This window comes from Salvia splendens, chromosome 7, assembly GCF_004379255.2.
Source record: "Salvia splendens isolate huo1 chromosome 7, SspV2, whole genome shotgun sequence".
NCBI lineage: Eukaryota > Viridiplantae > Streptophyta > Magnoliopsida > Lamiales > Lamiaceae > Salvia > Salvia splendens.
The window spans coordinates 19,915,669-19,987,757 of NC_056038.1; the positions used below are offsets into that span (position 1 = coordinate 19,915,669).

Genomic DNA, 72,089 nt, shown 5'->3' on the forward strand with positions numbered 1-72,089 from the left:
CCCAACTGTGTACACTAGCCTGATAGGGTTTTCGGCCCTACTCAGACCCAAATTCGTTTATATAGTCCTATAGCCTGATGGGGCGAACTCACAAACTAGGCATCAGACAACATAGCACTATAGCCTAATGGAGCGAACTCACAAACTAGGCATCAGGCACACAACATCATCAAAACAATCACAGGCATGACATAACATTTTAAACCACCCTTATAACTCCATAATCATGATTTTGAAACATAAAAGAGTTTAAGAAATAAAGCCCACCTCGAGTGCTTAATCCGAAATTATATTCTTTTACATGCGATCACGATTCGCTTGCGAGATACCACCTTTAGAATTTAAAATCACACATAGATAAACACACGGAATCAATCAATAATTAGGATGCATGCACCTTAAGGATTCGATTTACGATTATGAATTTTTCCCAAATAATTATTTGGTTAAAAACAGAATAAACAACCCAAGGAATTTAACACATCAGCACAATTCCAAGAACAAATCCCTCTCTTATACTTATTTGGTCCAAAGAATTAAAACCAGGAGGGATTGGAATAGTTGTACAGCAACAAGAGACAGAAAATTCAAGAGATACACTCCCATTCCAAAATAATACACGTACACAAACTCCCCTCCACTTTAAAATAAACATCAAAATTTTAAAGGAGTATAACAAATAAAATTAAAATACTCCATTTTTCAAAACACAGAACATGTATACTCTTTTTTGAAATAGTAACTCATTAGTATAAAGAAATAATCAAAAGAAAACTCTCACTTCAAAATACCGTCGGCTCCCTCTTTCTCTCTCTTTTGAAAATTCTCACTCAATTTCAAAAGTTGAACAAATAGGAAAATCCTAATTCTCTTCTCCCTCTCCCACGATTTCTTCCCCAAAACAAGACACTCTCTTCTCGCGCTGCGACCGGAGTTGTCCGTCGGCTCGGCAGATCCGTTTCCAATTAACCCCGCCGATCTTTAAAAGTTTGTTCTTTTACTCGTTTTGCTTTGATTTAATTACCTATTCTCATGGGATGCAAAGTTTGATACAAAAGTTGAAAGTGCGTTGAAGTTGGGTATGGAGTATACCTTTGTATTTGGGTAACAATTTGGTGAAATGATGGAAATGGCCTTGGTGTTATACCTGTCCGATCACCCTAAGTATTCTGCCATCAGAAAAGATTACAAAGATTTGAGTGTGATGAGGCGGAAATAATCTGGTGGTTTACCTCGGCACAACGATGAGAGAACGGTATGAAGTTGGTGAAGTTGCACTAATAAAATCAACTTAGTACCTAAGATTGTGAGAACCATGTCGTAGTGGGAGCGTTCCTTAGGAACATAACAAGTTTATAGGTCTAAGAGTGTCGCAAGACTCAGTCTTAGATTGACTTGAACATAATCCCTTTAACTACAATGTACCGTCGGTTCATTTGGACATTCATCCTTGAAAATGTGATAGATTCCAAACTACAATCTAAGATAGACAACATGTTTTACAAGATTCACAATAATACCTATCAGTGGGAGCTAGTAGAGTTGCAAGTGTAAATGTGGATCTCAAAAGGCTAGACAATGACAAAGGGTTATGCCCAAAGAGAAGAATCTTCTCGTCTGTCGTTGTGCCAGGATTTATTCGATCCTATTGTCTATTAGAATTTACATAAATTAGAATGTATGTATTATGATTGTCAAGACAACCTTCAATAAATATAAGTATTAAGGAGATGATCTGCATAGAACATCCTAATGGGTATGTAATGAAGGGCCAGAAACACATGATTGGAAGCTTATGAAGATCTTCATGGTCTTAGGCAAGCATCTAAATCAGAGTATATGTGTTTTATCAAAATTGTCAAATGTTTGGAATTTGACATGTGCCATTAACCGTGCTGTAAGCACAAGGAAGTTGAAAGTGCATTAAATATGGTATTATTGGTACTCTACGATGATGAAATCTACAAAAGTTGTAAACAACTAAGATTGGCATCTGGCGTAGGAAACTGGTTGTCTACCCAATTTAAGAGAAACTAATTACATTCGGAGCATCTAAGTCTTTAAAATTGCTAGAAAGAATGTTGAGATTCTCTTAGGAATTCTATATCTATACATTGCTTGGAACATTTTAGCATTAGAAATCCCATGAAAAAGTTTTTACCATTTAAGATGGAATTGTCTTGTCTCTAGTCAAGTGTCGTTTGACGTTGGGTGAGATCAAGAATTATGAGACTAGTTTTGAAGATAGATGTCTCATGTATGCTATGATGTGTACTAAGTTTGATATTAGTTGTGCTTTTGCATAGCAAGTATATATCATATTAACCATGGCAAATGACTTTGATTGAGGTAAAGAATATAATATAGTGCTTGAGAAAGACTAATCGCTATATTCTAGTTTACCAGTCATTCATGTAATGTCCTTGAGGTTACACTGACTAAGTTTTATGACTGATCAGTGATCGAGTGAGTCATCCTCTGAATATGTGTTTAGCTTAGGAGTATCTTCCTAATAGCTTTAATCGTAATATTGAGTATGCCTGAGTATTATATTTTGTTATGATTACTCTAGTGAAGGCTAACTCAAGAGACACACGAGCTAATAAAGCTAAGAAATCACATAAAGAGATGAAATTACTTAAAGATCAAGTACGCAACAAGGCATTATGGTGGCAAAGATATAATTAGAGAACAACCAAACAGATTATTTCATAGAAAATGCCTTTGTGGCAACATGTTTCGAACATGATGTGAAATGAATGGTGGTTCGATATATCTAGCACCAAGACCTGCTTTGAGTATAAGTGGGAGAGTTTTTGGCAGTGGGTATACTCGAAAGCATGTTTTGAGTATAAGTGGGAGATTGCTAGGTTTGGTATACTGAAAAGCATGTTTCGAGCACGAATAGAATCTGCTTGTATACGAAAAACTCTACAAACCACTTTTAACTCGATTCAGTATTATTCGAGCAGTTTGCACGAATAGAATCAATATATTATTACATTGTGTTTGCTTGTGCATTTATAAGATGTTTTTTAAACATTTAAATGTATAAGAAGCAAACAAAGTCTAAGTCTTTTGCTTAGTAGATTGGTTGTGGGCGACGTCCACTTTAAGGTAACACAGTCGGTTCTATGCAATGCTTTGCAAAAGAAAAAAAAAGAATTTCACAACCCAGGTAGGCTTAGACTACCTATCATGAAAGGTTGCAATGTCAGTCTGATTATTTCTAAGCCTTACTGAAATAAGATGACGTTGCTGTGATATAGCACTGAATAGATCTAACAACAAGTCGTGTTTTTATGCTATCTACTGAAAGACTAGGTCATGATAAATAATTATTTCTTAATCTACATACATTAGCATTGAGCATACGATATTGATTATGCACTACTTCGACTTATCAAATGGTGCGGGTTTTTCGCAACCCAATAATCCTAATATATTGGGTAGTAGTGATTAATATATAGCGGTGCTAGGATTGCTATTATGTTGAATCGTGCGCGAGGTGAGTCTCGTTTGATAATGTCCTCAAGAGGAGCTCGAACAAGGTTTTATTATTTGGAAACTGACATGTTGGAATTTAATTGTTCCATGGATAATAAATAAGTGTTTTTGTTGAGTCCACTAATATGTTAATTAATTAAGTCCATACCAGACATTAATTAATTAATGGACATTTATATCTTAAGCGAGGGAAATAAACAACAAACAAAACGGAAACCGGGATTACTTGTAATTTCGGATTTGGATGGGCAGTTGAAAGGTTCGCTTTTGTTCTGCTGTTGTTGTCTCTCTCCTCTTTGTCTTCTGATGTTTTAGATTACTCAAGTTAAACCGTCAAACTGATCCAGCCGGCCAGTTGTATGTCTTCTACCTGCAAAATGTCGGCGAGTGGATCCAGTGGAGATTTAGACTTGTCAACTTGACTTAGATCCGACTTGAGTGAGAGCTCAAAAGCGCTTTCAAAACCTTAACCCACAATACTATTAACTAGTATAGGGAAGTAAAGATCGATCCCACATAGATGATTTGTTTTACATTGGTTGCGGACACGAATGGGAATGACTGCTGCCACGTTTTACTACGGTGGGTTAAGTTAAACTACTTGACTTGAGAGACTAAACTAACTAAACTAATCCACTTGCTAAATGGAATAAAATCTACTTGATCAACTCATCATGTAATTTCCTGAAATCTGAAAAGTGTACGATAAAGCAAAACTTTACTAACAAACTCATCTTCTTCTACAACCAAATCAAGGAACAGAGTAAATCAGATGTGCAGAGACTTCCATCAGAACAAACTTGGCAAGAGAGCACAAACTTATAAATCTGACGCATAACTTCCAAATCAAGCAGAGAACAACTATTGTTAAGACATAAACAAACTGACCTACTCATGCTCATTAAAATAATAAAATGAAACTTCAGATCTACGACTGCCAAAACGAATCAAACACGATCGCATCTTCGATCAATGCAAACATACTCAGATCTACACTACCATGTTACCAATTAGCAGATCTAAACGTCCTAACGCATCCCATCCATGATCACTTCATAACTGAGTAAAATTCATAGACAACAGAGCACATCCAATGGAATAAACAACAGCTAAACATTTGAGCTAAGATACACTTCATAAATCGGAAATCAAACATTGATCAGAGAGTTCATGCATAATAACAAACTTCCACAAAACATTGATCAATAAACTGAAATCCAAGTCTGAACGTCAAGCATAAACTAAAAGTAAACAGAACTAAAAGTAGAAATTGTTTCATCGCTTCTTCTTGAAGCGGAATTACAGAACCAAAAGATAGAGCTGGTAAAACTAACACCACCACGCTGCTAAACTAAACTAAACTAAGACCAAGTGTGTGAGTGGCAGAATTCAGGAGTGTTGAGTGTTGGGAGCTCCCATTTCAGCCCTTGAAGAGAGCTGAAATCAGGAATGTGTTTCTCTATGTGCGCCCCCCCCCTCTCCTACTCGCGCTTGGCTTGTTATTTATAGAGAGGCGTAGGGCTCTGATCCCTAGGGTACCGTCCTCTCGAAATGTCATTCATGCCTTTGGATTTTGATAGGGGTTTTTAGCTCCATCTTCTATGCGGGAACTCCTGTTGGCTCCGGTTGATCTGACTTGATCCGTTCACACAGCAGTTTCACTCCTTTTTCTCGATTCGTCTGTCCGCCTAGTTGATCAGAACATCCTTGGAATATGGCGGACTTTCACACACACCTGGCTCATATTCGCCCGTTAGATAGTAGAATTGGGTGCAGTTTTATCATGGAACACATGCATGAAACTAGCCTCATCAGCAGTGCAATATTAATTCTGTGGTGGCTGCTAATAATATTCCAATATAAGCTTGTATTAAATTGTGGGTTCAATTTAATTAGTAAAAAGCTAATTGGGTGAGGCCATATCCAAAACCTTCCATAGATCCATGACTGGGCCCAATATGAACTTAATATAAATAGGAGAATAAATGAGATATAAAATATAATTTTATTTACTATGAAATTTTTGTCCCTCTCTTGATTGGAGGAGATGATTTTTTCTTCAGCTCTCCTCCGTGAGGAATTTCTGTCTTGTTTATTCGAGTCATAGTATTTTGATAAGATTAGTCCACACTAATTTCGGAATACAGTTCGGGAACCAGCAATCGACGATTCTTTGGAGAATCAAATCTGTAACTCTAAACCGTAGTATTCATGTTTTAAGATTTTTATTTTCTAAGCATGAATTATTTGCGTTCTAGCATGCAATTATTTGTTTAACATGTGAATTGATTAATTGCATAATCGATCAAATAGATCCTTATCTGATGAATTTATTTTATCCAAGTCTTCCGCTGTGCAAGGGGCACCAAACCCCGACACTTTCTAGTCGAGTCCTTTCGGTTTTCACAAGCTTTGCCCACCCAAAGGTCACAACTTGAGTTCAAGAACAAATTAGAAGATCCGTGGTCTCGTATTAAAGGTCATCACGAGGAGAAGGTGCAAGTAATCGATGATTCTTTGGAGAATCAAATCGGTAACTCTAAACCGTAGTATTCATGTTTAGGATTTATTTTCTTTAAGCATGAATTATTTGCATTCTAACATGCAATTCTGTGTTAACATGTTATTAATCCCATAATCTGTCAAATAGATTCTTTGTCTGGTTTATTTGTTTTGTACAAGTCTTCCATTATAAAAAATAACAACAACAAAGATTGTCAACACAGTGTCAACGGTTATGTTTACATTTTTGTTGCTGTTATTTGGTCATTTATTGATATTTTCTAACGACCTTGATCATAGTTTAGAGTTTGTACGATATATAGAGTTTGCATTTTATCATTATCCAATGATTCATTACCACAATTAATGCAATATTATGTATGAATTTTCAAAAACCAAACTTTACTTTAAATGAAACTAGAATAAAAAGATGCATGAATGTCCTTCTCTCAGCGAGTAATCATATCCACCCTCTGCTTTTATTTAATATCTAGTAATTCATAATTTATGAAAAATATACAAATTAGTAGTAAATAAAGGAGAAGTAATACAATTGTACCAATACTACATAAATTAGACTAATATATTTCTTAAAGAAGAAATAATCATATCCACTCACATTCTATTATAAACCTAATATGTATAAAAAATGGGTTCCACATTCCACTATTTTTAATCACCCACATTCCTTTATATTTCTTAAAACTTGTGCCAAACTCAAATGAGACTCCTAATGGCTACAGAGGGAGAGTACTGTTATTATTCAATTCTGAGTTCAATTTACTTTTTAAGTAAATGGTCTCACACTACACATAATTAATACTTTCTCACTTCATCTATAAATAATTATCTCATATTTTCTTTATTAGTATTTTGTGTACTATAAAATATTTTTCGAGTGCTTGAATATTGTAAAAATTCTTCGATTATTTTTCAAGGAATTAAACAAATTGTTTTTTTCATATGTGTTTTATTTTTACATTTAATGGTTGTTTTACATATTTAAATGTATAATAAACAAATAAGTCAACGTCATTTGTTTAGTAGATTGGTAGTGCCAAAGTATTTTTTTTCGGAAAAGAAGTTTTGTAAAGCCAAATAGGTATGCTCCCCCATGCTAGTCAAACAAATAGAAAATGATCAAAACAAAACATGGCATTACATAACATACATAACATCATTTTCTCATAAAACATACATGAAACTAACTTATACTCCCTCCGATATAAAAAATAGTCTCATTGGTGGACGACACGTGTTCTAATAAGAAATTGATAGAGTAAGAGAGAAAGATAAAAAAAAATAGATAAAATATGAGTGAAACTTTCCATTTTTTTAGAAATGAGACTATTTTTTATGAAAATCCCATAATGACATTATAAGATTATTTTCCATGGATGGAGGGAGTACTTAGGAAGAAAAACCACACAATAACAATAATGTAGGATAGAAAATCCACCACGTTTGCTTAGATTATTAATTGAAATTCTCACTTCAGTCTTAACTTTCTTGCCGGTATAGTTCCTTCTAAAATAAGAATAACATACTAACTAGACTCAATAAAATATTCAAACTTAATTAGAATGCATGCATGTTAATTTTATTTCCTGCCTTTACAACATTATTTTGCATGAACTTAAACTAGCAATTCATGCCTTTAACTTGAATATGTTGAAGAATTAAATAAATCTGGATATTAATTCGTGTCGAAGTTACTAAAATAATCCAACATATTAGCCACTATTAACTAAATCAATTTAGACCAAAGAATTAATTAATCAGCCAATTTAAAGAATTATTTAAATATAGCCACTTAAAGTCAGCCCTAATTTATTCAATTCATTGGCCCATCATGGAATTACTCACGGTCCCAAAGAATTATCCTTAATAGTTAAAATTTTTGTCGATTAATGCTATATTTTGAATTCCTCTCAAATTTCAGTTGCCATTATATCTGGTCATTTTTATTTTACCAATCAATTTACTAGTATGATATAATGTGTGCTCGGGGGCCTCCTTCCACCCTTATCTCTACAAACAAGTTGGAAGTCAGAGCCATTTTAATAGACCAATATTTTGGCCATTCAAATGCACTTACCCTACAATATAACAATGATATAAAGAGTTAAGTATGCTCATTGATTTTAGGGATAAAAGTGTTAAATAGCATTTAATACAATATCAATAAAATACGTGTCAAGCATTGGGAAGTTTTTCATCCAACAATTCTTGGGTGTATCAAACTCAAATATATGAATTCATTTTCTTTGTTCTCTTGGTCAAATTCTTATTTTGCTTCCTCACGACAGTATCAAACACGTCTTATATATTGAATTCCTCAAAAATTTCAATTGCCGTTATTCAATTTGAATTTACTTTCCCCAAATCATAGATCCCCAAATGAAGGAACCAATTCCCGTCGGCACCCTTCCGCCTTTCTCACGCCGGCGACTACACTCCATCACCGGTCCGATTTCTCCCCAAACAATTCGACGCAGCCTCTGTTCGGTCGATTAAAGCTATTTTGAATTCCTCCCAAATTTCAATTCCGCCTGACCATGACTGCCCACCGCTACTGCCGTCGGTCAATAGCAGCCGGCACCGACTCTCCTTTGCGCATACACTCGCTGGACTCGCTTGCAGACAGCGGCCTCCGTCGCTTCGGAGCCGCTCCCTCCGTTCCAGTTGCACTCTCCTCGGTCTGGAATCGCTGACGTCGCGCACACCAGCCGCCGCGTCGCAAGGCTGTCATGCCATCAGTCCATCCGTCGGATATCAGGTGCCGCCGAGCTGTGAGAGGCACTCGAGAATCCACCGAGCAGTCGCTGCCGTCGGGGTCTCACTTCGGTCGGTGTCATTCTCCAGCCATATCGGCTGCACTGTCAATTTCGTTGGACTGCCGTGGACTTCTCGGCTTAGGTAAGCTTCCATTAATTTTTCAGTTTACAAATTTTATCTTCTTGTTTGGCTAGATATGTTAGGGAGTTAGATTTGGGTTCATGACATTGGGTTTTCTTCTTGATTTGTGAAGCTAATAAACTTGTTGTGATGTCCAAACATTCTTGGGTTGATATCGCTTGCTTATTTGTAGATTGGTGTTATCCCTTTGAGCATTTATCTTAAAATTTGGGCTCAGCCATTGTGAAAGCTAGACCCACTGACTCTCTATTTCTCTCTCGGTTTTGGTGGTGAAACAATTGTGTGATAGTGAAACTGATTGGGAGTAGGTGCATATGTATCTATCTATCTATATATATACTAGAACTGTAGTTTGTTGGGATTTTCGGCAGAGGTTAAATCTGCAATTTCTTGGCTTGTTGTATCTGGGATGTACTCATAGAAACTAATAGGGTTGTTGCAAAAGTTGTTATTTATGTTATAGATATTGTTATTGCTATTTACACGTCAGAATGCACATGTTGGAATCACATGATTATTGCAGGTTGACTTGGAAAAATTTGCAAGGAATCTTCCTCTTCACCTTATCGCAACGATTATGGTTTGGGAAAGGGAAAAATCCACGTTCAAGTATTTGCTATGTGGAATTCTTCTGTTGCATTCCATGTGTGATCTTGTCTCCCGGATGCCCAAAATTGAACAGGTTATCGGAAGTGATACTGAGCTATCTATCATCATATCATGCAGATGGCAATGCTCTATTTTTTTTGTTGATTTTCAAAAGTCCTATATTACACTTATAATTGGATTTGTGTGCTGATTGATGCAAGACAACAAACATAAACGGATGGAAAGAAAATCTTTATTTTGACTTGGTTGCTTTACTAGCGACCTGTATTCCTTCAGTGGTTTTTTTCCACTTCATCATGTAACAGTCTGCTTGTTTTCGCTTTCCTTTTTTTGCTTTAGGTTGCTTCTCATTTTTCATTCTCAATATTATGAGATTTGCAGTCAACAAACTATTGTAATACATGGAGGTTTAAAAGTATTTTAACAAGTTGTTTTCTAGTTATCCTGACAACCTTTCTGCTTAATTTCCTCTAGTCTTCTTTAACTGCAGTTGCTAATGTTTTTGCATAAACCACAACTTCCTAAGATCATAAACTCACCCATCATTTGTATGATATGAGGTACTTAATGCTTTATAGGTTTTTTAGTTCCACCTCTCCTGAGCCCTTTTAGCCTTTAACTTTAATAACTTTGATTCACAGCTCCTTATCTTCACATTGATCCTAGCTCTTTCTTAATTTATCTTCCCTGTTTATGTACTTGAAAATATAGTCATTCTCAACTTCTGGCAACATATTTGTTACGTGTGTTATGATGTGGTTATATGTGTATACATCATCAGTATGTCCCTTAATTCATATATCATCATATGTTTTCTTCTGATATTGCTTGATGATGTGAAGATATCGGAAGAACAACTGATTGACCTGGTCTTTTATCTGCTAGTTCTACTTGGAGCATACATACAAGTCAATATTCATTTCCTTATCCGTTGTTTGTAGATATGTACTTACTACTTCGTATCTAGGAATATCACACCATTCCCAATGACATGATTCTTTTTCATGCGTCTCTCATAGATTGCAGTCTACAATTGTTGACGGTCATTGTTTCTTCACAGTACCAAGAGGTTGCTCTAGCATTGACTGCATATTACAAGGTAGCAATCCAGGATTTGGTGAGAACTGAGAACATTAAATTACTAGTTTAATGTTATAAATCGTGGGTTTTTTCTTCTTTAGTTCTAGACCACAAATAACATTCCTTGAGTGTACTGGACTTTTTTTTTATTCAGTCTTTGGGAGAGACGCATGACCCTCATGCGTCTTCTTTTAATGAAACGCATGACGGAGATGCGTCTTTTATAGAGACGCATGAGGGACATGCGTCTCTCAAATTTTTCGAATTTTTTTTTAACGACGCATGAGCATCATGCGTCACGGGCAAAGACGCATGAGCGTCATGCGTCACTATTTTATTAGGTGGCTGAGAATGGCTGAGAATGGAAGAGGGAAACGCAGGAGGTCACATCTGGCGGGGTCCGCAGCTCAGAGTAGCTTTTGCAATTGTCAATTTGTCATTATGTGGGTTCTTAGTCTATTATTACTAGTGAGTTCTACTATCTCAAACAATTACTTAATTTCATTTAAATCATAATTCATCTAATCAAATCAAATCAAATAATTGAAAATCACGATAAAAATGAACCTATTGTTTCAGATACAATACACAACCAATATTTTAAAATCCATTTGATAAATAATAGGGTCATTATTTATTAATTCGTGAGTGGGGGACTATATTTTATTCTGAAATAGAGGATTGGAAACCAATAAATTGTGGGGTCTATGATTATCATTCCAACTGTTATAGTATTTTATGCATAATTTAAATATAAATATTTTTTAATTTATATTTTTTCTGTCCTAAGAGAATATACATTTTGGGTTCGACATGAGTTTTAATGCAAAATTGATAAAGTAAGAGAAATGTAAAGAAAAAAAAGTAATCAAAGTATTATTAATGGGGAAAAGGTTCACAAATTGTAAATTGTATAATTTTGTGGGGCGGCTTAAACAAAAAAATGTATATTATTGTGGGATAACATAAATAAAAGAATGCATATTCTTGTTATAGGACTGAGTTATTACGATTGAATGAGAAATGGAAAAATATGAATTTATGAATTTATTAATCCAGTGTTTGTACAAGCAAGTGAAAATCTTGATTTTGGTGCTGGAAAAATAAGAATAGAATGAGGCAGATCATGATGAAAGCGGTGAGCTGCTTTGCAGTAATATTAAATTATAATAATTGTAATAAATAGAATTAATAATGGAAATAATCTGACAATTGCAGAAAGCTACTCTGAGCTGGATGTGACCTCCCGTTTCCCTCTTCCATTCACAGCGACGCATGATACTCATGCGTCTTTGCCCGTGACGCATGATGCTCATGCGTCGTTAAGAAAAAATTCGAAAAAATTGAGAGACGCATGTCCCTCATGCGTCTCTATAAAAGACGCATCTCCGTTATGCGTTTCATTAAAAGGAGACGCATGAGGGTCATGCGTCTCTCCCAAAGACGGAATAAAAAAAAAGTCCAGTACACTTAAGGAATGTTATTTGTGGTCTAGAACTAAAGAAGAAAAACCCCTATAAATCGTCCCACTTCATCTTCTTGATTGTTGTTATTTCAAAGTGTTATCAAATTATGTTGTGGCTGAGTAAGTGGAGTTGGTGGCAGGTGTACATATGCAAAGAGGCAGCATTTGCTGCGGTTTGTGTAGATGTCAAGTATCTGCGGACCAACGATTCATCTAGAAGTGTATCCCCTACTACTGAAGAGACCTTGAATCACCTCGGCTGCAGTGTGATTCTTCTCTTCAATTTCTACAGTCTCTCTGTGTCAGCAAAAGTTATTTCGGGAATGCATTGTTAACAAACAGGTTTTTCTAGATTTTACCTAGTCATCTGATTAGAGATTTTACTGCCTGAAAGCATTGACATTTCTTTAATAAACTTGCTTCACTCACCACATTTATCATTATGTGCATGCGTGCATTCTGTACTTAATGTATTTTTAAGGCTATCTAAGATTGACAATCTTCTTTGTAGGTTATTTATAAGTCAATTTGAGTCCCGAATCGTTCGTGCTGCATCAGAAGATAATTTATTCCATGTAAAACTCTCTTGCTTAGCCTATGGATATCATTCATCCTTTTCCATAAAATGTTAAGTGCATCTGTTTTTATCATAATATATCTGTTGTCTTCTTGATAAGATTTTAATGAAGTTTGTTTCTTCTTGCAGGAGCTTGGGAAGCGGTGGATTGCAGGAGCAACTAGCTTCCTGTGTTGGACTCGGCCCTGATGAAAAAAGGAGTAGCTCTACTTCTCATCTTTGTAGTCGTCAAAATCATGGTCTTTGAGGATTCTGGTAACTCTACTTCTAATCTTTTTCAGGTGTTGTTCGAGCCCGTATATACTCAACTTGGGATGCTTCCTACTTATACATGAGTGCCTAGCTGCTATTTATTTTCATTCATGCCTGATATGTTGATTTTTATAGAGAATTTAAATGTTAATTGACATGTTATGATTAAGAGTAAATTTCCGAGAGGTTGTCTCACAACTCTCTAATCTGTGCATCTCCCTAGTTTTTAATGATTTCATACACATCACCAGTCGATAAACAAAGGATATTAGCTTCATAAATATCCAAAAATTGCCCTAGTACTATGCTACTTTGTAGTGAGGACGAAAAGCTTCCACGAACAGTGTTTCACCACTTGTTATTTGTGTGCGCATGCTAGATTTTCTCTCTATTGATTGTCACTACTTTCACCACTTTTTTTATGGGTTATTAGTGTAGACTTCGTTTCTCTCGAGGGTTGGTCTATAAACTTCTTGTTGCTTACTAACTTCTGGAGAACTAGGTTTCCCGTGCTTCAGATACAGTGACAATAATGTTCTTTGGTGCCCGATTTCTTGAGCTAAGGAGAGAGAACTATTCCGGTTTTGAAAAATTAATTCAAAAAGCCATAGGGCCGATCAACTGAATGAGAGCTTTATGAGTTGCAACCTTGTTGATATTGGTGCATAAAAATGATTTAGGCAATAGGACTAAAAGCCTCATATCCAAATTATCACATGCCTAACCCTACATAAACCACTAGTGAGCCGGTTTGAGCCCCAAAAGCCTATTTTCTTTGTTGAAAATTTTGAAGTCACTATATTAGCCTACTTATTATATCCGTTTGTTGGCCTATATTTTCTACCCTAGTCACTAAAATTAAAGTGCTAGCACATTATTGGGAGGGTATTTATGGTGGCAAGGAAAAGATGGAAGTCATGGAACATTCATTAGGTGGTATTCATTTATATTGAGATACAAATGAAAAAACTGTCTCTTCAAACAAAAGTAAAATAAAAAGGCAGCCTTTAATGTGTAAAAAAAAGCCAAGGCTTGAAAAAATAAAAATAAAAAGGCAGCCTTTTTACGTGTAAAAAAAGCCAAGGCTAGAAATAAAATAAAATAAAAAGGCAGCCTTTCATGTGTAAAATAAAAAGCCAAGGCAAGTAAAAAAATAAAATAAAAAGGCAGCCTTTCATGAGTTAAAAAAGCCAAGGCCAGAAAAAAGAATATCGAGCGAAAAACAGAAATATGCTCAAAAGAATAAGATCACTTGGTTTAGAAGGTAGAAAAATCTCAAGTTTGGGGTGTTGAGCTGTCAGAATTTTGTATTTTAGTGAGATGGGAAGGATGTTGTGAGGGATGTGCTAGTATTTTAAGAATGGTGATAAGCTACTTATCCAAATATGATCACACCTTTACCAAAAGCCCCGTTACATCCAAATGAAAAGACCTTTTGATTTATGCATCATATTGACTTGTGAGCGATGAATTTTGCTTGATTTTGGGAGAAAGATCTTATGTGCTTAAAATAAAGAATAGCTGGAAGAACTTCTCTTTATGAATTAGCGACGATGGTTTGAGACTCCCAAGACATAAATCGAACTAACATTGAAGCATTGGATGCCTAGCTCTTAGGGAATTAGTTCGTGTACAATTCTTGTTCTAAAAGTTTTACTCGCGAGTGAATTCGGGCTCAACCTAATTTCTTTAAATGATTCGTGTGATTTGACGTGACTTGAAGTAGAGGATTATCTAATTTCTTGTGAATGTGCTTATTTATCTAACTTGCTTGAGGGCGAGCAAGACTTATGTTTGGGAAGTATTTGATGTGTGTGGGTAATTGTTTAACTTGTTATTACATAATGGATGGAATGGCGGGCAGTGTACTACTGCTCCGGTTCAATTTTGACCACCTCACTATTTATTCCAGCCAGTTGAAGGGTATAAAGTTGCAACCAATATTTGCTTCAATATTCAAACATTTATTTACTTTAGTTCGATATTTAGTGTGTCATTTCATACTAAAGCCATCAATGAAAAACTACTGCCAAATCTTTATGATGCTCTACACTTGTTGGTACCTGATAAAATTGGGGTTGGACTTGCTTTGTCTAATTCTGAAGAACACAATATCACCACGATACCAGGATGTGTGGTTAGTTATTCTCTTCTTTGTACATACATTTAGACATAATTTTTTGTTTGTTGTAGGAAGTGAAATACATACAACAGTTTATTATTTTTATCTCCTTGGAATTCTTCAACTTGTTGCACTAAACCTTAACCCTTTTCTTGGCTGTATTTAGGAAAGACTTTCTGTTTGAGTCAGATTGCAGAGCTGCTGTGTACCAATCCTGTTGCGTTTGAGGCTACTGAGATAATTCAGCATATTCATGTGCTACTCTTAGTCGATTTGAAGGCCTCTCGTTCTTGCAAATGTTATCTCTCGTGGAACTAAAGTGTTTTCCGTGATAGTTCCTACTGCATAAATAGACTAGAAAGTACTTAGTCGATCCGAAGGTCGAGGGTGGTAGGGGGCGACTGAGTTCTTAACTTAAAAGATGAGGGGGAAAGGGTGGAAAACTGAAGGCACAAGTCTATTTATTGATTTTTGAGCTTGCTTTGTGATCTTTTGTTTATTGGTTGTTGTGCCTATATTTTTCCTACTTATTTAATTCATTCTTTGCTGCATTTTGCAGTTTTATAATTGATCTGTTACACATATTATATTTTTGTTTGTTATAATTGATCTGTTACATATATTATATTTTTGTTTGTTATATTGTGCCTGACTTTTTTCTACTTTTTCTAATCCACTTTTTGCTACCTTGCACCATAATTAATTAATACTTACATAGCATCCTATTTTTCTTTGTCTCATATGCCCTGTACAAATATGTGCTATATAAGTGTTTCTTTGATATGTAAACCCCATTGATTGTCAAATCTTGGATTCTTAATATATATGTTAAATGTTTTTATAGGCTCTTTCCTAGTTACTTACTACACACATTTCCTATTTACTTTGGCATTCGGTTTGCTGTAATTGCATCTAAAAAAGAAACCGTGGGCCATGGAAGCTGGTTGGGCACTCAATTAGTGTCAAGTAAAGATACTTTCTATGAGGTTAGTGTTGCCACTACTGTAGCAGAGTGACGGACCTTTCTCATGATTTTAATATTTTTGCAATGCAGGAATGGAAACTGCAGCTTGTTGCCACTATGTACAATACATGGAATCTAGACTACTTCGATTTCTGTATATTTGGTCAAGTTCCTCAACAATTTAATTTAACTTAACATCTCTTATATGCCAGTTCAGTAGTTTGTACATAGTCTACTGTGTTTGAGTTTGTTTTCTTTACCTGTCCGTTTGATGATTATGATTGATACAACAAATTCTGGTTTACTGAGTGAACATAAGAACAGATTAATAGTGTTGTAATATACTATTCAACTTAACTATGAGTTGTAATGTTACCCCGTTCTAAAATTTTCAGCTTGCCTGTAATGTTTATCCTTTGTGAATGTTTCTGCTTCAGGATCAGTCAATAAGCATCAACTTGTGACTCACCATATGCTGTGTATTGCTCTACGAGCTGCTTTAGATGCTTTAGGGAAGCTTGCAAATTCAAGTGTTTGTTCCTTCCTAGGTTATTGGTTAATGTTATTATTGTGAATTTCAGTCTAACCTTGGATTTATGACATTCCAATGTTTTCCTTCGGGAGAAAGGCATTAGAGCAGTTTCTGGACCATCTCATTCAGTATCACTGCTCTTTTTTGACCACCTCACTATTTATTCCAGCGAGTTGAAGGGTATAAAGCTGCAACCAATACTTGCTTCAATATTCAAACATTTATTTGTTAAACCTAACTTTAGTTCGATATTAAGTGTGTCATTTCATACTAAAGCCATCAATGAAGAACTTCTGCATAATCAGTCTGATGCTCTACACTTGTTTGTACCTGATAAAATTGAAGTTGGTCTAGCTTTGTCTAATTCTGAAGAACACGATACCAGGATCTGTGGTTAGTTATTCTCTTCTTTATACATACATTTAGATATAATTTTTTGTTTAGTTGTAGGAAGTGGAATACATACAACAGTTTATTATTTTTATGTCTTTGGAATTCTTCTACGTGTTGCACTAAACATGTAACCCTTTTCTTGTCTGTATGCAGGAAAGAAATTCTTTTTGAGTCAGATTACAGAGGTGTGTGCCAATCCTGTTGCACTTGAGGCTACCGAGATAATTCAGCATATTCTCGTGTTACTCTTAGTCAATTTGAAAGCTTCTCTGAGCATTTAGATTCATTCTTGCAAATGTTATCTATTGTTCAACTACTAATGTGTTTTCCTTGATAGATCCTACTGCATAAATAGACTAGATTGTACTTAGTCGATCTGAAGGTCGAGGGTGGTAGGGGTTGACTGACTTCTTAACTTAAAAGAAGCGGGGGGAAGGGCTGAAGACAGAAGGCACAAGTCTATTTTTTGCTTTTTGAGCTTGCTTTGCTTGATCTTCTGCTTCTCTGTTGTTGCGTCTATATTTTTCTACTTATTTAATTCATTATTTGCTGCCTTTTACAGCTTTATAATTAATATGTTACATATATTATATTTTTGTGTGTTATTATACTGTGCCTGATATTTTTCAGCATTTTTTAATCCACTCTTTGGTACCTTGCAGCTTTATAATTAAGGCATACGTAGTTTCCTATTTTTCTTCGTCTCATATGCCGTGTACAAATATGTGCTATATTAGTGTTTCTTTGATATATAAACCTCATTTATTGTTAACTCTTGGCATATTAATATCTGTTAATGTTTTTACAAGCTCTTTCCCAAGTACTTATGAGACACATTTCCTTTTACTTTGGCATTCGGTTTGCTGTGTTGCCACTACTGTGGCAGGCTGACTGATCTTTCTCATGATTTTAATATTTTTGCAATGCCGGATTTAATGACAATGTATGGAATCTAGACTACTCTGATCTCTATATATTTGATGGCATGATTTTTTCTGTTGAAGTGATCTGTTTGGTCAAGTTCCTCAACAATTTATTTTGACCTAACATCTCTTATATGCCAGCTAGGTAGTTTTATACATAGTCTACTGTGTTTGAGTTTTTTTATCTTTACATGTCCGTTTGATGATTATGATTGATAAATCAAATTATTGGTTTACATAGTGAACATGGTCCCGGATAAATAATATTGTAAAATACTCTTCAACCTAACTATGTTAATTGTAATGTTACCCTGTTGTAAAATTTTCAGCTTGCCTATAATGTTTATCCTTTGTGAATGCTTCTACTTCAGATCAGTCATTAAGCATCAACGCGTGACTCGCCTTACGCTGGGTATTGCTTTACGAGCTGTTTTAGATGCTTAGTGGAAGCCTGCAGATTCAGAAGTTTGTTCCTTCTTAGGTTATCAGTGAATGTTATTATTGTGAATTATAGTCTGACCTTGGATTTATGACATTATGATGTTTTCATTTGGGAGTAAGGCATTGGAGCAGTCTGTGGACCGTCTTATTGAGTGGCCACAGTACTGCCATCATATCCTATACTTTGCAGCATTTATAGAGAGGGAACTAACAGTATTTCAATGGCTTATACTGAACCTGATGTTGGCCATAGTGCCAATACTGATCACCGACGCGGTTATTTTGGTTTCAGATTGCAGGCCCACCATTTTCTCTGATCGGACCCGGCAGCATATTGTGTGGATTAGCAATTCCCTCTTCGATCTCACTACAACAGAGACCACCAAGTTCTCTAGATGAGAGTTGACTCCTAATTACATGAAGCCATCACAACACACCTACCCTTCCTAAGGCAAGTAATAGGGTCTTTGTCTTCTTTGATGTAGTTCACTTGATACTTTTTTCTATTTTTACCTTGTTTTTGGCTTTATTTTTGAGAGCTAATCTACTCAAACCCACAATGCAGTCACTCAGTGGTGCTTTGCTGTCAATACTATCTGCCTCGTCGGATTTACCACGGTCTTCTAGATCAACCTCAGTAAGTAAATTATGACGTTTAACTGTGCTACTTTCTCTCATTGTGCGCTTTATGGATTACATTAACATTGGGACCGGTGTTACAACTATGAGAAGAGAATTTTCTCCCTTGTTATGACTTAGTATATTACAAGTTCTATTAATAGCATATATAACTTTATCCCATTGGTTAACTAAAATCTCACACTTCTGAATTCTTTCTTCATTTCTGATTACTTTCTCGTTTTCCTTTCCCCCCTTTGTTTCTTTATTATTTGTTTTAATTCAGGAGTAGTGGGGCAATGGAGGCGTTCTGATTCTGGTTCAGGCCGTCATGAACTTAAAGTTATCGGGCTCAGACAATATTTCCTCATACATGGCTGCTATCTCCCGCCTAAAATCTAAAGCTTTATCTATTGTGAGTGCACTTTCCAATTAAGATAAATTGATATATGTCTTTAAATCTTACAACTGTTGGTAAAGTTAGCACACCTTAAAAATTTTATGTGCTTGTGCTTGTACTTGTGCTTGGTGTGGTTGTGTGAACAGGCGCTTAATTCTTTAAAGTAAGTGTGATTTTTTTCGCTGCAGGTTTTGAAACTCTGTGAAGCTGAAAGTGTATCATACCTAGATGAGGTGGCTAGCAACACAACAACTCATAATATGACAAAGTTGGACTCGAGGTATTGGTTTCTAAAATCAAAGCATCATGCTATTTCTGTCATAACTCTGAGAGAGATACATATTCATTGCATTTATAATAAAAGAGATTTCCCAGACCCTTTAGATCTATTGTTACAATTACATTGATAATCCAGCAAGTTTTGTACTCTAAAAATGAACTAAAATTATCTTAAATGTACTGCAGAAATTTAACACATCGAGAAAATCCAAATACGACACATTTCCAACTTTTTCTTGTGATGTTTAACTACTTATTAGTAATGCCTAGTCGCAATTGGGTCTATAACAAATATTTATAGTATTTACTGTACAATAAGCATTGCAATATCTGCACTATGAGAAGATTTTGCCTTCTATACATATGTAGTTATCAAATTTTTCATTTTTCCTTACTTGGTGCTTTCATGGGCATTTGTTTTGTATAGGTTCTTGCATTGCTGGTAAAAGCTTGGTATAGATTCAAGACAGTTATATGCTCCCTCCGAGGCAAGTTACCAGACTGGAACTTAATATAAACCGCTTGGCAGATGTCGTCTCAGATGATTCAAATTTTTGGTCATTCAAATTTTAGCTTTCTCATCATTTTATAAATTTGATCATTCTATAATTTTTTTTGGGATTGGATCTCCTTGAGGAAACCCTTTGGTTACTTTCTTGCATTTTTCTGCGCTCTCCTTAGTATTATGTGTTCAGCACCTTCTACCTCCTCTTATGAATACAATCGGCAACATATAGTTTTTGGTATCCTGATGATGAGAAAGCTGAAATTCATTGTGCTGAAGAATGACATGATTGCATCTGCTCAGCAAGTTCAGTCTGCAAAATAAGTTGCCTTCAGAAACATTCTGGCATCTGAGAAGATTAAGAAAATTAGCTTGGTTCCAGAGCATTTGTTAATGACAAAGCTCTGAAGTATTTGTTAAGATTTACCTTTTCCTTCTATGGTTTAGGGTGTTCAATACATTTGGATCTATCGCCTAGGTTAATCAATAAGATTTGTTTTGTGTGCATTTGCATCCTTCTGGTGTTATCACACATGGTTATGTATGTGTCTCAGTGAGAAAAACTTGATTGTTAAAAATTTAAATTCTATCATCTTTCATGGACTGATAACTGCTTGGTTTCCTATGTGCAGGTACTGGCTGCAGTCATTAAGGCAGGTGTTTCTAGAGAGCATGAAATCCTGGCTGAAATATGAGATGTTTTTTTTTCATTCGCAAAATGGAGCCCAGAAGAGTGATGGATCCGATGCTTGTCTCTCGTGTTAGGATTTTCTATATAATGTCACTGCTTGCTCGATCACCAGAGCTACAATCAATTAAGGTGCCCTCCCTGTCATGTGTCGATCTACTAGTTGAATAGACAAATTTTTCTACTTGAGTGAAACATGAATTCTTTTAATATGATAAGGCATTGAGTGTAAAAGTGAAAATGTCTTTTGTGATGTAAGGTTTCTCCGGTTGAGCGCTTTCTTGAGAAGCCAAATAATGGACGTAGTAGAAGCTCTAGCCGTGGTAGCAGCCTTGGAAGATCTCCAGTTCATTACGATTCTAGTTCAAGGAATATGCTGGTTGAGGACCAAATTTAAGGTTCAAAGTAAATATAAAACCAGAAAAGAAGTCAAAGTTGTCATCAGTAGTTCTGAAGATACGTGGAATTGATCAGGTAAATTAGTAATGTTTTCCTTCTTGATTCCATTTGTAATGTCTTTTCCTTTCTAGCATGTTTATGTTATTCTTTATTTGTACTCATCACTAGATTTAATGTCTTTTCCATTCTAGCATGTTTATGTTATTCTTTATTTCTGTATAGATGAGTTACACCTCTCTAACAACTGAAGCCTGAATACGCTACTAAATTGAAACGATTTCCTTGTAATTTCATTAGCAAAGCAACAAATCCACACACAGTGGATGGGCGGGCTGTTCTAACCTTGTCATTTCAGAAGCAAAGCAACAATCAATGATTTTTTTTATTCAGGGAGTGGTTTTGGTACCTCGAGATTGTTAGTTTTGTATTATTCTTTCGTACACTTTTTAAAAATATATAGCATTTCAAAGTTCAAGCCTGACCTTAAGATAAACTGCATAAACGTAAAAAGGGAAAAAATGGGAAGAATATGCCCTTAAGTTACCTCCTCCTCCTTATCTCTTTGTTCATCGAAGAGGATTTAGCTATTATTGTGTTTCTTCAATTGGTGATGTCTATTATGTTTTCTTTCTATTTCCATTATAAAAGCATTATCTCAGGTCTTTTGCTGATTTTTTACAATGAATAAGTGCAATGATGCTCGAATAAGTGAGATCAATGATGCTGAGCAGTGTGTTTGATTCATCTCATTTACTAATATAGGAGACCTGGCGACAGCATATTGCAGGTGGAAAGCTCAAGGAAATAACCGAAGAAGCAAAAATTTATTCAATTGGAAAAAAGGCTCTTGCGGCCCTTTTTGTTCATACCCCTGCTGGCGCGCTCCAGGGTCAAATTCGAAATTGGCTTGTAGAGAACTTCGATTTCCTTTCCATTGCTGATGACATGGCTGCAGGAGCAACTGGTCAGCTGGAAATCCTGTCTACAGCAATAATGGATGGTTGGATGGCTGGACTTGGTGCAGCCCAGCCTCCGACTACCGATGCTCTTGGACAGCTGTCTGAATATGCCAGATATCTTTATACTTCACAGCTGCAACATTTGTAGGTATGTTCTTACCATTTTCTTTAGATTCCCATCTTTTTGCAGCTACGGACAGATTGCCATTATCTAGTTCTTTTGCTGTATGTTTTTTTATATTGTTTATAGTAATGTGGTTTGTTATGGTTCGCATACTGATATTTACGGTTATATTGGTCCATAAGGATATTGCTGGTACTTTGGCAACTGAAGCAGCGGAAGACTCTGCTCAAGTAGCTAAGCTAAGTTCAACTCTTGAATATTGTTGATCACAAGAGAAGAAAGGTTTGTATCATAGCGCGCTGGCTCTCTTTATCTTGGTTGCCTCACTTCTCAAATACTGAAATTCCGCAAACACCGTTTACTCGAATTAGACTTTACAACAAATGAAAAACGACGCGGAGATGTTAAATTTAGAAAGTGGTGCTGCACCTATTCGGAATCCTTCCACTGTTGTTGAAGATGCAAGGCTAGCGTCGTTAATCTCCCTCGACAGCATACTGAAGCAAGTCAAGGGTTTTCATCTTTCTCCAATTTCTCCTCTTTTAACTTTCTGACAGATGTAGTCTCAGATGCTTCAAATTTTTGGTCATTCATCATGAAGTGTGTTTATAGTGTTTGTATGTAATTTGTTTAGTGTTTTTTTTAATGTATGTGTAAGTGTGCGTATTTGTGTGGTGTATAGAGGTGTGCAATGTGTATTGTGTGCTATGATGTATGGTACATAGTACGTACGCAGAGTTATTCATTATTTTTATAGTGCGTCATATGTTTATTTGTGTATGGTATGTGTGTGTTTTATTTATATTGTGTTTTGTGTATTTTATTTATATCGTGTTTAATGTTTGTAGTATGTACCATGTGAGAAATTATGTATTTTATTTGTGCATTTGTTGTATAGGGTATAAGTAGTGTATTTTGTATTAGTATTTGTAGTATGTGCAATGTGTGTATGTATTTATGTTGTGCTTGTGTTTTATGTATTTTATTTATAGTGTGTGTAATGTTCGAAGTATGTGCCGCGTATGTATTGTATGTTTTATAATATTGTGTGTATTGTTTGTTTTATATTAATGTGTTTAAAGTGTGTGTATTTATGTAGTTATGGTAGTGTATGTATCTTGTGTATAGTGTGTGTATTGTGTATTTTGTGTGGACTATGTTTATTTTGTGAATTGTTTACTAGCGTGTATTTTGTATATAGTGTGTGTAGTATGTGCATTATATTGTTTGTTTTATATGTATGTGTTTAAAGTGTGTATTTATGTAGTTATGATATTGTATCTTGTGCATAGTGTGTATTGTATATTCTGTGTGGATAGTGTGTGTATTTTGTCTATAAAGTTTTTATTTTTGTGTAGTGGTGTTTAGTATGTTTATTTTGTGAATTGTGTACTAGTGTGTATTTTATATATAATGGGTGTAGCGTGTGCAGTCCATTTACTGTTTGTGTATTTTATTTATATCGTGTTTAATATTTGTAATATGTGCCACGTATGTATAAATTGTGTATATATGTGTATTCTATTTATAGTGTATTTAATATTTGTGGTATGTACCGCGTATGAATACTAGTATAGTGTGCGTGGTGCACCACGGTGTGTATTGTGTACTTTATGCAGATTGTATGTGTATTTTGTCTATACATTGTACTTAAAGTGTTTTATTTTTGTGTTGTGACTTTATACGCGTATTTTGTGTGTAATGTGTGTAGTATTGGCAATTCATTTAGTGTTTGTGTGTAATGTGTGTAGTATTGGCAATTCATTTAGTGTTTGTGTATTTTATTTATGTTGTGTTTAATATTTGTAGATGTACCACGTATGTATAAATTGTGTGTATTTTGTTTATACAATGTGCGTAAAGTGTATTATTTTTGTGTAGCGTTTTATGTATAAAGTGTGTAGTATGTGCATTAGATTTAGTGTTTGTGTATTTTATTTATATCATGTTTGTGTATTTTATTTCATCTTTAGTATGTGTATTTTGTGTATAATATGTGAAGTATGTGCAATCTATTTAGTGTTTGTGTATTTTATTTATGTTGTGTTTAATATTTGTAGATATGCCAGGTGTGTATAAATTGTGTATTTTATGTATATATTTGTTGTGTAGTATATAAATTGTGTATTTTGCATTAGTATATGTAGTGTGTGCAATGTAGGTATGTATGTTTGCAGTACATGTGTAGTATATTTTATTTATAGTGTGTTTAATATTTGTAGTGTGTAACGCGTATGTATAGTGAGTGTAGTATGTATAATGTGTGTGGTGTAGTGTGTGTATTGTGTACTTTGTGCGTACAGTGTGTGTATTTTCCACGCTAATGTATGAGAATATCCAATCTCCTTACTCATTATGCCTTTCATTTCTCCCAAGTCGAAACTGGTCTCCTCCATATCGCCTTGTACTGGTTGTCATTGATCCCCTCAAACTATAGCATAGTCAGTGAATTCAATAGCAGCAAGTCTAACCTTTTTCTCCTCGGAATAGTTGTGACATTCAAAGATGAGATCCACCTTTCGCTCCCACTCCAAATAAGCTTCGGGTCACTCCTTCCTTGGAATGTTGGGATCTTCAGTTTGATGCTTCTCAAATCACCATCAACTTCATTTGTACGCCCTTTTCTATCGTTTCCATGTCTCTCATTTCGATGCCTATATGAAGCATTATCCTCTCCTCCACTCTCTTCTTCCTCGTTATTGTTTGCATTTGCTTGAAATTCCAGCCTCTCCAAGCACTCTGAAACACTTTCCAGAACACGTCCAAGCCTTCTAAAATGTTGTTGCATGGCTTTCAACGTAGGATCAATTTGATTGTCATCAGTAGAATTCATCCTCACAGTTCACTCGTGTATCACACAAAAATAAACCTCACAAAACACTCGTGTATATCACTCGTTGGCTTTTACCTCCCCTCAAATAATCTCACCACTCAAGCCTTTTACCACTCTTTCTCTTTTGTAAAGATAACACAAGTAAAAACAAATCAAGAACCCCACGTACTACTAAGGAAATAAAGATAATAATTACTATTAACTACAATAATAACTATGTAACCACCCATTAACTTCAAATAACTCCCCCACTAACTTCAAATAATTACCCACTAATACAATCAAGTAACCCATGTATAGATCAGTATATTGTACTTCAAATCAATATGCATCAATATCATGCATGTTTTCTCTTATGTACTTGTGTCTTATCACCAATCAAATAAAAGTGATGGACCAAGAGAGTTGTCTACTATCCCAATTTCTATCATCAAATTGAGTGTCAGAAAGTAGTCCTTAGGATATACTATAAGGACAATTTCTGCGACAAATCAGAATGCTAGTTAGATGCTAATATTCTCAGATGGTATACCTGGTGATTGGTGGTTTCCAAAAGCCACAAGGAAGATGTTTCCGAGAACAATGAAGGCTGTGGCTACGAGCACTCTGCAAATACAAGTAATATGCACGATGTTGAAAGAGTGATAAACCATTGCTATTTGGTTAGAGTGAGGTGTACTCAAGTTTAAGAATTTAGAAATTAACATACTTGACAGCCACATTTTTATTCAGCACAAAAAAGGCAAATGCGATGTTCGAGACAAATTGGACAGATCCCAGAGCTGCAAGAAGTGACTGCCGAAAAGATAAAAGAAAAAAATGACATCAACGTAAAAAAAATCAATTGTACATTATGCGTCTACTGGCCAATCAAGATAACTAAATACTACTCCCCTCCGTCTACCAAAAAATAGTCCCGACCACCAAAAATAGTCCCATGGGTGGACAACACGGGTTTTATTGAGAAATTGGTAAAGTAAGAGAGAAGAAGAAGAAGAAGAAGAAGAAGAAGAAGAATTTGAGTAAAATGCACGAGAGAGAATGAGAAAAAGTAGGTAAAGTATGAGAGAAAGAGAAAAAGTAGGTAAAGTATGAGAGAAAGAGAAAATGTGGATAAAATAGTGGTAATAATTTGAGAGAAACTTTCCATTTTGTATGGGACTATTTTTTATGGACATCCTGAAATGGAAAGATGGGACTAACAAATGGCTGATTCGAAGAGGCTGTTTAACTTATGATACTCACCTGAGCAGCATAGCCAAATGAAATGAAATTAAGAGAGTTTCCAAGAATAAAAAAGATAATCCCTGCATATTAATAGCATGTGTCATTTTATGTAATAATGGAGTACTCATTTCAGTTGGAAGAAGCTCGGCCAGAAAGGAGTTCGGTAAGCTCGGCTTACCGAGCTGGAACTAGCTTGGAACTAGCAGAAGAAGAAGGAAGCTCGGCTTTGAGCTCGGCTTTGAGATCGGCTTTGAGCCGAGAAGACAGTTGGTCTTGAGCCGAGAAGCAAAGGAGTTCGGTTTGTGTACCGAGAAAGGAGTTCGGTTTGTGAACCGAGAAGGGAGCTCGGTTGTGAGCCGAAGAGAGTGCTCGGTTGTGAGCCGAAAAGAAAGTTCGGTCTTGAGTCAAGAATAGAGTTCGTCTTGAGCCGAAAAAGAAGAAGCAACAGTTCGGTCTTGAACCGAGAAGGAAGTTCGGCCTAGAGAAACTAGCCGTTGGTGCAGCAGTTAGTTAGCCGAAATGTAGCAGTTATTCTTCTTGCTTTCTTGATTCTTCTTGTAGTTAGTTAGTAGCAGTTGCTACTTGATTGTAGAGCTTTAAATAGCTCAAAACCATGTACGTAGTTAGAAGTGAAAATCAATAAAGAGTTTTCAAGTTTTCTCTCCAAGATTACCATCTTCGATACTCTAAGTGTGAGTGTGTGTTCTTCTGCATTGTGAGTGATCATACAACTGTGAGTGTGTGTGTGATTCACCTGAGTGTGTGAAAGTCTTGTGCGTATTGAATCCCAACAAGTGGCGCCGTCTGTGGGAAGGGGATATTGAAGCTGATTTGCAAAGGATCAAACGGTTTCAGAGATGGCAGCAAGGCTTGATGCAGAAAAGTTCACAGGCAAGAATGATTATAGCCTGTGGAAGATGAAGATGAAGGCGGTCTTGATTCAACAAGGCTTGGCCGCAGTTCTTGCAAATACAGAAGAGAAAGGAAAGGCTCCAATGCTTGATGATAAAGCTCAGGCAAAGATGGAGGGTTCCACTATGTCTCCAGGCAAGTCCGCAGCCGAGCGGAATTGTAAGTTAGAGAGAGACGCTCTCCCTTCTCTCTAGAATCCCCCACCACGTTTTGAGTTCCCACATCGCCGCCCACCCCATTCTCGCTCGGCTCACCACTGTCGACGGTCCCCCTCACGCCCCCGCTCCACCAGCCACCCACCATCCTCCCGACCTCGGATTCTCACCAACCAACCACTCCCTTGGCTAAGGCACGAACAAAGCTCCGGAGCGGCTGGTGACTCGACTCATTCTCTCGATCATGCCGGAGCGCCTGCCGGATCCCCCCCCGGAGTCAGAAGAACCGCGCACCATCTCGGACCAGCTAATGGTCCTCCGGCCGGCCGAGGACCCTCTCTCGGACCAGCCAATGAATTTCACGTCGGAGGAGTCTCCCTCCATAATTTTTCCCTGCAGGAAAGTGGCGAGGAAAACTTTGAAAATGAAGGTGAAGGCACGGAAAAGTACACCAGCCCCTCCCATCAAAGGCACTGGTCGGAAAAGGTTCGTACCCTCACCGATGCCGGAGGACAAGCAACTTAGGAAGAAGATTGATTTCGGGGCCGAAGGGAGCTCGCCGGTCGGAAGCCCAAAATGCAAAGGCCCCATCTTCCCGACGTCGATGGAGCCCTCCCCTAATCTCAACGGTGAAGATGAAGCTAAGATTAATGAAGAACTTGCCGGCGCCAGAACTGTTGACAACGCTCCGGCCGATGACCTTGCGGCCGGCGCAAACGCGGGGACTGGTGACGGAGGAGAGCACAACCCCCCACATGATGGCTGCTCGGAGAGAGATGGCTCTAGCATGGGTCAAAAGGCCTGGGTGGACGCGCTAGTCAACTTGCCCGAAATGGGCACAACAACAAAATCACTTTCCGAAAGTTCCTTGGCGCCTTGCCACTTCGGAACACCACGTGATGCTGGCCCCAATGCATCCGTTGAGCCCCCAAAACAACAAAAATCTAGCTCCTTTTTGCAGCAACCCAACTTTCCCGAATTGGCTTGGAGACCAAAACCTCCTTCCGAAAGTGGGCTAACTCCTTTCCGTCCCAAGAGCTCACGTGAGACGATTGTCGTGGAGGCCCCAACGCAACCAACAAAGGCCGAAATCATCCACTTAGCCGCCTTGGACTCGGCGGAGATGCTAGACACATTGGTTGCGCAACCTCTCATTACGGCCGGCCACAATCCACTGGAGTTCCCCCTAAACCCTTCGGGATGCATGCAAAGTGTCACACACACACCTCGGGATGGAAATGGACCCTCTCTTGAGGACTTTCCCCCTCTCGAACGAGGACGAACTAGCAAGCTCCGAGCTACGTTTGAGGCTAGTTCGGAACATTATAGTGCGGAGTTCGGCCAGCCGCGACCGAAGTCGAACCCTAACGTCTACCGAGAAAAGCCTTTTATCGAGACGATGAACAAGGCCACGCCTAGTGCCGAGATGGTTGCAGTGACAAGAGACACACCAACACCCAACGATACGCCTATGGATGATGCCGAACAGACCCTCACCGAGAAGGAAAAAGTCGAGAAGATCCACACCGAGAAAGAAAAAGCCGAAAAGCCGAGAATGGAAAAGCCGAGAAGGGCACACAACGGCAACGTAGGTGCCGAGAAGATCCACACCGAGAATGGAGAAGCCGAACTCAACAATCCGAAGAGAAATGGAAACACACCTAAGTCCGCGACGGATGCCGCAACACAAGGGCTGAATGTAGTTAATCAACTTGGGGGGGTAGAAGCTACACTGGGGCCCTCGCCGTGGCCGAAATCGATGGCGGACTTGCTTAGGGGTACCCCGTCGGGCTCGGCGAGTAACACTCTACAAGGCCGGGGTGAAGGCGCCGCAAGCCACCCCGGTCGGCCGAAAACGATGGCGGACATGCTCAAAGGCTCGACTGACCCTACCGGCCCCCAAGCCTTTGAACCGGATAAGCTCCAGAACATTGGATTTGCTTCAGTGTCCGACGGCATCCCGGCCATTTACTTCTCCGGAGCGGAAACTCAAAAGCTTGCTGAGAGCATGGGACACGCCATTGTGGGTAAGTTTTCTCACTCTATCCCTACGGGACTGCAAATCCAAAAGACCCTCGACAATATTAAACTTCGGTGTGGATTTAGTTGGAAGTACATTAATGCTAAACATATTCTCATTCAATGCGAGGACTTGGCGGACTATGCCCGAATCCTTGGAGGCCCAAGGGGTACGCCCGTTTGGCTCATTGACCGACACCCGATGAGGGTCTTCAAATGGTCCCCGGACTTTGATGCTTACTGCGAGTCCCCCATTGCGGCAATCTGGTGCAACCTAATTGGCCTCCCCATTCACCTTTTCGACCAATCCGCCTTATTCGCCATCGGCAAGCTTCTCGGCAATCCAATACAAATTGATCGAGCCACGGCAAACAAGACTCGGCTTTCATTTGCCCGAATCTGCGTCGAGATAGACATCACAAAACCACCTACCGAAGAGATAATCCTCGATCTTGGTGGGCGAGAAACGGTGCAGCGAGTCCGATGGGACAAGATACCATCATATTGCCGAGAATGCAAACATGTCGGCCATGCAAGTGAGGTGTGCTATGCGACGGGCAAGAAGGAACGGCCGTCAAAGAGAAACTACCACAACGGCCCGCCAAAACAGCCACAACCCGAGAGACAGACCGAGAAGGGGAAGCAAGATATGGGGAAGAATGCCTCCAGCTCCAACGAATGGAAACATCAGGGGAAGAAGCAAGGCAAGGCCGGTGATCGACCAAACAATAACAAAACAAATGGGGAGGACTCCGGTGATACTTCCTGGGAGGGACCGAACTCCAAGGGTGACTCTACTTTGGGGAGCGGACCGAGCTCCGGAACTCAGAATGCCGGGCTTATTGCCGGGATCGAGATTGGGAAGTCCCCACCGAACCGGGGGAATCCATTGCATCCCACCACCGAACCACCAACACCACGTGGGAACATGGACGTGGAGTGGGGCTCCCCCATTGCGAGGAGCTTGGTCTCACCAGTTCGGCGAGGGAATCCGAGAGGAGGCGCGCGCCATGCTTTGACAAGGGGGCGTGGGTTCTTCTCGGCAAAGAACCACATGAGCACTAACCAATATTATACTCTCATGGAGAACGGAGAATTTGATGTTGAGAATTGTGGGGATGCGGACGAAGACCTTATGGAATTGCATGTGGGGGCCGAGAAGTTAGGAGGCAACAGTTCGGCCGAGGACGCCGAGGAGGTCGCTCCGAACAAAGAGCAACACCGTACTGACTATCAAGGAGGGCCTTCAACCTCTTTGGGTACGCACCCTTCTTGTTAATAATGTCGTACAATCTCATGTTTTGGAACGTGAGGGGGATCGCGAATGCGCCCACTCAAAACGTTCTGAAAAGACTAATTGGTTGTCATAATGTTTTATTTCTTGCAATAATGGAACCGCTCACACAACCGGACCCGGACCGTTTCTCTAAGGCCTTGGGGCTGTCCTTCATTGGTTCGAACATGAACGAGAAGATTTGGATGTTTGCGGAAGAGGGGTCCACTTTTGATATTGAGGTTGACTCGGAACAAATTCTCCACGGGTACCTCAAATCCCACCGCCTTGCTAGGCCGGTGGCCATCTCAGCCGTGTACGCCAAATGTACAAGGGCTGAAAGACATCACCTATGGGACAAGATGAGAGAGATTGCCGGGCCTCTTGAGGGAACACCTTGGATCATCGGTGGCGATTTCAACACCATGCTATCTCATCAAGACAGAGTTGGAAGTGATACCAACCGGCAAGCCGAGATGGTAGATTTTGCGGAGGCAACGGAAGATTGTAGGCTGCTTGACCCTGGTTTTGATGGAGCGGCATTCACTTGGGCCAAGAATGGCCTTTTTGAAAGGTTGGATAGAGTGCTTGTCAGCGAGGATTGGACTAAGACCTTCGAGGCTACTCGGGTTACGAACCTCCCCCGGATTGCCTCGGACCATGGACCAATTCTTGTCAGGTGCACGAAGATGAACACATCCGCTGGAGCCAAGGCTTTCAGGTTCCAGAACATGTGGATCCGACATGAAGGATTCATGGCCGTAGTGCAAAAAGCATGGGAGGAGCCCACGGGGGCGGGTGGAATCCTAAACATTCAAATCAAGCAGGCCAGAGTTAAAAAGGCCCTTAAGGAGTGGAACAAAGAGGTTTTTGGAAACATTCATGCTAATCTAAAAGAAAAGGAGGAAGAAATTGCTTTGGCCCAATCTTGTTTCGAAGCAAGGCCGACCCCGGATCACAGGACAGCGATCAACAAACACATTGCCGAGTACATCCTTTTGCTGAAAATGGAAGAAGATTTTTGGCGACAGAAGGCAGCTCTGAGGTGGCTTGCCGAGGGAGACAAAAATACCCGGTTCTACCAAAGCTGGGTGAAACAAAAGAGGGTTCGTCTCCGCATCCATTCAATACGTGTCAATGGGCAGGAGCTCACCGAGGAAGCCGAGATTAAAAAGTCCGCAGTGGAGTTCTTCCAACAACTCCTTGCCCCCAACAATCCGACACTTGAAGATCCAGACCTCGACCTAATCCAGCAGGTCCACTCAGCCGAGCAGTTCGCTGACATCGCAGATGCTCCAAGTGCGGACGAGGTCAGGAGTGCCACCTTTTGCATTTCCGGAGATAGTGCACCCGGACCCGACGGCTTCTCGGCCACCTTCTATCAAGCCTGCTGGCCTATTGTGGGACCGGAGGTAGTGGACGCAATCAGACAGTTCTTCAGAGGGGCCTTCCTGCCGAGGAGCATCACGGCCACAAGCATAGTCCTTATCCCAAAGAAGGCTTCGCCGGAATCATGGACCGACTACCGACCCATCAGTCTCTGCAATGTTTTAAACAAGATCATTACCAAGGTACTCACCTCTCGACTCTCTCCTTTCCTCCCACAGGTCATCTCCCCAAACCAAAGTGGGTTTGTCAAAGGTCGGCTCCTTAACGACAACGCACTTCTGGCTCAAGAGATGTTCCATGAGCTTGCTAGATGCTCCCCAGCGCCTAATGTGGCAGTAAAGATTGACATGGCTAAAGCCTATGATAGGGTCCAATGGCCATTCCTCTTCAAAGTTTTACGCCGTATGGGTTTCCCGGATTCATGGATTTCACTTATGGAGAGGTGTATTGGGTGTTGCTGGTTCTCGGTCCTTGTTAACGGGGCACCCTCGGGCTTCTTTAGATCATCTCGAGGACTTCGGCAAGGAGACCCGATCTCCCCTGCTCTGTTCGTAATCGCGGCGGACTACCTGTCCCGAGCATTAGATAAGCTCATCCTCGGCCAAAAGGACATGACGTTCAAAGCCTCCCGGAGATGCATGGAGATCAGCCATCTAGCCTATGCGGACGACATTATCATCTTCACTCAAGCGGCGGCAAATCCTATGCGCCGGCTAAGAGCCTGTCTCGAAAAATATGAAAGAGTCTCCGGCCAACAAGTCAGCCTCGCCAAGAGTAATTTCTATATTGCCGAGGCCCATGAACACTGGGCAAACTCGATCCAGGCGGAAGGAGGCTTCTCTAGAGGGGCCTTTCCTTTTCTCTATCTCGGTGTCCCTATCTACCGTGGTGTCAAGCGCACGGACATGTTCCTCTTTCTACGGGAAAAGATTGCAAGAAGGATCTCAGGATGGGCACACCGTCACCTATCCTTTGGAGGAAGGCTTACGTTGATTAAGAGCACTCTTGAAGCGATCCCCTTGCACATCTTTCAAGCCGTCGAGCCCACGGCCGGTACCCTCAAGCAACTTGATCAACAAATGGCCCGATTCTTTTGGGGGTCTACGAATGAAAAGAAGCGGACCCATTGGATTGGATGGGAACAAATGTGCCGGCCCACTGATGAAGGAGGCCTTGGGATCCGAAAAACTATGGAGGTCCTCCACGCTTTCAATATCAAACTGTGGTGGCGATTTCGGGAGCAAAACTCCCTTTGGGCAAGATACATGATGGCAAAATATTGCTCCAACTCCACACCGCTCACCTTGAGATTGCCGAGCAGGAGTAGCCCTACGTGGAGAAGGCTCTCAAGAGCATGGCCCCTCGCGCAACCGCACATGAGATGGCTAGTGGGACAAGGGGACATCTACTTCTGGGATGACATTTGGCTTGGCAATAGCCCTCTGAGGGAACTTAGCCTTGATGATAGGGGAAGACCAACCACCCGGGTCTCGGAGTTCATTACAAATGGTGGTTGGGATGTGCCCAAGCTTCAACTCCTTCACAATCAGGCCGGCCTCCCTCAGCATGTTATCGATGGCATCATTAATACACCGATCCTCCATGACGAACAGGATATCCCGAGGTGGAACCTCTCTAAGCATGGGGAATTCACGGTGGCTTCGACATGGGACACACTTCGAGGACGAAACCCGATCATCCATGGTTTGGGGGACGTTTGGAAGGTAGGCCTCACCAACTCAATAGCCATCTTTATCTGGAGGCTTCTCTCCAATCGGGTGCCGGTTGACACGAAACTTCAGTGGCGGGAGATTGAGCTAGCTTCTAAGTGCCAATGCTGCCCCCACAGACCGAACACTGAGTCACTCCAACACCTCTTCATCCAGGGATATGGAGCTCGCAGAGTATGGAGTGAGTTCGACGGCTGGTTCACAGGCCCGTTCCCACGCATCCATATCAATGACACAATCCCTACGAGAATCGAAGTGTGGGCGCGAAGGTGCCAACAGCCGAACAAGAAACATCTTAGCCGAGCCACTCCATACCTCATCCTTTGGTTTATTTGGTCGGAGAGAAACAGGAGCCGCCACCAAGGCACACAGTTTAAACCACAAAACGTGGTATGGCAGGTCCACATGTTCATTCGAAATGCTATGTCTAATGGAAGCTTGAAGCCGAAACATTGGAAGGGAGTTAAACTTGGAATCAATATTCCTCAACAAGCGGCGGCAATCAGGGCGCTACCCCTAGCCATGGCAATCAAATGGAACCCCCCGGATCAGACGTGGATAAAGCTCAACACGGATGGCTCCTATAATGAAGCGAACGGCAGTACAGGGGCTGGCGGGATTATTCGAGACCACTCGGGTAAGATGCTCGTCGCCGTCAGCACACCCCTTGAAGCCCACTCGGCGTTAGAAGCGGAGCTGTTGGCCATGATCCACGGGCTAAATATAGCCAAGGAATACGGCCTACCAATCTGGATTGAGTCAGATGCAGAGCAAGCAATCAAATTGGTCAATGGGACGGGATGGGGGCCGGCACTCGCTCGGCAAGCGGTGGCGCAACTAACCATTCTCAAACGCCAACTCAAATTCCGAGCCACCTTCATACACAGGGAGGGGAACAAAGCGGCGGACTTCCTTGCGAAAATGGGGCTAGTCCAAGACAGTGGCCTACGAATGCACTACAACTCAGCACCGAGAGAACTATTGGACTTGGTTAGATTGGACGAGATGGGAGTGTCGCACATCCGAAACCTAGACGGGGACGGGCATCAAAGTTGATCATGAGACGACGGGAGACAATAGTGACTAGCTTTGTGGTTAATTGTTTTTTGGAAAGGAGTATGATGAGGTCCGAACCTTGTGGGATCGGACCGCATACTACTCTTGATTTTGTTACGGCACACCACTTTTGGGTGTGGCCACGCCTTGTAATTATCTCTTGTGGAAATATAGGGATGAGGGACCCACGAACCCTCCACCGTAGAGGTGTTTGATTAAAAAAAAAAAAAAAAAAAAAAAAAAAAAAAAAAAAAAAAAAAAAAAGGCAAAGATGGAGGAGATGCAGCTCAAGGCACATTCTGCAGTGATTCTGTGCCTTGGAGATAAGGTCTTGAGGGAAGTTCAAGAAGCCAAGACTGCGGTGGAGATCTTGAACAGGTTAGATGAAGTTTACCTGGCAAAATCTTTGGCTAACCGGCTGTATCTCAAGAAGAGGCTCTATGCCTATAGTTTTTCTGGTGAAAAATCTATCATAGAGCAGTTGGAGGAGTTCAATAAGATCATTGATGATCTGGGCTCTGTGGATGTTAAAATTTCAGATGAAGACAAGGCCATTCTTACATTGAATGCCTTGCCTAGCTCGTATGACCAGTTGAGTGATGCAATTATCTATGGCAGAGATAAGCCTATCACCTATGCAGAAGTCTACTCGGCCTTGATGGCTAAGGAACTCCAGAAGACTACCAGCAGAAGCTCTGCAAGCTCCAATGTTCAAACTGCAGAGGCCTTGAATGTGAAGAAGTTCAAAAAGCAGAACTTCAAGAAAAAGTTTGAGGGCTCTAAACCCTCAAGTTCTGATGCTCAGAAGGAAACCAGAGCATGTTTTTGGTGCAAGAAACCAGGGCACTTGAAGAAGGACTGCCATGCCTGGAAGAGAAAACTAGCCTCTGAGGGCCACAACACTTCTGATTGTGTAGAGAGTACTGATCCCCCTGCTCAACTCATGAATGTAAGTGATAATGGTATCAGTCACAGGTGGATAATGGACTCAGGGTGGAAGCCATATGTGCCCCAACAAATCTTGGTTTCATGATCTTCAGGAAGCATCAGGGACTGTAGTTCTTGGAAATAACCATGTGTGTCAGATCAAAGGGATAGGGAAAGTGAAGCTAAGTTTGCAAGATGGCTCTATAAAGATCCTAACTGGGGTGAGGTATATTCCGGAAGTGAAAAGAAATCTCATCTCATTGGGAATGCTGGAGGAGAAAGGGTTCACCATATTGATGAGTCAGGGAAAGATGCTTGTGAAATCTGGGAATGCAGTGATGATGGAGGCTGACAGAGAGCACATTCTCTATTATCTGAAGGCTAAGGCTGTTGATGGAGAAAGCAATGCAGTGTCAGATGATTCCATAATGCTATGGCACAAGAGATTGGGCCATCCAGCAGAAGGAAGCCTGAAAGAACTCATCAAGAAGGGCCTGATCTCTGGAGATTTCAACAAGATGGACCCCTGTGAGCAGTGTATACTTGGAAAAGCAAAGAAGGCACCCTATCCTACAGGTATTCACTCTTCTACAGCCCCATTAGACTACATACACAGTGATCTCTGGGGCCCTTCACCTGTAAGCTCAATTGGTGGTGGGAAATACTACCTTGCTATTATTGATGACTACACTAGGAAACTGTGGGTGTACATACTGAAAGAAAAATCAGAGACATTCACAAAATTCAAGATATGGTGTAAAGAGGTGGAGCTAGAGAAGGGAAGGAGTGTTAAATGCCTAAGAACTGACAATGGCTTGGAATTCTTGTCTACTGAGTTTGATCTGTTTTGCAAAGAGAAGGGTATGAAGAGGCACCGCACTGTTCCTGGTAACCCCCAGCAAAATGGTGTTGTGGAGAGGATGAATAGGACTATCCTAGAGAGAGTAAGGTGCTTGTTACTCAGTTCTGGTCTGAGCAACAGATTTTGGGGAGAGGCTGTGTATACAGCAGCCTATCTCATAAATAAGTGTCCATCTACTGCCCTTAAGTCTGAAACTCCTGATTACATGTGGTATGGAGCCCATAGTGACTACTCAAAATACAAGGTGTTTGGGTGTGCAGCCTATGCTCATGCTAGGCAAAGTAAGCTTGAGGCTAGGGCTCTAAAATGCATATTGCTGGGGTATCAGAGGGGTGTTAAGGGGTATAGGCTCTGGTGCATTGAGCCTGGTAGGCAGAAGGTGGTGGTGAGTAGGGATGTTGTGTTCTTGGAGGATCAGATGCCATACTTAAAAAGGAAGCTGGACTCCAATGAAGTTGAGAGTGATTTCCTCAAGGTGGAGCCAGTGGGACTTTGCCAAGGAGCAGGTGGAGCCTCTGACTCAGAAAGTGAGTCTGAACCAGAGGATGATGGTGCTCTAGCTCGAGGTAGAAAAATTGATGAGCCTACAGCAGATTCTGCCAGAGAGTACCAGATAGCAAGAGATAGAGGCAGAAGAAATACAAGACCACCTGAAAGGTTTTCTGATGTGGTCTACTATGCACTTTGTGCTGCTGAGGGCATTGATATTGCAGATCCTCTCACATATAAAGAAGCCATGAAGAGTAAAGACAGAGAAAGGTGGATTGAAGCCATGAATGAGGAAATGGAATCTTTACTCAAGAACAAAACATGGATTTTGGTGGATAAATCCAGACTGACTACAGATGGAAAAGAAAGGAGGCTGATCAGTTGTAAGTGGTTGTTTAAGAAAAAGATTGAGACCACTGATAAAGATAGAATCAGATTCAAGGCAAGGCTGGTGGCTAGGGGCTTCACACAGCAAGAAGGAATTGATTTCAATGAAGTATTTGCTCCAGTTGTTAAGCACACTTCGATTAGGATCTTGTTGGCAGTTGTGAACCAACTAGACTGGGAGCTACAACAGCTTGATGTGAAGACAGCCTTCCTCAATGGGGATCTAGAGGAGACTATCTTTATGGAACAGCCAGAGGGCTATGTGAAGACTGGAGAAGAAGGCAAGGTGTGCCTGCTACAGAAAAGTCTTTATGGACTTAAGCAAAGTCCTAGACAGTGGAATAAGAAGTTTGATGCACAGATGAAGAAGATTGGCTTCTCCAAGTCAGAATATGATGATTGTATTTACATCAAGAAGGCAGGCAGGACTCCCATTGCCTACCTATTACTCTATGTGGATGATATGCTACTTGCAGGCCCTTCTATGACAGAAATTCAGAAAGTTAAACAAGATCTGAAGTCGAGCTTTGAAATGAAGGATCTAGGAGAGTCAAGGAAGATCCTAGGCATACATATTCAGAGAGATAGAGGCTGCAAGAAGCTGTGGATGCTGCAAACTGATTATATTGATCAATGTTTGTGCAAGAACTGAGATGAGCCCTCAGGTGGAGAATTGTAATAATGGAGTACTCATTTCAGTTGGAAGAAGCTCGGCCAGAAAGGAGTTCGGTAAGCTCGGCTTACCGAGCTGGAACTAGCTTGGAACTAGCAGAAGAAGAAGAAGGAAGCTCGGCTTTGAGCTCGGCTTTGAGTTCGGCTTTGAGCCGAGAAGACAGTTGGTCTTGAGCCGAGAAGCAAAGGAGTTCGGTTTGTGTACCGAGAAAGGAGTTCGGTTTGTGAACCGAGAAGGGAGCTCGGTTGTGAGCCGAAGAGAGTGCTCGGTTGTGAGCCGAAAAGAAAGTTCGGTCTTGAGTCAAGAATAGAGTTCGTCTTGAGCCGAAAAAGAAGAAGCAACAGTTCGGTCTTGAACCGAGAAGGAAGTTCGGCCTAGAGAAACTAGCCGTTGGTGCAGCAGTTAGTTAGCCGAAATGTAGCAGTTATTCTTCTTGCTTTCTTGATTCTTCTTGTAGTTAGTTAGTAGCAGTTGCTACTTGATTGTAGAGCTTTAAATAGCTCAAAACCATGTACGTAGTTAGAAGTGAAAATCAATAAAGAGTTTTCAAGTTTTCTCTCCAAGATTACCATCTTCGATACTCTAAGTGTGAGTGTGTGTTCTTCTGCATTGTGAGTGATCATACAACTGTGAGTGTGTGTGTGATTCACCTGAGTGTGTGAAAGTCTTGTGCGTATTGAATCCCAACATTTTAACTGAGAGATCACTGGGCATTACTCAAAACGGTAGACCTTAAATTCATAGTACCAATTCTCCAAGTCTGGAAGTATATAATAGGCTTTGTGAACGATTTTCCATTTGTCCCATTATTGCCAACACTAGAATGTCTTTCTCTCTACAAAATAAAAGTACAAAGAATCCTATTATAAAAATGATTCTAGTGAAATTACTAAAGACAAAAGCAAGATCATCTTTACTTTTCCATATGTTTTGTGTAACAATGTAAACAGACCAGTAGAGAACCAAAACACAAGATGCCAGCATGGAATATATGTGTAAAAGTTCTAGAACATCATTTTCTATCCTATCTTGCTTTATCACCAACCAATTATGGTCCCATGGACATCATCTGCTAGTCCGTCATGCTCCATGGTAGGTTCAAGGAATTACTTTAACATATTGCTCTTGAATTAGAATTTACCGCCTTCCTTTGATTTAGTAGTATGATCCACAAACAAGTTGTACTACACACCTAACCGATGCTGACTAATACTACAAAATAAGCAGAAATGAGAATATTTTACAGGTAAAAGAATGGATTGGGTGGACACATGAAAGATTAATGCATACATTTCTCATGAAGAAGCACAGAGGATAAGAGAATAGATGCTAAGACCGTAGCATTTATGATTATTAATTGCTACCATTGCCACTGTTATCATATGCCACTTGTGCATGCATGTGAAGGTTTTCTGGCATGCCATACAAAAATGGATCACTACAATACAAGGTCAATAACTGATACTTGTTTCACTTAATAATACAAATGATTAAAAGAGCAGCAAATATGTTTGCTGCGAACGAGGGGAATGATCCATTTGGCTAATTATCCCCATCAAGGAAATGAAAAATAATTAGCAAGCAGTTTAGGGGTAACAGCGGAAATCCCAGCGCACCTCATCATGACCCAATTTAAGGAGGTTGGTTCCAAAGTTGATTGCTATGCTGCCGAAAAGGTTGATGAAGGCTCCAACAACCCACTCCCCCATTGATAAGTGCAGGGTTGAAGACAGTTCAAATAAAGTAGGAAACCGTGACACTATTCAGCCACATTCATCACAATGTCAAGTCCAAATGTTAATTGCATACACCTAGAGGGCAATTCTTTTTTTCCTTTGCAGCTTCCAGTGTTCCTCAAAGCTGCACGGCCGAGAGCTGTGTGGGAGAATAGAAACCAAAGCCGAAAGTGGTGGATGTCCCTTCACGATCAATCAAAATAGAGCAATTCAGATTCTAACCTCACCAAAAATTAATCAATGTCACATTATGTTGATCCCCGAAGGATTAACAGTTGATATTAGGGAAAGAGAAATTGAATGTGCAGCAGCTCAAATTCTAATTTCTTCAGATCCGACCTAATGCAGATTGAGAAGCAATTTGAAAAAGAAGCAGTATACATAGATTTGAAAAAGGAAAAAGCTGTAAATGAAGGAACATTGCAAAAGTAAGAAATTCAAACAGCAAAGTAAAAATACCTGATCAAAAGAGAGGGAGCGACAACAAGGATGAATCAACAAAAGTCGTAGGAAAACCGAACCTCGGGGGGTGGGGCGGGATGAGGAGAGATTATGAATTGTCTTTCCCAAAAGGATGGAGGGAGGGAGGGAGGGAGGGAGGGAGGAAGAGAGAGGGAGAGAAGGGAAGACAAATTTTGGAAGCGCAATTGAAAATTCTTGAACGGCAGCTGAAGCTGGCCGTCGTGTTTGAGGAAGAAGCGTCTGCTCTTTTTCCAATTTCTCTTTAATTTATTCAACTCCATAAATTAAGGGTCAATTTTGCGTGCCAAAGCATATACGCGACATTTTATCGCACAACCGTCTTTACAAGCGACTTTCCAACTATAAACTGTTTTTCATCATCATTTTTTAATTTATAATTATCCATGATAAATTTAATTTATGTTTTAATGAAAAAATTTAATACTATAAATTGTGAAGTTTTGGAATAACATCATTGATTAATTTTCAAATATTTAAGGTATTTTTTTAAGATGCAATTTTCTTATTTTTAATAGAGATAAACGACCACTAGTTTCCAATCCATTAACATAACACATAATACAAGAACATGACCTAACTCGTGTAACTAAATTGTGCCAATTGAGCAAACTAATCAAATCAAACCCAGCCATATTCATATTAGAACAAAATTAATTAGGATAATTAAGATCGATCAATTACTAAATAAAAGAATACATACCTTTAACTCAAGTCCAAACAACCAAACTCAAGCCTAATTGTATTGAACTCATTTAGATTTCAATCTAAACTAATCAAGTGAACGTGTTGTATTCTTCTTTCCTTCACAGTTCATCATCCGAGCAAAATAGCGGCCGTTGAATGCAATTTCACAAACTTTTTGCGTTTGTGAACCGAGCAAACACAAATTACACGTATGCATTGTTCAAAAACGATAACGGGCATATATGGTAACAAGAAAAAGATTGTACAAGGGATGTACAAACCAAAAGATAGATGCTCCATAAAACATAATGTTTTTGCAATGGCACAAGTTTGTCAGGTAAGAAGCCTAACTAATTGACCCTTAATCTCGACAATTCATCATTCTTTCCCTAAATTACAGCTCGTTGAATGCAACTTCCTTGTCCAATAAACGAATTCTTGTCTGAAATATTCATATTCACTACAAGTTTTGTCTGATTAGTAGGGCTGCTTATGTGGTTATCAGTTATGGGTTAAACCAATACCAAACCGATAGATTATCGTCGTGTAATCAATGTCTTTACACATTAATTAATAAGTTGTTAGTGATCTCAATCAGTCTGCTTATTTCTTCATATATTTTTATCCCTGAGTATGTTTTGTTAGAATATGCTTATTTGATTTTCAACTGGATTAAGAGGGAAATGGAGTTAAGCAACATGATTGGTCGAAATATCTTGACCAAGGAGGAAATAAATCAGGAAGAGAAAAAACAAAAAAAAGAACATACTTTTCTATCGTCTGTCACAATCCAATTGAAGTTTAAGAGTTGTGTATTTTATTATCAACATATAACTTAGGGAGCATTTGAATGTTTGCCCTATTAATCAAACAAAACGTCTTCTTGATGGAGAGCACAGAGCTGTAATCTATATGAATGAATGACAACAAAGCATATATATCTGCGGACAAATCAAATTTCTTTTCAACATGTTTTTCCTGACTAACCTTGCCCTATAAAATCTCAATGCCGAGCCGATTACTTTATATACTTCATCAAGGCTCCCAAAGAGCTCTCTACTCGATATATGTCCTGAAAAAAGAAAGACAAAATAGATGATAAACAGTCACTAATCAAGAATGGTTTAAAATATAATGTGGTATACCTTCAAAAAAAACTTATGAACTAGTTATAGTGAACGCATCTTGTTCGATCAACTCCCCCAGCAAGTGGTATCTATACTGCACCAATGAATTTGCATTTCTCTATGTCTAGTTTGTACATGTCTGTGTATACTAGTGATGCTAATACTTTATCAAGGCCGGTAGCGAAGCATAAAGTTCAGATAAACACTGGAAGATCCAATCGAGCAACTGTTCTCTTGGAAGTTCGAGTAGGAGTTCAGCCTAAATCACAATAAAATCAAAGATATGTGAAATATAAGCATTCCTCCCAACTTTTCAAGTTCCTTTTAACTAAAGCTCGTCGTAATTGAGACAAAGTCCTATTAACTACTTCAGTTTGTCCATCAGTTTGTGGATGACAAGTAGTAGAAAACAAGAGTTTAGTTCCCAACTTATTCCACAACACACGCCAAAAATGACTCACAAATTTAGCATTTCGATCACTCACAATTGATCTAGGAACACCATGCAAACGCACAACATCACAAAGAACATCATCTTTATAATTGCCAATTGAAAACGAAATTAGAACTCGCTTAGTCACTCGAATATCTCCACATTCATTAAGCCATTGTAGCTTGTACGGATTATGATGTTTTTCCGTTGTTAAGCTCAACTTTTCCACTATTTCAGAACTTGCAACATTTGAACAACTACCACCATCAATAATCATTATGCAAAGTTTACCTTGGACCAAACACCTTGTGTGGAAGATGTTCTCCCTTTGATGATCATCATTTCTGTTTAGCATGTTTAGAGCCCTTCGAACCACCAAAAGTTCTCCATGTTCTGGTCCAATCTCCTCCAATTGTTTACCCTCCTCCTCCTCATCATCATCTTCACGTTCACTTTCAGATTCTATCTCTCTATTTGGCTTCAAAATCATCACCCTTTTGTTTGGACATTGAGATGCAATGTGTCCAACACCTTGACAAATAAAACATTTGATATCTCTATTTCATGTAGAAGTAGAAGTAGAAATACCTTTACCCTTCTCAAATTCTTTGGACTTGGATGTCGACGCTTCATTTTGGGGTTTAGAAGCTTCCCCAAAATTGGATTTGGATGAAGTCCACTCTTTTGTCCTTGAAGAATGAGAACTTGTTGAAAAATTCTTTTGGATTGTTCCCTTCTTCTTCAATTGTCCCTCCACCTTCATGGCCATATGAACCATGTCCTCCAACTCCACATAGTGTTGAAGCTCCACAATGCTTGCAATCTCCCTATTCAGCCCACATAAGAATCGAGCCATGGTTGCTTCTCTATCTTCTTCAACATTTTCCCTAATCATAGCAATCTCCATCTCTTTGTAGTTCTCATCAACAGATTTAGTACCTTGTTTCATAGATTGTAATTTTTGATACAATTCACGAAAATAATGAGAATATACAAATCTCTTACGCATTATGCCTTTCATTTCTTCCCAAGTCGAAACTGGTCTTCCTCCATATCGCCTTGTACTGGTTGTCAATTGATCCCACCAAACTATAGCATAGTCAGTGAATTCAATAGCAGCAAGTCTAACCTTTTTCTCCTCGGAATAGTTGTGACATTCAAAGATGAGATCCACCTTTCGCTCCCACTCCAAATAAGCTTTGGGTCACTCCTTCCTTGGAATGTTGGGATCTTCAGTTTGATGCTTCTCAAATCACCATCAACTTCATTTGTACGCCCTTTTCTACCGTTTCCATGTCTCTCATTTCGATGCCTATATGAAGCATTATCCTCTCCTCCACTCTCTTCTTCCTCGTTATTGTTTGCATTTGCTTGAAATTCCAGCCTCTCCAAGCACTCTGAAACACTTTCTAGAACACGTCCAAGCCTTCTAAAATGTTGTTGCATGGCTTTCAACGTAGGATCAATTTGATTGTCATCAGTAGAATTCATCCTCACAGTTCACTCGTGTATCACACAAAAATAAACCTCACAAAACACTCGTGTATATCACTCGTTGGCTTTTACCTCCCCTCAAATAGTCTCACCACTCAAGCCTTTTACCACTCTTTCTCTTTTGTAAAGATAACACGTGGACGGATCTCCTTGAACCGGAACCCAATGCACCCTCGAACTCCAAGCAGGAATAGAAGCATCTCGATGAGATTGCTTCTAATGAAAACATGGAGCCTCACCAGCGTAAGTCAACTGAAGCCCAAATGGCACGTAGAAGGAATAGTGCGACTATGACCAATGCTGATAAAAACTCCGAGAAGGATAATTTCGAAGAATATCCCAACGGCAATTCAGATATCAACCCCACCCAACTTGCACCAGAACATTGACATCTCCGAGTGTTTCCTAGTTGTGACCACGATATCTGTCCCCTTGTAACCAGTTGCTTTGATAAGACCCCGTCCCCTTTGTGCCAGTTTCCACGGTACATTGAACCTTGCTATAGTTAGCAAAGTTAGGTCGTGACACCACCCTCTGCCATGGTCCTATGATTTGGAAAGAAAGTTGAATTAGAAATTTGGTAGCTCCTCGACCTCTCTGTTTCGGCCATGAATTTCATGTGAACGAGATGAGTTCTTGGTTGAGACCAACAATTGGAAATCAAAGGAAAAAGAATGGGTATTACCGTGACTTGTGGTTGTAGAAACTTGAAAAACCAAGAGCTCCTCTATTCTCTTTCTCTCTCGGTTCTCTCTCAATTTGTTTTTGCTAGTGATTGTAGATTGTGAAAGTGAGGAGGAAGGGTGAGACTACCGTGTGATTATGAAGGAGTAGAAATTTGGGAATTGATTGAGATTAAATCTCAATTAATTTGGTGATTTAATTGTAATTAGTGGCTGGTTTAATTGTGATAAATCCTCATGATTAGGATTAATTTGGTGGTTTGATTCCTCGTAGGTAACGACTATGAAATGAAGGGAAATTACTGAAGATTTTTGCCGACTTACACTGGAAGAAGGAGTCAAACTGCTGCAACAAACGTGTAGCGCGGAGGGGAGGATTCGGCTCAAAAAACATCTCTCACGATTGGGCTCAAGAAACATCTCCCACATATTTAATTTAATTGGACCCAAAAGATTGTGATGCCAAAGTTGTAATTATTTTATATATTGCATTTAAAATTTTTATTAATTAAAGTTCATGGAAAACTTTAATTAATCTCGTTGTCTCGTTCCCAACAAAATTAAATCGCGCAATGTAGTCATACTATAATACTTGGTGTTATTCCATGTACTAAACATAACTCGAAATCGTTTCCTTAAGCACCATGAACGTAAAATTTTCCCTTATTCGACAAAAGAAACTAGTTTGATAATCAGCTTAAACAAATGTCGTCCTTTCGAAAATAACAAAAGCGGTAGAAAAGTCGGGGTGTTACAAACCCCATAAAAAATAACAACAAAAATTGTCAACACAACAGTGTCAACGGTTGTGTTGACATTTTTGTTACTATTATTTGGTCATCTATTGACATTTTCTAACGATATTGATCATAATTTAGAGTTTGTACAATATATAGAGTTTGCATTTTATCATTACTCAATGATTCATTACCACAATTAATACAATATTATGTATGAATTTTCAAAAACCAAACTCTACTTTAAATGAAATTAGAATAAAAATATGCACGAATGTCAACCCTGGTTGTATTTAGTATCTAGTAATTCATAATTTATGAAAAAAATACAAATTAGCAGTAAATAAAGAAGAAGTAATACAATTATATCATAGTTTAGACTTTGTACGATATATAAAGAGTTTGCATTTTATTAGAATATATAGAGTTTGCATTTTATCATTACCCAATGATTCATTATCACAATTAATGAAATATTATGTATGAATTATAAAAAACCAAACTCTACTTTAAATGAAACTAGAATAAAAAGATGCATGAATGTCCTTCTCTCGGCGAGTAATCCTATCCACCCTCTGCTTTTATTTAGTATCTAGTAATTCATAATTTATGAAAAATACAATTGTATTAATACTACATAAATTAGACTAATATATTTCTTAAAGAAGATGTAATCCTATCCACTCACATTCTATTATAAATCTAATATATCAAAAATGGGTCCCACATTTCACTATCTTTACTCACCCACTTTCCATTATATTTCTTAAAACTCGTGCCAAACTCAAATGAGATTCCTAATTGCTATGGAGGGAGAGTACTGTTATTATTCAATACTTTTCTCATATAAGGAGTGATATGGATCCATGTATCTTGAGATCCATTAACCCAAGATTAACCCCACATTAGTGTTTGATCTTTCAAATTAAAACAAATCAACACAAGGAAAACAAAGATAGTGTAGATCTAACCACAAAAATTAGATCAAAATGGGAAGATTAGGCAAGGAAGAACATGGCAATGAAGATAATATCATTGATGGAAAAGCTTAAGGAAAACTTTTACACCATACTAATACTATCTATGGCTACACAATTAAGGATCCACAAACCATGATGCAAACCTCTATTTGATCCATACTTGACTAACAACTGATGAATCAAACAACCTAATAGACAACAATTGGATAAACTCACAAAAGGGGGAGAACAATCTCTCAAGTCTAAAAAATAAGCAATCAACCAACTATTAAAATGAAATAAAGTACTATCTATAGTTAGGGCTCCAATCCCAAGACAAAGGCCTACAAATTTTCCATCCTAGTATAAATACTATACTAGCATTTGTTTTTGGGCAGCTTTGAATCATATTTGTAAGAAAAAAACTTCATTTGTGATCACTCATCTTCACTTGAAGATTCATCAAAATCCTTTGTGGTTGAATGTTAAGATATGCTTTACTATTTCTTGTGTTGCTAACTTTAAATCTTACCCACGCTCTACAGAGCATATCAAGTATTGTAACATATAATTGTATCTTGCAAAACAGATAAAAAATATTAAAGTGAACTACACAAAATTACACTCTAAATTTGAATTATCTATCGTTCTAATATATCAGCTTAAAGCAATAATATTCCCCGACACTGGCGCCAAAAACTTGATACACATTTTACTATCACTAAAAAATACTTGTAAGTATACAAGGTAGATCTAGTAAAGCTAAAGGTCAATACCAGGATATCGAACATAAGGAATAGGATTGCAACTGGCTACCATATAATAAGCGTCATATACTATCTAGAGACTCGAAGTTTTGGGTTTGATTTATAAACTAGATATAAATAAATAAACAAATAACATAAAACATAAAAATAAATGATACAACGCAGGCAAACTAATGTAGAATTGTAGAATCGAAAGACACAATCACGAGCTATTATCCAATCAACTTCCTTGAAGTACGGTCTCCAGAGTTATTAAGTCGGTCACTCTATTAGATTAAAACCCCTCCTGAGGTGAGAATTCGTAGATTAGGTGTTAAGATCAAAGTCCCTTTAAATCTCTAACATCTAACTCCCAAAAACAATAAAAACTAAAGACCTCATGTGAAATCCTAACTCTCCCGGGTTCTATTGAATTAAAATGTGAATTATCTCTTTTCCAAGTCAAATATTTCGTCTCCCTATTACTCTAATCAACTCTAGTGGAAGATGAAAGAATTATATATGGAACATGGGATGAAAGAACTTAGAGAGTGAAAATGATTGGAGGCTTTGAGATAAATAATAGAGTACAAGTCAATTTTGGTCCTAACCATATGACCAAAATATGAATTTGGTCCAAAACATTCACTTTTTGAAAAATAGGTCCATAATATTTCCAGAGAGAAAAGGGAGGCTAGGGCACAAAATTCATATATCTTTGGGCTAAGTTAGAGATCCATGGAAAAATTGAATTCAGCTAGCCCATTGAATATTTACTAATTAAATCAATTATCTCATGTCTAAATATATATTCAATGAAGTATTATTGTGTACCATCATCTATATAATATTGATCTCCTATCCAATTCCCATATTACGAAGACTTGGGTTCCATTTTGATATATAATATTTGTAACACCCGTACTTTTTATAGTACTTGGCACGTTTAAATCAAGGATCGGTGGAGGAATTTATATTTGGAACAACACCAAATTTGAGTGGTTGCGTTGGACGATTTTAATCGTTGTGAAGACAAGATAGCGAATTAATTAAAGTTTCCGTGAATTTTAATTAATTGAAAGAAATGTGAGAATGTAAAGTATTTATATACTTGGGCTTCTCTCAAATTAAAATGGGAGTACAAATGTTTATATAGAATGGCCTTGGGCCATAACAATCAAAAAGCCCAACAACTAAATAATTATACAAATTGGGCTTGCAACTAAATAAGCCCAAATCAATTAAATCAAATGGGAGCCCAATTCATTCCAAAATGTGGGAACAAGCCCAAGAACTTTTTCTCTTCTCCTTCCTCTCCCCCATGGTCGACGGTTTCTTCACCATGGAGACCCTCCATTTCTAACTCTTCCATCTTCCATCTTCCATCCTTCCATCTTCCACCATTAATCCTAGAAACCAAAGGTCACCCATTACTTCTTCATGTAATCTCTTCCCTAACTCTTCACAATACACACATTACATTTTCAAACAAAGTTGTGAGAAAGAGGGCGAGAGAAAGAGCCTAGATGTTTCAAGGAGTTACTTCCATTTTTGTTTCAACACCCAAGTTTACGTTCCAAGGTATAATTTCTTCCCTTTTTCCGAATCATGAACTGTTAGCATTAGTTCATAGCATTTGCATCACATAAACCAAACACGAATTTGAACGCATAACTTGAATAGACGTAATCATCAATCGAACACTCGCCGTATTTAATCGAAAACACGAAAGAACTTAACTTTGTTTTGAGAACGTAAATTGCGGCTTGATTCGGGGTGGTTCGGAGTGTTTCCGGAGAAGAGGAAGCTGCCAGCAGCGGCGAGCTGCCGGTGACAGCAGCGGCTCCTCCTCGTGGCAGCAGCAACTGTCAACGGAGCAGCAGCGGCGGCTGACTCCAGGCGGCGACGGAGCAGCAGTGGCGGTCAGCGGCGGCAGCGACCGCACACCGACGGCACTGTGCAGCGGCTGAGTAAGCCGGCAGCTGGACCCCCACCGCGACGGCGTCGCTGACGGATCGAAGGCGACATCGGGAGTACAACGACGCTGAGCGACGCTCGGCGGTAGCACTCCTCTCAACGGGCAGGCGGCTCCGACGTGAAAAGGGAGGGACGGCGGAAATTTTAAATGAAAAAGAAGAAGAAAGGAAGAGGAGAAGAGAGAGAGAAGAAGATGAGAGAGACGTGTAAAATGGTGGAGGAAAAAGGGATTTGGGCCTTTGTGATTTGGGCCTCATTCTTTTATTTCTTGTTGGGCTCATTTCTTTTAATTGGAGGAACAAGGTGGGCTAAGCAAATAGATCTTTGGGCCCGTTAATTAAATTAAATCGTGGAAAATTATTTAATTAATTTCCGAATAATTCGAGGTTGAATAATTTTACCCCAAGTCCGAAAAAAATAAAATTTGAAGGAGAGTAATTGGTGAAAGTAAGTCAAGCGCTTAATTAAAATCTTGGGATTAAATCCTATACCATGGAGGAAAATATGAGGAGTCAACGAAGGAGTTAAGCGTAAACGGCCGACCGGCGCCGCACGCGACGCCTTGGGCTGCCGCCGAATAATCGAAAATGCATGAAAACCGAGAAAACGAATTAAAAGATTTTAATTAGAGTGCATGCATTCTAAATACCTTCGTTACCGAGAATTTATGTGAACCTTATGTATTTTCTAAAAAGGTGGTTCGCACGGCCGCTAAAGACGGAACGAGAAGCTACTTAAGGAAAACTCTAAACTTTTGAGGTGGGCTTTCTAACTAAGTATTTTGTGAGCATTCGAACTAAATTATTTTCAAGAGCTTGCGATTTATTATATCCGGTTTGAGCATCTTTTAAAGTGATGAATTGCTTTCTAAGTGTGATTGCCAAGTATTATTTCATTCCATGACGATGTGATATATGTGTTTAAGGTGTGAAAGTGATGGTCATATGTTGTGAATTGATTGTGAAAGTGATAGCTTTTGAGTGGTTGTGAATTGCTCAACTTTGTGGATGTGATATGATGATGCTCGACCTTGACAGAAAAATGAGTTATGTTTTAAATATGTTTTTGAGGAAAAATAAAGTTTGCAAAGAGTATGTCATGCCATGTTTTTGTTTTGGAGAAAGGCCTATCTGTTTGTTTAGCAAGGGAGTTGTCCCTACTAGACCTATTGAAATCGAATTCGGGTCTGACTGGGGAGTGAGTCCCTACTCAGGCTAGTGTACACCAATGGGGATCGTGAGCCGTCTTTTGGGTCGGCCGGTCTAGTGAACGAGTTTGAGGCCACATTCTCGTTCATAGGATGTTGATGAGATTGATGTTGATGTTGATGATTGCTTAGTGGGGAGTGAGTCCCTACTATGAGTTTAATCGAATTCGGGTCCTAGCAAGGGTGCGTCCCTACTCGGACTAGTGTACACGATGAGGACCGTGAGTCGTCGAATGGGTTGGCCGGTTTTCGTGCTCGTGGTAAGTGGCCCCTTACACGGCACCCTAAAGAACAGATATGGCAGTTTCTTAAGTAAATCAAGGAGAAATGATTGTTTTTGAAATGATGAGGAAATGATTTTAGTGTTTCTCGGCATTTTTAAAGTAAAACCCGAGTTTCACTCAACGGTGGCTTGACACAACTTTATTGATGAAATGTATTTTGGGCATGAGTTCACTGAGTGCATCAAGTACTCAGCCTCTGCATATGTTTTCCCTATGTGCAGGTTGAGCGTTGACGAGGACGGAGGATGTTGAGCATTTGGACAAAGACAGTATTCATTAAATATTCCGGTTGCTATTGTGTCTTCATACATAGTAGTAACTAACTCTCAAATGCTTCCGCTACGTCAAGTTTTAAGAACTCTTATGTTTCTGTAATTCGTTGGACTACTTTTGTTCAAACTATGATGCTTCGTAATCCAAGACTAAGATTTGATAATGAAATTTCGTCTTTTGATTGATATGTCGTACTCCTTTTGATTGTTTCCCCTTCTTCCCCGCTTCTTAATTCCCCCACTAGTCACGATTCCCCGTGCTTCCTATCGTTAGGAAGTGCGGTCGTGACAGAATGGTATCAGAGCAATTTTTCTTTCCGCTCTAGACCGAGAGTCTTTTATTCAATCTAGTCTAGACTCGTTTCGCTAGACTAAAAGAGTATTCATCGAAGGCTCAACATTCCGTCTCGCCGCGCCCAACAAGAAAGAAGGTAAAATGTTTTGAAATGAGAAATGTTTTTGCAATTGATGTTGGAAGGGATAATGAAAGAGAAGTAGCAGGAGTTGTTCGTTAGAGATGAGCAAATTTCGGGACGAAATTTCTGTTAAGGTGGATAGAATGTAACACCCGTACTTTTTATAGTACTTGGCACGTTTAAATCAAGGATCGGTGGAGGAATTTATATTTGGAACAACACCAAATTTGAGTGGTTGCGTTGGACGATTTTAATCGTTGTGAAGACAAGATAGCGAATTAATTAAAGTTTCCGTGAATTTTAATTAATTGAAAGAAATGTGAGAATGTAAAGTATTTATATACTTGGGCTTCTCTCAAATTAAAATGGGAGTACAAATGTTTATATAGAATGGCCTTGGGCCATAACAATCAAAAAGCCCAACAACAAAATAATTATACAAATTGGGTTTGCAACTAAATAAGCCCAAATCAATTAAATCAAATGGGAGCCCAATTCATTCCAAAATGTGGGAACAAGCCCAAGAACTTTTTCTCTTCTCCTTCCTCTCCCCCATGGTCGACGGTTTCTTCACCATGGAGACCCTCCATTTCTAACTCTTCCATCTTCCATCCTTCCATCTTCCACCATTAATCCTAGAAACCAAAGGTCACCCATTACTTCTTCATGTAATCTCTTCCCTAACTCCTCACAATACACACATTACATTTTCAAACAAAGTTGTGAGAAAGAGGGCGAGAGAAAGAGCCGAGAGGTTTCAAGGAGTTACTTCCATTTTTGTTTCAACACCCAAGTTTACGTTCCAAGGTATAATTTCTTCCCTTTTTCCGAATCATGAACTGTTAGCATTAGTTCATAGCATTTGCATCACATAAACCAAACACGAATTTGAACGCATAACTTGAATAGACGTAATCATCAATCGAACACTCGCCGTATTTAATCGAAAACCCGAAAGAACTTAACTTTGTTTTGAGAACGTAAATTGCGGCTTGATTCGGGGTGGTTCGGAGTGTTTCCGGAGAAGAGGAAGCTGCCGGCAGCGGCGAGCTGCCGGTGACAGCAGCGGCTCCTCCTCGTGGCAGCAGCAACTGTCGACGGAGCAGCAGCGGCGGCTGACTCCAGGCGGCGACGGAGCAGCAGTGGCGGTCAGCGGCGGCAGCGACCGCACACCGACGGCACTGTGCAGCGGCTGAGTAAGCCGGCAGCTGGACCCCCACCGCGACGGCGTCGCTGACGGATCGAAGGCGACATCGGGAGTACAACGACGCTGAGCGACGCTCGGCTGTAGCACTCCTCTCACCGGGCAGGCGGCTCCGACGTGAAAAGGGAGGGGCAGCGGAAATTTTAAATGAAAAAGAAGAAGAGAGGAAGAGGAGAAGAGAGAGAGAAGAAGATGAGAGAGACGTGTAAAATGGTGGAGGAAATAGGGATTTGGGCCTTTGTGATTTGGGCCTCATTCTTTTATTTCTTGTTGGGCTCATTTCTTTTAATTGGAGGAACAAGGTGGGCTAAGCAAATAGATCTTTGGGCCGTCAATTAAATTAAATCGCGGGAAATTATTTAATTAATTTCTGAATAATTCGAGGTTGAATAATTTTACCCCAAGTCCGAAAAAAATTAAATTTGAAGGAGAGTAATTGGTGAAAGTAAGTCAAGCGCTTAATTAAAATCTTGGGATTAAATCCTATACCATGGAGGAAAATATGAGGAGTCAACGAAGGAGTTAAGCGTAAACGGCCGACCGGTGCCGCACGCGACGCCTTGGGCTGCCGCCGAATAATTGAAAATGCACGAAAACCGAGAAAATGAATTAAAAGATTTTAATTAGAGTGCATGCATTCTAAATACCTTCGTTACCGAGAATTTATGTGAACCTTATGTATTTTCTAAAAAGGTGGTTCGCACGGCCGCTAAAGACGGAACGAGAAGCTACTTAAGGAAAACTCTAAGCTTTTGAGGTGGGCTTTCTAACTAAGTTTTTTGTGAGCATTCGACCTAATTATTTTCAAGAGCTTGCGATTTATTATATCCGGTTTGAGCATCTTTTAAAGTGATGAATTGCTTTCTAAGTGTGATTGCCAAGTATTATTTCATTCCATGACGATGTGATATATGTGTTTAAGGTGTGAAAGTGATGGTCATATGTTGTGAATTGATTGTGAAAGTGATAGCTTTTGAGTGGTTGTGAATTGCTCAACTTTGTGGATGTGATATGATGATGCTCGACCTTGACAGAAAAATGAGTTATGTTTAAAATATGTTTTTGAGGAAAAATAAAGTTTGCAAAGGGTATGTCATGCTATGTTTTTGTTTTGGAGAAATGCCTATCTGTTTGTTTAGCAAGGGAGTTGTCCCTACTAGACCTATTGAAATCGAATTCGGGTCTGACTGGGGAGTGAGTCCCTACTCAGGCTAGTGTACACCAATGGGGATCGTGAGCCATCTTTTGGGTCGGCCGGTCTAGTGAACGAGTTTGCGGCCACATTCTCGTTCACAGGATGTTGATGAGATTGATGTTGATGTTGATGATTGCTTAGTGGGGAGTGAGTCCCTACTATGAGTTTAATCGAATTCGGGTCCTAGCAAGGGTGCGTCCCTACTCGGACTAGTGTACACGATGAGGACCGTGAGTCGTCGAATGGGTTGGCCGGTTTTCGTGCTCGTGGTAAGTGGCCCCTTACACGGCACCCTAAAGAACAGATATGACAGTTTCTTAAGTAAATCAAGGAGAAATGATTGTTTTTGAAATGATGAGGAAATGATTTTAGTGTTTCTCGGCATTTTTAAAGTACAACCCGAGTTTCACTCAACAGTGGCTTGACATAACTTTATTGATGAAATGTATTTTGGGCATGAGTTCACTGAGTGCATCAAGTACTCAGCCCCTGCATATGTTTTCCCTATGTGCAGGTTGAGCGTTGACGAGGACGGAGGATGTTGAGCATTTGGACAAAGACAGTATTCATTAAATATTCCGGTTGCTATTGTGTCTTCATACACAGTAGTAATTAACTCTCAAATGCTTCCGCTACGTCAAGTTTTACGAACTCTTATGTTTCTGTAATTCGTTGGACTACTTTTGTTCAAACTATGTTGCTTCGTAATCCAAGACTAAGATTTGATAATGAAATTTCGTCTTTTGATCGATATGTCGTACTCCTTTTGATTGTTTCCCCTTCTTCCCCGCTTCTTAATTCCCCCACTAGTCACGATTCCCCGTGCTTCCTATCCTTAGGAAGTGCGGTCGTGACAGAATGGTATCAGAGCAATTTTTCTTTCCGCTCTGGACCGAGAGTCTTTTATTCAATCTAGTCTAGACTCGTTTCGCTAGACTAAAAGAGTATTCATTGAAGGCTCAACATTCCGTCTCGCCGCGCTCAACAAGAAAGAAGGTAAAATGTTTTGAAATGAGAAATGTTTTTGCAATTGATGTTGGAAGGGATAATGAAAGAGAAGTAGCAGGAGTTGTTCGTTAGAGATGAGCAAATTTCGGGACGAAATTTCTGTTAAGGTGGATAGAATGTAACACCCGTACTTTTTATAGTACTTGGCACGTTTAAATCAAGGATCGATGGAGGAATTTATATTTGGAACAACACCAAATTTGAGTGGTTGCGTTGGACGATTTTAATCGTTGTGAAGACAAGATAGCGAATTAATTAAAGTTTCCGTGAATTTTAATTAATTTAAAGAAATATGAGAATGTAAAGTATTTATATACTTGGGCTTCTCTCAAATTAAAATGGGAGTACAAATGTTTATATAGAATGGCCTTGGGCCATAACAATCAAAAAGCCCAACAACTAAATAATTATACAAATTGGGCTTGCAACTAAATAAGCCCAAATCAATTAAATCAAATGGGAGCCCAATTCATTCCAAAATGTGGGAACAAGCCCAAGAACTTTTTCTCTTCTCCTTTCTCTCCCCCATGGTCGACGGTTTCTTCACCATGGAGACCCTCCATTTCTAACTCTTCCATCTTCCATCCTTCCATCTTCCACCATTAATCCTAGAAACCATAGGTCACCCATTACTTCTTCATGTAATCTCTTCCCTAACTCCTCACAATACACACATTACATTTTCAAACAAAGTTGTGAGAAAGAGGGCGAGAGAAAGAGCCGAGAGGTTTCAAGGAGTTACTTCCATTTTTGTTTCAACACCCAAGTTTACGTTCCAAGGTATAATTTCTTCCCTTTTTCCGAATCATGAACTGTTAGCATTAGTTCATAGCATTTGCATCACATAAACCAAACACGAATTTGAACGCATAACTTGAATAGACGTAATCATCAATCGAACACTCGCCGTATTTAATCGAAAACCCGAAAGAACTTAACTTTGTTTTGAGAACGTAAATTGCGGCTTGATTCGGGGTGGTTCGGAGTGTTTCCGGAGAAGAGGAAGCTGCCGGCAGCGGCGAGCTGCCGGTGACAGCAGCGGCTCCTCCTCGTGGCAGCAGCAACTGTCGATGGAGCAGCAGCGGCGGCTGACTCCAGGCGGCGACGGAGCAGCAGTGGCGGTCAGCGGCGGCAGCGACCGCACACCGACGGCACTGTGCAGCGGCTGAGTAAGCCGGCAGCTGGACCCCCACCGCGACGGCGTCGCTGACGGATCGAAGGCGACATCGGGAGTACAACGACGCTGAGCGACGCTCGGCGGTAGCACTCCTATCACCGGGCAGGCGGCTCCGACGTGAAAAGGGAGGGGCAGCGAAAATTTTAAATGAAAAAGAAGAAGAGAGGAAGAGGAGAAGAGAGAGAGAAGAAGATGAGAGAGACGTGTAAAATGGTGGAGGAAAAAGGGATTTGGGCCTTTGTGATTTGGGCCTCATTCTTTTATTTCTTGTTGGGCTCATTTCTTTTAATTGGAGGAACAAGGTGGGCTAAGCAAATAGATCTTTGGGCCCGTCAATTAAATTAAATCGCGGGAAATTATTTAATTAATTTCCGAATAATTCGAGGTTGAATAATTTTACCCCAAGTCCGAAAAAAATAAAATTTGAAGGAGAGTAATTGGTGAAAGTAAGTCAAGCGCTTAATTAAAATCTTGGGATTAAATCCTATACCATGGAGGAAAATATGAGGAGTCAACGAAGGAGTTAAGCGTAAACGGCCGACCGGCGCCGCACGCGACGCCTTGGGCTGCCGCCGAATAATCGAAAATGCACGAAAACCGAGAAAACGAATTAAAAGATTTTAATTAGAGTGCATGCATTCTAAATACCTTCGTTACCGAGAATTTATGTGAACCTTATGTATTTTCTAAAAAGGTGGTTCGCACGGCCGCTAAAGACGGAACGAGAAGCTACTTAAGGAAAACTCTAAGCTTTTGAGGTGGGCTTTCTAACTAAGTATTTTGTAAGCATTCGAACTAAATTATTTTCAAGAGCTTGCGATTTATTATATCCTGTTTGAGCATCTTTTAAAGTGATGAATTGCTTTCTAAGTGTGATTGCCAAGTATTATTTCATTCCATGACGATGTGATATATGTGTTTAAGGTGTGAAAGTGATGGTCATATGTTGTGAATTGATTGTGAAAGTGATAGCTTTTGAGTGGTTGTGAATTGCTCAACTTTGTGGATATGATATGATGATGCTCAACCTTGACAGAAAAATGAGTTATGTTTTAAATATGTTTTTGAGGAAAAATAAAGTTTGCAAAGGGTATGTCATGCCATGTTTTTGTTTTGGAGAAATGCCTATCTGTTTGTTTAGCAAGGGAGTTGTCCCTACTAGACCTATTGAAATCGAATTCGGGTCTGACTGGGGAGTGAGTCCCTACTCAGGCTAGTGTACACCAAAGGGGATCGTGAGCCGTCTTTTGGGTCGGCCGGTCTAGTGAACGAGTTTGCGGCCACATTCTCATTCACAGGATGTTGATGAGATTGATGTTGATGTTGATGATTGCTTAGTGGGGAGTGAGTCCCTACTATGAGTTTAATCGAATTCGGGTCCTAGCATGGGTGCGTCCCTACTCGGACTAGTGTACACGATGAGGACCGTGAGTCATCGAACGGGTTGGCCGGTTTTCGTGCTCGTGGTAAGTGGCCCCTTACACGGCACCCTAAAGAACAGATATGGCAGTTTCTTAAGTAAATCAAGGAGAAATGATTGTTTTTGAAATGATGAGGAAATGATTAGTGTTTCTCGGCATTTTTAAAGTAAAACCCTAGTTTCACTCAACGGTGGCTTGACATAACTTTATTGATGAAATGTATTTTGGGCATGAGTTCACTGAGTGCATCAAGTACTCAGCCCCTGCATATGTTTTCCCTATGTGCAGGTTGAGCGTTGACGAGGACGGAGGATGTTGAGCATTTGGACAAAGACAGTATTCATTAAATATTCCGGTTGCTATTGTGTCTTCATACATAGTAGTAACTAACTCTCAAATGCTTCCGCTACGTCAAGTTTTAAGAACTCTTATGTTTTTGTAATTCATTGGACTACTTTTGTTCAAACTATGTTTCTTCGTAATCCAAGACTAAGATTTGATAATGAAATTTCGTCTTTTGATCGATATGTCGTACTCCTTTTGATTGTTTCCCCTTCTTCCCCGCTTCTTAATTCCCCCACTAGTCATGATTCCCCGTGCTTCCTATCCTTAGGAAGTGCGGTCGTGACAAATATTTCCTACGTTTTAAGCTTTTCTTTATATGTTAGTTTAATTCTTTTATCCGCTATGTGACTTGAATTAAATTATTATATTTTACGGAAGAGTTTTTCTAGTGTGGAACTTTATTTAATATTCATGGAATAAATTACAACTAGCCAGTTTTACAAAATAATAAAATCTTTTTCCAAACACGTATTGGGATAAAATCATACTATTCTTGGCTCGCGAATTCGATGCAATAATATTTTTGATATATTCTAACCATTTCATTATTTTCACTTAAGGTATCATGCTTTGAGCTATGGTAAACCCTCGTATGTTTATAAGTCAAAGAGATGATAATCAAATGAACATATATATACAATATTATGTACAAAGACTAAGAAATACTAAACTCCTGAGATCATATCTTTCAAAAGATAGCAATAAAGAATACTCTTTTGTCGGATCAATTCAGTGCAGTGTTGTTAGCCTTTCCTAGAGAGAAAAGAGCTATCGAACAAACACTGCGACATTTCCAATAGGTAGTCAAAGCCTATCTAGGCCGTGAAATAATTTTCCTTTTGCAAGGTCAAGTTTTCTACTATGAACCCCTCGTATTCACTACTTGACCTATAATGCAAAAAGCCGTAGACTCATTTATTTAATGCATCAATGACATTAAATAAACTAAACATTAAAATAGTTATTCTCAAAATAAAGGTTCAAAATGGATGTGGAGTTTCTCGTATACTTGCATGAGTAACTGTACAAAGACATATACGCTCGAAGCAACTTTTAGTATACAAACCCCAACAACCCAATACCAACGACAGAAACTAAGACTCCATCGAAGAAAAACATGACAAACTTCCTCAAATACTCTCTAAACGTGTTGTTCATCAAGTTTTGAAATGTGGCAGGAGCATTCGTCAAGCCAAATCATTACCAAAAATTCATTGTGCCCTACATGAGATTACAAGGCTGTTTTGTACACATCTTTTGGAGCGATTCTAACTTCTCAGTGCCAAGAACGGAGGTCTATCTTTGAAAACCATTAAGCTTGTTCCAGTTCATCCAGTAGCTCCTCAATGATAGGGTGCTTGTCTTTAATAGTGATAGCATTAAATGATCTATAGTCTACACATATCCTCCAGGAAGATTCTTTCTTCTTCACAAGCACTATAGGACTAGCAAAAAAGACTCTTACTATGTCGAATAACTCCAGTTTCAGTGATATCCTTCGCTGAGCATCATATTTATAAAGTCCAATATTCACTGATTTTGCCTCTTCTTTGAGTATTATTATGTGATCTTGGTCCCTCTATGGAGGTAGTCATTTGGCTCTTCAAAAAGTCCAGCATAAGTTGTTAGAATGTAATTAAGCTCATGCCATATTTTCTCTGTAAAAATTCTACAACAACTCCCAAAATCCTCCTCCACTTTAGGAATCAGTAGACTCAGCTTCATCTCATTTTCATCTACACCATGTTGTTGTGGTATGTACCGCGTATGTATACTGAGTGTAGTGTGTATAGTGTGTGTGGTGTAGTGTGTGTATTGTGTACTTTGTGTGGGCAGTGTATGTAATTTTTCTATATAATGTGCGTAAAGATTGTTATTTTTGTGTAGCGTCTTCAGTATGTGTATATTGTATTTTATTTATATTGTGTTTGTGTATTTTGTTTATAACATGTCTAATGTTTGTAGTTTGTGTCGCATATGTATATATACCGAGTCTAGGGTTTTTATAATGCTTGTATTTTCTATATGTATCTCGTGTACAATGTGTAGTGTTTGTTTAATATATATGTGTGTAAAATGTGCGTATTTGTGTGGTATATATACCTTGTGTGCAATGTGTAGTGTGAGCTATGATGTATAGTATGTATAAGGTGCGCGGTTTTAGTTCTTATTTGAATAGTGTGTAGTATATTTATTTGAGTATAGTGTGTGTGTTTGTTATTTATATTGTGTTTAATATTTGAAGTATGTGCCACGTGTGTATAAATTGTATATTTTATATGTATATTTGTTGTATAGTATATAAATAGTGTATTTTGTGTTAGTATATGTAGTGTGTGCAATGTAGGTAGGCATGTTTACAATACATGTTCTGTGTTTTTTATTTATAGTGTGTTTAATATTTGTGGTATGTACCACGTATGTAAACTGAGTGTAGTGTGTATAGTGTGTGTGGTGCACCACTGTGTATTGTGTACTTTGTGCGGGCAGTGCGTGTCTATACAATGTGCGTAAATTGTGCTATTTTGAGCATGAAGGTGAAGAAGATAGTTAATAAAAGATTCTTAATATATTATGTCTTCATACATAATATTATTCCTCTCTCGAATGCTTCCGCTGAATGCTGTTTCTTTAGATTTCAAGTATTGTATAGATAATATTCATTTTGAGTTGTTGATTGTCGAAATGATACTCAGAGTGTATTGTGTACTTTGTGCGGGCAACATGTGATTTGTATCTATACAATGTGCGTAAAGTGTGTTATTTTGAGCATGAAAGTGAAGAAGATAGTAAATAAAAGATTCCAAATATATTATGTCTTCATACATAATATTATTCTTCTCTCGAATGCTTCCGCTGAATGTTGTTTCTTTCGATTGCAAGTATTGTAGAGTTAATATTCATTTTGAGTTGTTAATTGTTGAAATGATACTATGAGTGTATTGTGTACTTTGTGCGGGCGGTGCGTGTCCATACAATGTGCGTAAAGTGTGTTAAAAGAGCATGAAAGTGAAGAAGATAGTAAATAAAAGATTCCAAATATATTATGTCTTCATACATAATATTATTCTTCTCTCGAATGCTTCCGGTGATTGTTGTTTCTTTCGATTTCAAGAATTGTTGAGATAATATTCATTTCGAGTTGTTGATTGTCGAAATGATACTCTGAATGGATTGTGCACATTGTGCGGGTAGTGTGTGTATTGTGAATATAAAATGTGCGTAAAGTGTGTTATTTTTGTGTAGCATCTTTAGTACGAGTATTTTGTGTACAATGTGTGTAGTATGTGCAATCCATTTAGTGTTTATGTATTTTATTTATATCGTGTTTGTGTATTTTATTTATATTGTGTTTAATATTTGTAGATGTGCCACATATGTATAAATTGTGTATTTTATGAGTATATTTGTTGTATAGTATATAAATTGTGTATTTTGTGTTAGTATCTCTAGTGTATTCAATGTAGGTATGCATGTTTGCAATACATGTGTTATGTATTTTTTTTATAGTGTGTTTAATATTTGTGGTATGTACCGCGTATATATACTGAGTGTAGTGTGTATAGTGTGTGTGGTGCAGTGTGTGTATTGTGTACTTTGTGCGGGCATTGTGTGTATTTTTTCTATATAATGTGCGTAAAGTTTGTTATTTCTGTGTAGCGTCTTCAGTATGTGTATAGTGTATTTTATTTATATTGTGTTTGTGTATTTTGTTTATAGCATGTCTAATGTCTGTAGTATGTGTTGCATGTGTATATATACCGAGTATAGAGTTTTTATATTCTTTGTATTTTCTATATGTATCTCGTGTACAATGTGTAGTGTTTGTTTAATATATATGTGTGTAAAGTGTGTGTATTTGTGTGGTTTATATACCTTGTGTGCAATGTGTAGTGTGAGCTATGATGTATAGTATGTATAAGGTGCGCGGTGTTAGTTATTTTTTGTATAGTGTGTAGTATGTTTATTTGTGTATAGTGTGTGTGTGTGTTTGTTATTTATATTGGGTTTAATATTTGAAGTATGTGCCACGTGTGTTTAAATTGTGTATTTTATACGTGTATTTGTTGTATAGAATATTAATGGTGTATTTTGTGTTAGTATATGTAGTGTGTGCAATGTAGGAAGGCATGTTTGCAATACATGTTCTATGTTTTTTATTTATAGTGTGTTTAATATTTGTGGTATGTACCGCGTATGTATACTAAGTGTATTGTGTATAGTGTGTGTGGTGCACCCTTATGTATTGTGTACTTTGTGCGGGCAGTGCGTGTCTATACAATGTGCTTAAAGTGTGTTATTTTGAGCATGAAAGTGAAGAAGATAGTACATAAAAGATTCAGAATATATTATGTCTTCATACATAATTTTATTCTTCTCTCGAATGTTTCCGCTGAATGTTGTTTCTTTCGATTTCAAGTATTGTTGTGATAATATTCATTTTCAGTTGTTGATTGTCGAAATGATACTCTGAGTGTATTGTGTACTTTGTGCGGGCAGTGTGTGTTTTGTATCTATACAATGTGCGTAAAGTGTGTTATTTTGAGCATGAAAGTGAAGAAGATAGTACATAAAAGATTCAGAATATATTATGTCTTCATACATAATATTATTCTTCTCTAGAATGCTTCCGTTGAATGTTGTTTCTTTCGATTTCAAGTATTGTTGAGATAATATTCATTTTGAGTTGTTGATTGTCGAAATGATACGTTGAGTGGATTGTGCACATTGTGCGGGCAGTGTGTGTATTGTGTACTTAAAATGTACGTAAAGTGTGTTATTTTTGTGTAGCGTCTTTAGTATGAGTATTTTGTGTATAATGTGTGTAGTATGTGCAATCCATTTAGTGTTTATATATTTTATTTATATATTGTTTGTGTATTTTATTTATATTGTTTTTAATATTTGTAGATGTGCCACATATGTAGAAATTGTGTTTTTTATGAGTATATTTGTCGTATAGTATATAAATTGTGTATTTTGTATTAGTATCCCTTGTGTGTTCAATGTAGGTATGTATGTTTGCAATACATGTGTTATGTATTTTGTTTATAGTGTGTTTAATATTTATGGTATGTACCGCGTGTGTATACTGAGTGTAGTGTGTATAGTGTGTGTGGTGCAGTGTGTGTATTGTGTACTTTGTGCGCGCATTGTGTGTATTTTTTCTATATAATGTGCGTAAAGTTTGTTATTTGTGTTTAGCGTCTTCAGTATGTGTATAGTGTATTTTATTTATATTGTGTTTGTGTATTTTGTTTATAGCATGTAAATGTTTGTAGTATGTGTTGCATATGTATATATACCGAGTGTAGGGTTTTTATATTGTTTGTATTTTCTATATGTATCTCTATACAATGGTTAGTGTTTGTTTAATATATATGTGTGTAAAGTGTGTGTATTTGTGTGGTGTATATACCTTGTGTGGAATGTGTAGTGTAAGCTATGATGTATAGTATGTATAAAGTGCGCGGTGTTATTTATTTTTTGTATAGTGTGTAGTATGTTTATTTGTATATAGTGTGTGTGTGTGTGTGTTTGTTATTTATATTAGGTTTAATATTTGAAGTATGTGCCACGTGTGTATAAATTGTGTATTTTATATGTATATTTGTTGTATAGTATATAAATAGTGTATTTTGTGTTAGGATATATAGTGTGTGCAATGTAGGTAGGCTTGTTTGCAATACATGTTCTGTGTTTTTTATTTATAGTGTGTTTAATATTTGTGGTATGTACCGCGTATGTATACTGAGTGTAGTGTGTATAATGTGTGTGGTGCACCACTGTGTATTGTGTACTTTGTGCAGGCAGTGCGTGTCTATACAATGTGCGTAAATTGTGCTATTTTGAGCATGATAGTGAAGAAGATAGTTAATAAAAGATTCTTAATATATTATGTCTTCATATATAATATTATTCTTCTCTCGAATGCTTCCGCTGAATGTTGTTTCTTTCGATTGCAAGTATTGCAGAGTTAATATTCATTTTGAGTTGTTGATTGTCGAAATGATACTCTGAGTGTATTATGTACTTTGTGCGGGCAGTGTGTATTGTGTCTATACAATGTGCGTAAAGTGTGTTATTTTGAGCATGAAAGTGAAGAAGATAGTACACAAAAGATTCAGAATATATTATGTCTTCATACATAATATTATTCTTCTCTCGAATGTTTCCGCTGAATGTTGTTTCTTTCGATTTCAAGTATTGTTGAGATAATATTCATTTTCAGTTGTTGATTGTCGAAATGATACTCTGAGTGTATTGTGTACTTTGTACGGGCAGTGTGTGTTTTGTATCTATACAATGTGCGTAAAGTGTGTTATTTTGAGCATGAAAGTGAAGAAGATAGTAAATAAAAGATTCTGATTATATTATGTCTTCATACATAATATTATTCTTCTCTCGAATGCTTCCGCTGATTGTTGTTTCTTTCGATTTCAAGTATTGTTGAGATAATATTCATTTTGAGTTGTTGATTGTTGAAATGATACGTTGAGTGGATTGTGCACATTGTGCGGGCAGTGTGTGTATTGTGTACATAAAATGTGCGTAAAGTGTGTTATTTTTGTGTAGCGTCTTTAGTATGAGTATTTTGTGTATAATGCGTGTAGTATGTGCAATCCATTTAGTGTTTATATATTTTATTTATATATTGTTTGTGTATTTTATTTATATTGTTTTTAATATTTCTAGATGTGCCACATATGTAGAAATTGTGTTTTTTATGAGTATATTTGTCGTATAGTATATAAATTGTGTATTTTGTATTAGTATCCCATGTGTGTTCAATGTAGGTATGGTGTACTTTGTGCGGACATTGTGTGTATTTTTTCTATATAATGTTCGTAAAGTTTGTTATTTGTGTTTAGCGTCTTCAGTATGTGTATAGTGTATTTTATTTATATTGTGTTTGTGTATTTTGTTTATAGCATCTCTAATGTTAGTAGTATGTGTTGCATATGTATATATACCGAGTGTAGGGTTTTTATATTGTTTGTATTTTCTATATGTATCTCGTGTACAATGTGTAGTGTTTGTTTAATATATATGTTTTTAAAGTGTGTCTATTTGTGTGGTGTATATACCTTGTGTGCAATGTGTAGTGTGAGCTATGATGTATAGTATGTATAAGGTGCGCGGTGTTAGTTATTTTTTGTATAGTGTGTAGTATGTTTATTTGTGTATAGTGTGTGTGTGTGTGTGTTTGTTATTTATATTGGGTTTAATATTTGAAGTATGTGCCACGTGTGTATAAATTGTGTATTTTATATGTATATTTGTTGTATAGTATATAAATAGTGTATTTTGTGTTAGTATATGTAGTGTGTTCAATGTAGGTAGGCCTGTTTGCAATACATGTTCTGTGTTTTTTATTTATAGTGTGTTTAATATTTGTGGTATGTACCGCGTATGTATACTGAGTGTAGTGTGTATAATGTGTGTGGTGCACCACTATGCATTGTTTACTTTGTGCGGGCAGTGCGTGTCTATACAATGTGCGTAAAGTGTGCTATTTTGAGCATGAAAGTGAAGAAGATAGTTAATAAAAGATTCCGAATATATTATGTCTTCATACATAATATTGTTCTTCTCTCGAATGCTTCCGCAGAATGTTGTTTCATTCGATTTCAAGTATTGTACAGTTAATATTCATTTTGAGTTGTTGATTGTCGAAATGATACTCTGAGTGTATTGTGTACTTTGTGCGGGCAGTGTGTGTATTGTGTCTATACAATGTGCGTAAAGTGTGTTATTTTGAGCATGAAAGTGAAGAAGATAGTAAATAAAACATTCTGAATATATTATGTCTTCATACATAATATTATTCTTGTCTCGAATGCTTCTGCTGATTGTTGTTTCTTTCGATTTCAAGTATTGTTGAGATAATATTCATTTTGAGTTGTTTATTGTCAAAGTGATACGCTGAATGTATTGTGCGGGCAGTGTGTGTATTGTGTACATAAAATGTGCGTAAAGTGTGTTATTTTTGTGTAGCGTCTTTAGTATGTGTATTTTGTGTATAATTTGTGTAGTATGTACAATTCATTTAGTGTTTATATATTTTATTTATATTGTGTTTGTGTAATTTGTTTATATTGTGTTTAATATTTTTAGATGTGCCACATATGTATAAATTGTGTATTTTATAAGTATATTTGTTGTATAGTATATAAATTGTGTATTTTGTGTTAGTATCTCTAGTGTGTTCAACGTAGGTATGTATGTTTGCAATACATGTGTTATGTATTTTTTTATAGTGTGTTTAATATTTGTGGTATGTACCGCATATGTATACTGAGTGTAGTGTGTATAGTGTGTGTGGTGCAGTGTGTGTATTGTGTAATTTGTGCGGGCATTGTGTGTATTTTTTCTATATAATGTGCGTAAAGTTTGTTATTTTTGAGTAGCGTCTTCAGTATGTGTATAGTGTATTTTATTTATATTGTGTTTGTGTATTTTGTTTATAGCATGTCTAATGTTTGTAGTATGTGTTGCATATGTATATATACCGAGTGTAGGGTTTTTATATTGTTTGTATTTTCTATAGGTATCTCGTGTACAATGTGTAGTGTTTGTTTAAAATATATGTGTGTAAAGTGTGTGTATTTGTGTGGTTTATATACCTTGTGTGCAATGTGTAGTGTGAGCTATGATGTATAGTATGTATAAGGTGCGCGGTGTTAGTTATTTTTTGTATAATGTGTAATATGTTTATTTGTGTATAGTGTGTGTGTGTGTTAGTTATTTTTTGTATAGTGTGTAATATGTTTATTTGTGTATAGTGTGTTTGTGTGTTTGTTTTTATATTGGGTTTAATATTTGAAGTATGTGCCACGTGTGTATAAATTGTGTATTTTATATGTATATTTGTTGTATAGAATATAAATAGTGTATTTTGTGTTAGTATATGTAGTGTGTGCAATATAGGTAGGCATGTTTGCAATACATGTTCAATGTTTTTTATTTATAGTGTGTTTAATATTTGTGGTATGTACCGCGTATGTATACTAAGTGTAGTGTGTATAGTGTGTGTGGTGCACCACTGTGTTTTGTGTACTTTGTGCGGGCAGTGCGTGTCTCCACAATGTGCTTAAAGTGTGCTATTTTGAGCATGAAAGTGAAGAAGATAGTTAATAAAAGATTCTTAATATATTATGTCTTCATATATAATATTATTCTTCTCTCAAATGCTTCCGCTGAATGCTGTTTTTTTCGATTGCAAGTATTGTATAGTTAATATTCATTTTGAGTTGTTGATTGTCGAAATGATACTCTGAGTGTATTATGTACTTTGTGCGGGCAGTGTGTGTATTGTGTCTATACAATGTGCGTAAAGTGTGTCATTTTGAGCATAAATGATTCAGAATATATTATGTCTTCATACATAATATTATTCTTCTCTCGAATGCTTCCGCTGAATGTTGTTTTTTTCGATTTCATGTATTGTTGAGATAATATTCATTTTCAGTTGTTGATTGTCGAAATGATACTCTGAGTGTATTGTGTACTTTATGCGGGCAGTGTGTTCTTTGTATCTATACAATGTGCGTAAAGTGTGTTATTTTGAGCATGAAAGTGAAGAAGATAGTAAATAAAAGATTCTGAATATATTATGTCTTCATACATAATATTATTCTTCTCTCGAATGCTTCCGCTGATTGCTGTTTCTTTTGATTTCAAGTATTGTTGAGATAATATTCATTTTGAGTTGTTGATTGTCAAAATGATACGCTGAGTGTATTGTGCGGGCAGTGTGTGTATTGTGTATATAAAATGTGCGTAAAGTGTGTTATTTTTGTGTAGCATCTTTATATGAGTATTTTGTGTATAATGTGTGTAGTATGTGCAATCCATTTAGTGTTTATGTATTTTATTTATATCGTGTTTGTGTATTTTATTTATATTGTGTTTAATATTTGTAGATGTGCCGCATATGTATAAATTGTGTATTTTATGAGTATATTTGTTGTATAGTATATAAATTGTGTATTTTGTGTTAGTATCTCTAGTGTGTTCAATGTAGGTATGTATGTTTGCAATACATGTGTTATGTATTTTGTTTATAGTGTGTTTAATATTTGTGGTATGTACCGCGTATGTATACTAAGTGTAGTGTGTATAGTGTGTGTGGTGCAGTGTGTGTATTATGTACTTTGTGTGGGCATTATGTGTATTTTTTCTATATAATGTGCGTAAAGTTTATTATTTTTTGTGTAGCGTCTTCAGTATGTGTATAGTGTATTTTATTTATATTGTGTTTGTGTATTTTGTTTATAGCATGTCTAATGTTTGTAGTATGTGTTGCATATGTATATATAACGAGTGTAGGGTTTTTTTGTTGTTTGTATTTCCTATATGTATCTCGTGTACAATGTGTAGTGTTTGTTTAATATATATGTGTGTAAAGTGTTTGTATTTGTGTGGTGTATATGTCATGCCCGCATTTTCTAAGGATAGAAAACATAGTTGATCGCGACTAGGGGAGGATTAAAGAAGCGGGGAAGAAAGGGGAAAACAACACAACTCGACCAAAGCTCGAAACAAATGGGAGTAGCTCGAATAAAATCAGAGTATCTCAACAATCAACAACTCAAAAATGAATATTATCTTAGCGATACAAGAACTCAAAAGAATGACAACTACTCAGCGAAAACATTTGAGATAAGGAACATGCCACGTGAGAAGACATGACACATTCTAGACACTTAAATTTCTTCAACGGTCTTGCTCAACACCCACCGCACATTTTTAAAAAGAAATGCAGGGCTGAGTACTTGATGCACTCAGTGGACTCATGCCGAAAACATTTTATAAAAAGTATTTATCATGCCACCATTGAGTGACCTCGGGTTTCAACTTTAGAAATCGCCCAAGACACTAAAATCATTTCCATTGTAAAATTCGACTGATCAGTCATTTTCCCATATATGTCTACCATATCTGATCCATTGATAACAAGGAACGTGGCCACATTCCAAGTCACTAGACCGGCCGACCCAAAAGACGGCTCACGATCTCCATAGGTGTACACTAGCCTGAGTAGAGACTCACTCCCTAGACAGACCCGAATTCGATTATCCATTGATGGCATAAGCCACATCAGATAGGTTCCATAGAATAAAATAAAACACGGCATGACAAATATTCATATCATTTTCACATAAAGATATACTTAGGGCATTGCCCTTATTTAAAAAGAAAGTCCACCTCGTTCGCTTAAGTCCTTAATTCAAAATTATTTCCCTTCCCTTGATATCACGTCTTGCTTGCAAGGAATCACCTTTAGCATTTAAATAACACATAAATCAACACAATGAATCAAGTAAATAAATAAGATGCATGCACCCTAATTAAAATCGTTTATCTCGTTTCTCGGTTTTCGATTATTCGGCGGCCGTCTAAAGTTCCTCCGTTGGCTCCTGGTATTTCCACCTTGATGTCGGAATAAATTCCCAAAAATTATACAAGTGCATAACTAAATTATCGCAACTATTTCCCTTAGCAATTATATTTATTTCATACTTTGAATTATTCTGAGAATTAAATAAATAATTTCCTACGATTAAATTATCTGCCCAAGGATTTAATTATCTGTCGCTGCTGCCGATTCATCCCTCCGTCGTTCGCCGTCGCACGCCGTCGCTGCTGGTCGCAGTCCGTCAGACGCCGCTGCTGTCTCGCCGGGATGACGCAACGCCGCTGCTGTCAGCAGCGTTCGTCGGTCAGTCTCCGCCACTCCGTTGCCCCGATTTACCCATTAAAGGTTCGTTCTTGATTTAGTTATGTCCGGTTCATATTCGGATTGCTTCGATTCAAAATTTGGTTGGGTATTATGTGAGATGCAAACACATGAAAAGAAAAGAGAATTGGCTGCTGGGAGGGATATACCTTTTTGGAAGGGAGAAAGATTTTTGCAATTGCAAGAACGGATGGAACTCACGGCTTTCTCTACTCCTTTTTCTATCTCAAAATTTGGAAGAAAGGTAAAAATATGTGGAATGGTTTGGGTATATATATATTCCCATATAAATTGTAGATTTAAAATTGATATGGAGTAGTTGAGATATATATATATATATATATATATATATATATATATATATATATATAATAAATTATATAGAGATTTGGTTTATTGGAGGGATTTTAGGGAATGGAGATATGTGGTAATCGTTTTATGATAGGGTTTGAAGAAATATATTTGACCAAGTAGTTGATTACAAATTTGGAATAAATAATTGATTTTTTTTTCTCTCTTTTTTTTATTTTACGGGATGTTACAGTATATACCTTGTGTACAATGTGTAGTGTGAGCTATGATGTATAGTATGTATAAGGTGCGCTGTGTTAGTTATTTTTGTATAGTGTGTAGTATGTTAATTTGTGTCTAGTGTGTGTGTGTTTGTTATTTATATTGTGTTTAATATTTGAAGTATGTGCCACGTGTGTATAAATTGTGTATTTTATATGTATATTTGTTGAATAGTATATAAATAGTGTGTGCAATGTAGGTAGGCATGTTTGCAATACATGTGTTGTGTTTTTTATTTATAGTGTGTTTAATATTTGTGGCATGCACCGCGTATGTATACTGAGTGTAGTGTGCATAGTGTGTGTGGTGCACCACTGTGTATTGTGTACTTTGTGCGGGCAGTGCGTGTCTATACAATGTACGTAAAATGTGCTATTCTGAGCATCAAAGTGAAGAAGATAGTAAATAAAAGATTCCGAATATATTATGTCTTCATACATAATATAATTCTTTTTCTCTCGAATGCTTCCGCAGAATTGTGCGGGCAGTGTGTGTATTGTGTCTATACAATGTGCGTAAAGTGTGTTATTTTGAGCATGAAAGTGAAGAAGATAGTAAATAAAAGATTCTTAATATATTATGTCTTCATACATAATATTATTCTTCTCTCGAATGCTTTCGCTTATTGTTGTTTCTTTCGATTTCATGTATTGTTGAGATATTATTCATTTTGAGTGTCGATTGTCGAAATGATACTCTGAGTGGATTGTGCGGGCAGTGTGTGTATTGTGTACATAAAATGTGCGTAAAGTGTGTTATTTTTGTGTAGCGTCTTTAGTATGAGTATTTTGTGTATAAAGTGTGTAGTATGTGCAATCCATTTAGTATTTATGTATTTTATTTATATCGTGTCTGTGTATTTTATTTATATTGTGTTTAATATTTGTAGATGTGCCACATATGTATAAATTGTGTATTTTATGAGTATATTTGTTGTATATTATATAAATTGTGTATTTTGTGTTAGTATCTCTAGTGTGTTATTTTGAGAATGAAAGTGAAGAAGATAGTAAATAAAAGATTCTTAATATATTATGTCTTCATACATAATATTATTCTTCTCTCGAATGCTTCTGCTTGTTGTTGTTTCTTTCGATTTCAAGTATTGTTGAGATATTATTCATTTTGAGTTGTTGATAGTCGAAATGATACTCTGAGTGGATTGTGCGGGCAGTGTGTGTATTGTGTACATAAAATGTGCGTACAGTGTGTTATTTTTGTGTAGCGTCTTTAGTATTAGTATTTTGTGTATAATGTGTGTAGTATGTGCAATCCATTTAGTGTTTATGTATTTTATTTATATCGTGTTTGTGTATTTTATTTATATTGTGTTTAATATTTGTAGATGTGCCACATATGTATAAATTGTGTATTTTATGAGTATATTTGTTGTATAGTATATAAATTGTGTATTTTGTGTTAGTATCTCTAGTGTGTTCAATGTAGGTATGTATGTTTGCAATACATGTGTTATGTATTTTTTTTATAGTGTGTTTAATATTTGTGGTATGTACCGCGTATGTATACTGAGTGTAGTGTGTATAGTATGTGTGGTGCAGTGTGTGTATTGTGTACTTTGTGCGGGCATTGTGCGTATTTTTTCTATATAATGTGCGTAAAGTTTGTTATTTTTGTGTAGCGTCTTCAGTATGTGTATAGTGTATTTTATTTATATTATGTTTGTGTATTTTGTTTATAGCATGTCTAATGTTTGTAGTATGTGTTGCATATGTATATATACCGAGTGTAGGGTTTTTATATTGTTTGTATTTTATATATGTATCTCGTGTACAATGTGTAGTGTTTGTTTAAAATATATAATTGTGTAAAGTGTGTGTATTTGTGTGGTTTATATACCTTGTGTGCAATGTGTAGTGTGAGCTATAATGTATAGTATGTATAAGGTGCGCGGTGTTAGTTATTTTTTATATAGTGTGTAGTATGTTTATTTGTGTATAGTGTGTGTGTGTGTTTGTTATTTATATTGGGTTTAAT

General features: G+C 38.0%; 5 long non-coding RNA genes across 5 annotated transcripts; 3 read left to right on the plus strand and 2 right to left on the minus strand.

Annotated features, from left to right (window-relative positions):
• Nucleotides 1-9,596: 9,596 nt before the first annotated feature.
• On the plus strand, nt 9,597-12,377 carry LOC121811566. The gene is made up of 3 exons (XR_006052715.1): nt 9,597-9,610; nt 10,557-10,636; nt 12,223-12,377. It is a non-coding gene; the product is annotated as an uncharacterized LOC121811566 (long non-coding RNA).
• Nucleotides 12,378-17,469, plus strand: LOC121811565. The gene is made up of 6 exons (XR_006052714.1): nt 12,378-12,424; nt 12,594-12,657; nt 12,789-12,914; nt 15,955-16,019; nt 16,088-16,922; nt 17,076-17,469. It is a non-coding gene; the product is annotated as an uncharacterized LOC121811565 (long non-coding RNA).
• Nucleotides 17,470-20,793: 3,324 nt separating this feature from the next.
• On the plus strand, nt 20,794-22,063 carry LOC121811568. Its single transcript, XR_006052716.1, has 3 exons — nt 20,794-20,908; nt 21,036-21,250; nt 21,938-22,063. It is a non-coding gene; the product is annotated as an uncharacterized LOC121811568 (long non-coding RNA).
• Nucleotides 22,064-39,515: 17,452 nt separating this feature from the next.
• LOC121811561 lies at nt 39,516-40,643 on the minus strand. The gene is made up of 2 exons (XR_006052707.1): nt 40,386-40,643; nt 39,516-40,109 (listed from the first exon to the last, which is right to left on the minus strand). It is a non-coding gene; the product is annotated as an uncharacterized LOC121811561 (long non-coding RNA).
• A 1,244-nt stretch (nt 40,644-41,887) lies between these two features.
• LOC121811573 lies at nt 41,888-42,504 on the minus strand. Its single transcript, XR_006052721.1, has 2 exons — nt 42,239-42,504; nt 41,888-42,165 (listed from the first exon to the last, which is right to left on the minus strand). It is a non-coding gene; the product is annotated as an uncharacterized LOC121811573 (long non-coding RNA).
• Between the last annotated feature and the right edge of the window lie 29,585 nt (nt 42,505-72,089).